The sequence below is a fragment of the Tauraco erythrolophus genome, chromosome 2, assembly GCF_009769465.1.
Source record: "Tauraco erythrolophus isolate bTauEry1 chromosome 2, bTauEry1.pri, whole genome shotgun sequence".
In the NCBI taxonomy this organism is placed as follows: Eukaryota; Metazoa; Chordata; class Aves; order Musophagiformes; family Musophagidae; genus Tauraco; species Tauraco erythrolophus.
This window is the reverse complement of record NC_141466.1, coordinates 71,874,159-71,941,638: the sequence shown is the minus strand read 5'-3', so window position 1 is coordinate 71,941,638 and position 67,480 is coordinate 71,874,159. Positions and strand designations below refer to the sequence as shown.

General features: G+C 53.8%; 3 protein-coding genes across 7 annotated transcripts; 1 reads left to right on the top strand and 2 right to left on the bottom strand.

Annotated features, from left to right (window-relative positions):
* Positions 1-15,167: 15,167 nt before the first annotated feature.
* On the bottom strand, positions 15,168-29,893 carry LOC147529213 (L-gulonolactone oxidase-like). Its single transcript, XM_086625746.1, has 12 exons — positions 29,881-29,893; positions 29,406-29,506; positions 28,654-28,779; positions 27,778-27,872; positions 26,009-26,099; positions 25,123-25,308; positions 18,080-18,187; positions 17,602-17,678; positions 16,622-16,771; positions 16,109-16,273; positions 15,611-15,701; positions 15,168-15,296 (listed from the first exon to the last, which is right to left on the bottom strand). The coding sequence occupies exons 1-12, from the start codon at positions 29,891-29,893 to the stop codon at positions 15,168-15,170; spliced, it is 1,332 nt and encodes a 443-aa protein (XP_086481872.1).
* A 10,012-nt stretch (positions 29,894-39,905) lies between these two features.
* LOC147529212 (bifunctional epoxide hydrolase 2-like) lies at positions 39,906-47,995 on the bottom strand. Its single transcript, XM_086625737.1, is given in 23 exon segments — positions 39,906-39,990; positions 40,080-40,138; positions 40,221-40,301; positions 40,383-40,424; positions 40,426-40,453; positions 40,598-40,614; positions 40,616-40,700; positions 41,304-41,329; positions 41,478-41,528; positions 41,530-41,553; positions 41,845-41,916; positions 41,918-41,957; positions 42,109-42,195; positions 43,388-43,413; positions 43,499-43,533; positions 43,745-43,823; positions 43,987-44,082; positions 44,409-44,483; positions 44,782-44,904; positions 45,020-45,210; positions 45,780-45,927; positions 46,517-46,613; positions 47,877-47,995. Coding segments are annotated over 23 exon segments (1,668 nt in total). The 5' UTR covers positions 47,978-47,995.
* Positions 47,996-61,872: 13,877 nt separating this feature from the next.
* Positions 61,873-66,331, top strand: CHRNA2 (cholinergic receptor nicotinic alpha 2 subunit). Of its 5 annotated transcripts, XM_009977375.2 has the most exons (6): positions 61,873-61,960; positions 62,850-63,004; positions 63,767-63,811; positions 64,010-64,119; positions 64,577-65,675; positions 66,206-66,331. In XM_009977375.2, the coding sequence occupies exons 1-6, from the start codon at positions 61,873-61,875 to the stop codon at positions 66,329-66,331; spliced, it is 1,623 nt and encodes a 540-aa protein (XP_009975677.2). The 5 variants fall into 5 exon arrangements, with proteins under 5 accessions (XP_009975677.2, XP_086480676.1, XP_086480683.1 ...); XM_086624550.1 differs by lacking the exon at positions 61,873-61,960 and having other exon boundaries at positions 62,891-62,959; XM_086624557.1 differs by lacking the exon at positions 61,873-61,960 and having other exon boundaries at positions 62,981-63,004; positions 63,767-63,796.
* Positions 66,332-67,480: the final 1,149 nt, after the last annotated feature.

Here is a 67,480-nt window from a genome sequence, read left to right as displayed (position 1 = left end):
ACATGGACCCCACTCTTGTTGGCCAAGTAAGGGCTCCTACCACCCACTCGCACTCCATCACGTGCCCTGCAGATGTCCAGCTGTGGTGGTCACTCCTCAGATGTCCCTCCCTCTGCGGGGCAGGGGAGATAGGGGCTCAGTGTACACATACAAGTTTCTCAGGACCTTTTTTATCCCTAGGGCTTGGGGTACCCCTGCACCCACAAACTACCTCTAGATACCCCAGCACCCCATGGGCCTGATCCTGCTGACACTGCCGCTCCAGTCAGGACACTCAAGTTGGGCTGGTGCCAGTGACAGGTCCCCGAATAGCGGTAGCCCTGGAGACGTGGAGCCTCCACTGCCACCGAAGCTTCATTGCAGCGCCTGGCTGGAGTGGGGGGAATGAGCCCCCAGCCACCAGCGAGGTGCTGGTGTGGAAGGAGTTAGAATCACCCACTGAGTGGGACCTGCCGAGCACCCCCAAACTCATCCCCAGCTCCAGCCGTCCCTCACTGCCAACACATGGGGGCTGGGCTCCGTGGGGACCCTCGGTTCCTGCCGCCCCCCCATCTCCAGTGGGACCTGACTGGGCAGGGACCTCCCCGGCTCCTGCTCCCACTCCCACGGGGGGGGACACCACGCGTGTAACACGGGGCGGGGAGGGGGTGTCTCGATCTTCCCCCCTCCGCTTCCCGGGGCTGGGGGCGCAGCGGCAGCGCCCCACGGTCTCCACGTAGGGATGCTCGGGCAGACACCAGTCCCCCCGCGCCCACCCCACGCAGGGGTGTGAGTGGGTGGGTGGGAGTGCCCACCCCCGCACCCCATCGCGTCCTCCCCCCACCCCCCCGCGCGTCCCCTCTGTCCCCGCCGCGACGCCACTCACCCGGGCGGACCCTCGAGGGACCGAGTCTCCCCGCGGCCCCTTCCCCGCCGCCCCGCTCAGTCCCCGGCCCCCGCCATGGTGGCCGGGCCACGGGGGCGACGACAGCAGCGGCAGCCCCCGAGCGCACCGCCAGCCCCCCGCGGGCGCGCACCGGCCGCCGCTTCCCGCCGGCCTCCCATGGGTGGGGAGGGGTCCCCGGGGGTGGGCGACGCGCGGAGCCGGAGCGGCAGCTGCAGAGCCGAGACGTTGTGAGCAACGAGCGCTCGGCCGGGAGGATTTTGTAGGCGGGGAACGGGAGGGGGGCCGGGCTCCTCATGCCCTCCCCGCCTCCCCCACCTCCTCCTCCTCCTCCGGGGCCGCCCCCACCGCCCATTCGCCCGCCTCGGGCTGCCCCGGCTGCGGGGAGCCGGGTGGGGGCATCCCCGTGGCTCCGGAACTGCAGCATCCCTGGAGGGGCCGGGGCAGGAGCAGCCCCCGCGGGGGGCCGGGGCAAGAGCATTCCCGGGTGCTCTTGGCTTTGTAGGGTGGGCGAGTTCCCCCTGGCCGTCCTGCCCCTGGGCAGGATGGGGGTGCGTGGGGTGGTGCGTGTCCCAGCACCAGGGGGTCTCCAGGCCTTTCGCTTTCCCTTAGCTGCTCGATTCCCGACCAGCTCAGGCCACGCTGGGCAGGAGTAACTGCAGTCCCCAGAGAGGGGAAAGGTGCTTGTGCCCCGCCGCACCCACAGGGAAACTGAGGCACGGAGGACCGGGGGGGAATACACTGAACTGACCCTCTTGGCCTTGGCATGGGCCATGCAGAGTGCTGCAAGACACGCACCCACTATTGTCCATCTCTGGGAGGGGGCAAGGTGGGGGCGAAGTTTTAAGGTGCTGTCATGGGTCATGACAACACACCTTTTTGGAAGCCATAAACATATCGGGACCAAGACCTGGACCTGGAAAAAGGATGGCAAGACCTGGGGGGAGAAGGGCAAGCGCTGCTTGCCCAGGGGCATCTCCAGCCATGGCGCCATCCTGAGGACTCACGTTGCCTCTTCCATCAGGAGGAAAGATCTCCAGGGATGTAACCAAATAGTTGCAGGTCTCCTCTCACCACAGTGCAACGTGAGTCCGTGGCAGCTGCTTCCCACCATCACCCTTGACCAAGGCTTCTGCTTGAGATGCCTACCAAGGACACCCTGAAGGTCTGGGGCATGGAAAGACAACACGCATCAGGCCTGACCACCTTGGGGTAGGGCTCTGACCGCTGAGCTGTCTTTCCTCTAAGAAAGGCCAAAAGCATTGTCAAAGAACATTCTGTTCAGAGTTGGCCAAACATCTACAAACGTTGCCCCAGTGGAACCAAAACTACAGCAAATAAAGGCAATTACTGTAGAGTATTCCCAAGGATTCATCTTATAGAATCACAGAATCATAGAATGGTTTGGATTGGAAGGGACCTTCAAGATCATCCAGTTCCAACCTCCCTGCTGTGGGCAGGGACACCTTCCACTACACCAGGTTGCTCAAAGCCTCAAAGAGGAGATTTCAATGAGATCTAAAGAAGAAATTCTTCCCTCTGAGGGTGGTGAGGCACTGGCGCATTTGCCCAGAGAAGCTGTGGCTGCCCCATCCCTGGAAGTGTTCAAGGCCAGGTTGGATGAGGCCTTGAGCAACCTGTTGGCTTTGAGCAGGCTATTGGCTGTAGGGAGATTAGAAGCAATTGAGGGAGAGACAAGCAAGATGCTGAGACACACAAGTCAATTAGAAGCTTTGTGTAAGTAAACAAATAACGGTGAGATATCTTTAGTTTGCTCAGTGACTGGACAAAGTCCCGTTGTCTTAGGCCACTTGGAGAGGTAGACCTGAGTGCTTCCCAGACCAGGTTGCGTGCAGATGAGTTTCCAAGATTGGTTTTATGGGGGTATTCGAGAAGAGATTGGGCAAGGTTAGACAACAGTAAACATTTCGCCAGACATGTGGATCACTGAAGGAACAAGATGTACTGGGACACAGAAAGTTCTTCAGAGTTGTTTTATCAAGGATGAGAGTTGGGTCACCTTGTGCTGTCAAGCCAAAAGCATTGGCTTATGAGATTTTTCTCCTTTGTGTTCATTTGGCTTTAGCAAGAGAATTAGCTCATCTGTTGCTTTGCTTCTACTAAAAAATGAGGGATGGCTTAAAAAATTTCAAAATTCCTCCTGGCAATTTTTATGTAACTGCCCAGAAAAACAAACCAAAACAACTCCATTTTCTTCTGATCTTTTATACATCCCATTCTCATCTTTTTGTTCCTGGATTCCCAGGTTGTTCCTGCTTGTCTCAATATATGGAAAAGACAGTTAGGAACCCTCTGCTTCTGCTTCTTTCTCCCTGCAGACTCCTTTGGCCACCAGCAGCCTGTCTGAGCTTAAAATAAAGATCTCTGCAGGATAATGCGTCCTGTCCTAAACCAAGTAGAGCTGAAACTACCTCCTGTAGAGCCTCTCCCTTCGCCGGCTCTAGGAGAAACCGAAACCACCAGCTCAGCTCAGACGATGGGTCTCCCATTTGCCCCATGTCCCCAGCCAGTGCCTTAGCAAGAAAGCCAAGCATCCGTCCTGGATAAAACCCAGGCATGGTGGAGCTCACAGAAGAAAATGGCAGGGTTGCCTTCATTTTCATACTTGTCTCCGGCTGAACACCATCTCCTTGAAGAAGATCATGAAGAAGAGCCCATGAAGGGCTGTAGGGGTATGAAATGCCCCTCTCCGACCTCATCCCGGGATTGCAATACTCTTCCTCTCTTTCCAGGAGTCCTGCTGAAGAACAAGTCCTGGAAGAACTTGCTAGTGGGTGGCAGGACATCAGGCTCTGGCCCATGGCATGGCCTCGTTCACCGCCATCCCTGTACAGTGCACTTGGAATATCTTGAGTTGAAAGGGACCCATAAGAGTCATAGAGTCCAACTCCCTGCTCCTCACAGGACTACCTCAAGACTTCCCAGGACCTGGCTAATCCTGCCACCATGTAACTGTGGAGTAACCTTGGGCAGGTCTCTGACCACCTGCTTTAGGCATGGCATTTCTTTAACATCCCTGGGCTTTAGAGGATATCAAAAGCACATTGCTCAGCTAACGTGACACAGAATAGGCAGCAAGAATATACTGTGTCTTGCTCATAGACCTCGAAGAATTTGTCAATGATGTCAATGAATGATAGAAACTAAGCTGATGGTGAAGGCAACTGCAGAAGAGAAAATGAAATCAACTTATCCAGCGTTAGAGAAAGCATAAGGCTTGTGCTGCTCACCAGGAAGATCTTGTCCAGGTTTCTCTTGGGTGCACTTCTTGCAGACTTCACCTCCTTAGAGAGAGTGACTGCTAGCTTAAGAGCACAAGAAAAGGTTCAGCTTTGCCATGTTTGCTAAATAAGTCTTTTTGTTCTCTCTCTTTTCTTTTATTTTCCCCCCCGTTCTCCCAGGAACACTGGAAGGACAGAGGTGAGTATTTGCTGCCTTCTTTATGTGGTCAAAACCTTTATTCATAGAATCATAGAATCACAGAATGGTTTGAGTTGGAAGGGACCTTAAAGATCACCTAGTTCCAACGCCCCTGCCATGAACAGGGACACCTCCACTACACCAGTTTGCTCAAAGCCTCATCCAACCCAAACAGACCAAATTCAGCATTACTCACCAGAGCTTAGTGGGACTCAATGCACAGAGGTGCCAAAAAGCCCAGTGTGGATGGGTCAAAGGCAGACTTGGAGAAGGGGTGCAAGGAGAAATCATAGGATCATCATATCACAGGATGTTTTGGGCTGGAAGGGACCATTAAAGGCCATCTCTTCAAACCCCCTGCTATGAGCAGGGACACCTTCAACCAGATCAATTTGCTCAGAGCCCCGTCCAACCTGACCTTGAATTTTTCCAGGGATGGGGCATCTACCACCTCTCTGGGCACCTTGGGCCAGTGTCTCACCACCCTCGGCATGAAAAATTTCTTCCTTCAATCTAGTCTGAATGCAAACTATGGCAGCAGATGCAAAGACCTGAGGAGTTTCCTCCTTGCTAGACACAATAATTCCGCCACCACCACCTCCCAGAGGAGCTATTTCTACAGCATGACCTCTGCTCTCTGACATCCTTACCCTTCCCTTGTTTCCCTGCTCCAAACCCTGGCTGACCTATTCCAAAGTGGGAGAAGTTCCCAAGAAGCCCTGTGGAAGACAGCACACAGCTCTCCGCTCGCTCCTGCCTTCTGTCCCAAGGAGACCCTGTTGGACTTCCCTCCCTTTTGCTGCAAGCTCCAATCCCTCCTCTGGTATTTCCATGGGATCCCAAGAAGGACAGCTAATTTTCCCGAAGACAGGAAGCCATCAGAGAGCCAAAGCTGCTTTACGCACCCTCCTGGATCAATCCACGAAGACAATTCCTGGTTTTACTTTTCTCTCTAGAAACAAGGCTCCGCCAAACCCTCTGAGCAATGCTAAACCTTGGAGTTAGATTGATATTGGATTTATAATGGATTGAGAGCATCCCTGAGGAGAAGGACTTGGGGGTACTGGTCAATGAGAAGCTCACCATGAGCCGGCAATGTGCGCTGGCAGCCCAGAAAGCCAACCGTGTCCTGGGCTACATCCAAAGCAGCAGCGTGGGCAGCAGGTCGAGGGAGGGGATTCTGCCCCTCCGCTCTGCTCTCGTGAAACCCCCCCTGCAGTGCTGTGTTCAGCTCTGGGGTCCCTAACATCAGAAGGACATGGAGCTGCTGGAGCAAGTTCAGGGGAGGCCATGAAGATGATGTGAGGACTGGAGCACCTCTGCTATGGAGACAGGCTGAGACAGTTGGGGTTGTTCAGCCTGGAGAAGAGAAGGCTTCAGGGAAACCTTTCAGTAGCCTTCCAGTACCTAAAGGGTACCCTAAAGTCGAAATCCCTCCACTTTGAAAGTCTTTTCCTAGCCAGCTTTCTCTAATCAGCCTTGACACGGACCTGGATTCAGGTCTCTGAAATTCTCTGCCCGAGTGAGGACACTATAGCAAACCTTGGATCTGTCCCAAAGTATAAGCGAGTTTGTTCTGAACTATTTTATTTCACTAGCAAAACCCAAAGTATCCAAAGCAACGTAAGTATGGCAGGTAAAATCAGGATACGTTTGGTGTGTAAGCATGGTGGGTTATGGGTTGAAAGGCTTGTCTCCACAATCATGAAGGAGCACAGAGGTGCGATGGCTGGGGGGACCCCAATAACCTGGTCAAACATGGACACCCTGATCCCTGTCCTCTTAGGAAAGCATTAACTCCATGGTCTGGGGTGATAGGCATCATGAGGAGTCAAGGTCAGAGCAACCTTGGGATGAAGGGTCACTGCTGAGGGATGTGGGTCTCATCATGGCATGCAGGGGAAGGGTGCTTGGAGGTTGCACAGTACTCTTACTTATGTGGTATCATAAAATACATACAAAATACCTCAGAAATGCTCTTATAGGGGTAAAAAATCCACCTGAGGTGATTGCTTATGAACCCACGGACTAAAGAGAGCAAGACATCGACATGAGTAACAACTGAATCATCTGAGATGATCTCCACAGCACTCTCTGGCTGAACGCAGGTTCTTGTGAATGGTGTGGGTGAAGGAGAACTCGTTCTGCAAGTCTGTGAAGAAAAGAAGAATCCATTAAAGACAGTTGGTTCGTGGGAAATCGGTCACCTTTCCTTGTTCCTGAAATGATCCACCGTACTCATGGAGTTAATTTCTCTTACAGGGTTTGGTTATTTGGTGTTTAAGGTTTGGGAATTGGAGCACAGCAAGAGAAAGGTGACTTGCATGACAGCAGGCAGCTTTTGGGCAATGCCACAGCTGGGAAATACTCTTCTCCTGTTGTCCTTCCCTGCCATACCTCCAAACAGGGGTGCAGGACCTGGGGCCGCATGCACTGCACGAAACATGCTCTCTCCCAAGCTGGTGCACCAGGACCATACCTGGTAGGTCACTGTTGAGTTGGTCCCATGGGCAAAAGGTGAGGATGAGCATGTTGGAGAAGTCCTTCTTCATCTTCTCGATGTTCTCCACCTGCAGCCATCACACAGCTGAGCATGTGAGCAGGGGAAAGGACTCGGAGCCCCTTGCCCCACTGACCACCCAGGCCCCTCCTGTTACTACCTGCTGGGGCTGAGAAGCTCTCAGATGTAGAGGCAGCAGCTCTGAGCTACTCTGAAGCCTGAATAATTATTAATTTGAGCATAGGAGTGATGTAGTTACCAGTTAGGGATGACAACTGCTAGTCGGGTTAGAAGTTTGTGGGCAGACCCTCAAGTACGGGGCTCAGATCCATATCAGTGCCTTGAGCTAAGTTGGATCAATACTGGTGAGCAGCCGTAATGGATTAATGACATTAATAACTCTTCTGGGCACCATTGGATATGACTCCTGCTGCAAAAGCAACGCCAGTGATGGCCTCCCAGTGTACATCAGAGCCTCCTGGTGCCAATATCTCCCAAGGAGATGCCTTCAAGTTACCGCACATGTGTTCACTGGATCCTTTTTTGAGACATTGGCCTCTACCCCCAAACACTGCCCACGGCTGTAGAGAGGCCTTCAAGGAACAAGAAGGTACACAACTTACCTTCAGCTCCTAGAAGTGGCTTCTTACGCTGTCCTGTGCGTCTTCGAACATTTTCCTTTCCAACTCTCTCTTTTTACCCTGGCTAAAGATGGTTTGCATCCTCTTTTATCCTTGCACTCCACTTTGCCTCGTGGCATCTATTGGTAAAATAGTGACTGTCACATTGAGATCCAGACCCAAGATGCCCATGGGGAGGAGAGACAATGGTGTGGTTTGGGAAAGGGAAACGCTCTACACTGCTGTATTGGAGGTGACCCATTTCCAGGACACTGTCCTGCTTATGCTTCGCTAACTGACCTGGCAGTCCATTTTCAGAATTAATCAATCAAGTGATTAAGGTGTCTTCCTAAAGCAAACACGAGTGACTTCTGGATTTTGGGGTTTTAACTTTTTCGTTTTCCATGTATGCCACCTACTGACGGGAAGAATTCCTGAGCTTATTACTTTAGGATGCTAAAGGAGATATAAAGGATGTCCTCCAAAGACAAACGACAATGAATAAATTCTAAAAAAAAAAAATCCATAGCTTACAACAATTATCAAGTTAGAGTAATTAGACAGGCAGCTAATTTTCTACATTTGAGCATGATCTTCTTTGGACTTTGGAAATGTCTCTGAGTTGATGACCAAGTAATCCTTTTGCCCTGTGGATGTCTTCCTAGCCTTTCAACAGGCAGATTGCAAGCCTGGACTCTTCTTCTGAGCCCGTATTGGGATTATTCTGTAAAAATCAAAAGAACCTTCAGTATAAAATGAAGAAGAGATGAGGTGACACCTTCAAAGCAGGGCAGCGTTTTTTTTTTTCGAAAGCAGTAGATTTCTGCTTTCTTCTGGTGCACGTCTTTTTCAGTCTCCCTGATGATGAAGTCTGTCTGCAAGAATAACTTCAAATGCTTGTCATTGTCGCTTCGGTCATGAAAAATTATCTATGTTAACAACCTGATAATAATTATAATCTCATAAAGACAATCTGAATTAAAGCGTGGCAGCCAACAGATGACCAGAACAGTTGGTGCAGGTGGGCATCAGCTGTCCGTTGTGCTCTGACTTAACACAGAAGGTGTCCCTTCCAGCTGAAAATATTCTATTCTATTCTATTCTATTCTATTCTATTCTATTCTATTCTATTCTATTCTATTCTATTCATCCAGCTGGGAAGTTTTATGCTTGAGTACAAGAATATGTGCATGGACTCCAAGCCTTCCTCAATACCACGCTTACTAAAGACAAAGTGGAAAGTCTCATATCTCCCTTTGTCACCTCTACAGGACCTTGAAATAGAGCTAATCACCTCAACAGGTCCTACAAAGACTGTGCTTTCCCCCTGTCCCCTCTTCTAGTGTGGGGGGGTGTCAGTCTCTTCTCCTGAGTAACAAGAGACAGGACAAGAGGAAATGGCCTCAAATTACACCAGGAGAGGTTTAGATGGGAGATTAGGAAAAATTCCTTCACCAAAAGGGTTGTCAAGCCTTGGAACAGGCTGCCCAGGGAAATGGTGAAGTCACCATCCCTGGAGGTATTTAAAAGCCATGTAGGTGTGGTGCTTGGGGACATGGTTTAGTGGTGACTTGGCAGTGCTGAGTTAACATTTGGATTAATGATCTCAAAGGTCTTTTCCAACCTAAACAATTCTATGATTCTATGATTCTTGCCTGCACAGCCCCTCGTGGGTGTCCTCCCTTTCCTCCTCGCAAGACGAGCGCACCTCTTGATGAAGGAACCTGAGCTTGTATTTTATGTCGGCCACCAGGTACTTCACCATGACTTTCTGCAGTTGCTGCTGCATGGCATCCTTGAACATACCATTCTGTGATTCTATGATTTCTCAGTATCTTCCCCTGAATCAACAATCTTATGCATAATTAAGTCTTTCAAGTAACTTTTCTTCACATGTTGGTACTGGAATGAATGGACAACCTGTTTTTGGAGGGGAAAGCAGTGAATACCTTGTGCCGGATGAAATGTAAACATAACCCTGCAAGTATCCCTGCAACCAGTGCAACCAGTGCTGTCTCTATTGCCCCACCACTTCCCCCAGTCCAGTCCAGGCATATTGCTCAGAAACACCTAGAAAAATCATAGAATCATAGAAGGGTTTGGATGGGAAGGGACCTTCAAGGTCATCTAGTTCCAACCCTCGTGCCACGGGCAGGGACACCCTCCACTACACCAGGTTGCTCAAAGCCCCATCCAACCTGGCCTTGAACACTTCCAGGGATGGGGCAGACACAGCTTCTCTGGGAAACCTGGTCCAGTGCCTCACCACCCTCGGAGGGAAGAATTTCTTCCTTAGATCTGATCTAAATCTCCTCTCTTTCATTTTAAAGGCATTGCCAAGAAAATTGTCCCTCTATGTCACCGGGAGCTGGAGAACAGCCTGGGGTGCTGCTTGTTGGTGAAGCCGTAGGAGATGCAGTGAAGCTGAGCTGAATGCAGCTATTTCGGGCAGCAGTGCCTCACTGCATTTGTCAGCCCACTGCAGGATATTTTGCCAGTGGTTTGCATATGTGTCATGCTAGAAACACACAACACAAATTGCCTGCTTAAAGGAGAAAATCCTGCCTGGAGCCATTACTCCAGGGAGGTTGGAACTAGCTGATCTTTAAGGTTCTTTTCAACCCAAAACATTCTGTGATTCTGTGATTACCACCTGCCAAGCAAAGTGAAAATAGAGGTATCCTCTGCAGCTGTCTGGACAAACCTGTGCATCTTGGTTGGACTGGAGACTCTGAATCAGTGAGAAAAATGACCAACTGCCAAATTAGTTCCTATAGTTCTTGCATATGCAAAGGAGAATTAGACTGGAGGTGGCTAGGAAGACAGCTTGGACCCAGAGCAAAGGGAGAGTTCAGAGGAATCAGAAGCTGCTAGATAATGACCAGATTTGATGGAGAATTTGTATTAATCATAGAATCATAGAATGGTTAGGGCTGGAAGGGACCTTCAAAGGTCATCTAGTCCAACCCCCCTGCAAGGAACAGGGATATCTACAACTAGATCAGGTTGCTCAGGGCCTCATCCAACCTGGCCTTGAACGTCTCCAGGGATGGAGCATCCACCACCCTCTGGGCAACCTGTTCCAGTGTTCTACAACTCTCATGGTAAAAAACTTTTTCCTAATATCCAACCTGAATCTACCTCCCTCTATTTTAAAACCATTACCCCTTGTCCTATCACAACAGGCCCTCCTGAACAGCCTCTCCCCATCTTTCCTGTAGGCCCCCTTGAGGTACTGGAAGACCGCTATAAGGTCACCCCGGAGCCTCCTCTTCTCCAGGCTGAAGAGCCCCAACTCTTTCAGCCTGTCCTCATAGGAAAGGTGCTCCAGCCCTCTTATCATCTTCGTGGCCCTCCTCTGGACCCTCTCCAACTGGTCCATGTCCTTCTTATGTTGGGGCTCCAGAACTGGACGCAGTACTCCAGGTGAGGTCTCACGAGGGCAGAGTAGAGGGGAAGAATCACCTCTCTCGACCTGCTGGCCACACTCCTCTTGATGCAGCCCAGGACGCGGTTGGTCTTCTGGGCCGCAAGAGCACATTGCCGGCTCATATTGAGCTTCTCGTCCACCAGTACTCCCAAGTCCTTCTCCTCAGGGCTGCTCTCGATCCATTCACCACCCAGTCTGTATTTGTGCTTGGGATTGCCACGACCCAGATGTAGGACCTTGCATTTGGCCTGGTTGAACTTCATGAGGTTGACACGGGCCCACCTCTCCAGCCTGTCGAGGTCCCTCTGGATGGCATCCCTCCCTTCCAGCGTGTCGACAGCACCACACAGCTTGGTGTCATCAGTGAACTTGCTGAGGGTGCACTCCATGCCACTGTCCACGTCACCGACAAAGATGTTGAAGAGGGCCGGGCCCAACACGGACCCCTGAGGGACACCACTCGTGACCGGTCTCCACTTGGACATCAAGCCGTTGACCACTACTCTCTGAGTGCGGCCATTGAGCCAATTCCTTATTCACCGAGTGGTCCATCCATCAAACCCATGCCTCTCTAGTTTAGAGAGAAGAATGTCGTGCGGGACAGTGTCAAAAGCTTTGCACAAGTCCAGGTAGATGATATCCATTGGTCGACCCTTGTCCACCGATGCTGTCACCCCATCATAAAAGGCCACCAAGTTGGTCAGGCACGATCTGCCTTTGGTGAAGCCATGTTGGCTGTCACCCACCACCTCCTTGCTCTCCATGTGCCTTAGCATGGTTCCCAGGAGAATCTGCTCCATGACCTTGCCAGGCACAGAGGTGAGGCTGACCGGCCTGTAATTGCACGGGTCCTCCTTGCTCCCCTTTTTAAATATGGGGGTTATGTTCCCTCTCTTCCAGTCATCGGGGACCTCGCCAGACCGCCACGACTTCTCAAATACAATGGCCAGTGGCTTGGCAACTTCATCCGCCAGTTCCTTCAGGACCCGCGGATGGATCTCATCAGGTCCCATGGACTTGTGCACCTTTAAGTTCCTCAGATGTTCTCGAACCTGCTCTTCAAGTACAGTGGGCAGTGGTTCATCCTCACAGTCCCTGCTAGTTCTTTCCACAGCTTGGGTGGTAAGACAAGAGGCTTAATATACTATCGTAAGAATATTCTAATACAGATGTGTCATCAGATACAGATTCGCAACACCAGCCATTGAGTCAGGGACACTGGGATCCGGGCAGGAGTGTCCGGGGAACAGAGGGACCATGCCGGTGCCCGAGGGACCTGTGGATGTGCGTGTTCCCATGAACCCAGCAAGTGTCCTGTGAGTGTGTCTCTGGGACACATACTCACCTTTGCTGCTGGTTGACTCCGCAAACATGAAAGCATCATCATCATCTTCAGCAGTATCTCTCAGCTGGGGCAGACTCTGTGTCCCTGGGCACCAGGCTGGGCTCCAGCGGTCCCGGGCTGGGTCTGCTGGAGGAGCTGGCCATGCTCCCAGTGTCCTGTGAAATCAGTTCATTTTCTCTTTGTCCTACCATCCTAAGAGGCTCATACCAAACTGGGAGTGACCTTAAGCGGGTAGTAGAGTGTTCTCATTCACTGGAAACTAAGGTGTGTGCAGATCAGAAGGTGGTGGCTCCAGGAAAAGAAAGTATTGCCAGATCCTCTTGAAGGGGGGAGAAGAGCATAGGCACATTCTTCACTATCTCACTTTGAGAAAGACATCACCGCTACCTCCCCCAGAGTCACAGAAGGATTTTTATGATGTTTTGAATCTCTTCCACATAATTTCCAACCTTAACGATTCCATGATTCTACAATTGTCCCATCCTGGATAAGCTTCTACCCTTATGTGTGCTGCTAATCACAGCAATCCTAGAGATAACAGATAATTATCACTTTAAACCTGGACTATTTAAAAAAAAAAAAGTCTAAAAGAGTAAATATAATTTGGATTAGGATTATATTTGCTTTTTCATATCATGTGTCTCTTTCTTTTTTGGTGATTTTGCTTGGCATTTTTTCACCTAAAATCCTTCACGTAGAGCTTGTGGATACTCCAGTGAAAAGATTGTGCAGAGAAAATCGTGAAAGAATTTGCAGAGAAAATATAAAATAGCATCTGCCTTTTTACACCATCAAGTGAAACTCTTGATGCAGCACACCTTTGGTTGAAACCACGAGTTTTGAGACAACGATGTCAGTGTAATTTTCCAAGAGTTTAAAGAGTTTCTTGGATTTGATCTGACCAGAATTTCTCTAAGAAAACCAAGTCCAACAATTTGCAACAGAGGTGCTGAGAGACTTCTTGGAAAGAAATCTTCCCCAAAGTTACTGTCAATAAACAGTGTTAATTAATTAATTAGGCTAAAATCAGAGAGCATGTTATTTAGTCAAACTATAGTCATTCAAGCACCAACCACACAGGAATAAGCAGCATCACCACAGAAGAAATCCATTATAAAAGAAACGTGAATTTATCTAAGTTTGTACAACCTCTTAGCTTCAGATCTGCAGAGTTGTCAGAAACTCCTCTTGTACTGCAGGAATGAAACTGCAGCAAAATCTGAGGCCGTACAAAACCCTCCTCCTGGGAAGGTGGTCAGCTAGCTCACTTGAATCTTCACTCTCTTCCTCTTCCCACTTTTTAATGATCTTTTCCAAAACCAGCTGATCTTCCTCTGTAGGTTGCCCTCAGGTTGAGTTTTCAAGACCTTGCATTAATTTGAGAGCTAGAAACAAAATTGTCGGTGTTTACACCCCACCTGGCTCCAAGGGCTGGAGAAAGGGTAAAACCTCATCAAACAGGTAACTTCTGGGAGAAATCACCCAACTTGTCACATGAAATAGCCACCACATCTATTTTTTTACCCTGAGATGACGTACGTTTTCCAGCACCTCCTTGTTGGCTCATAAACTCAAACAGTGTCATCAACCATTTGAACTCGAACGGTTCCTCAACCTGTTTGCTCGGATGTGTCTGGGACACCAGGTTTGTTAGCTGACCTTGGACATGACTCCAGCACCTTGCCTTGAGCGACCTGAGCTCAGTAGGATGGACGAGCTGTGGCATGTCCACGCCAGTGCCAGCTGAGGGCTCTGAAAGTCAAAGGACATCTGCCCATGAATGGTTTGTCATCATCCATCAAGAGTAACCCTAGAGACATCACTTTTGGTGTCCCTCATCCTCCGTCTTGCACACCAGCAATCCCGGCCATGCCAACAGACACCCAGGCCATGGTGCTTGTGAAGCTGTGGGGAGGGGACACATGGGGAAACCACAGTAGGAGTGAGCGGGAGGGGGTCAGACCAACCAGTGTCACAAGTTTTGGGGATAAGCGTCACGCTCCTGTCCCATAAAATCTTGCGCTCACTTCCTGCACAAAGGGCAGGCAGGCTGCATGGCGCTTTGATGGTGTCTCTCTAAAAGCATCGTTGACCTGCTGTCCATTTGTCCTGGCCATCCTGAGGAATCCTGCAGCTGCTCTCGAGAAATCCATGGTCTCTTCCCCATCTCTTGGGGATGCAAGCATGGCTTGGACCAGTACCTTTTGGGTTGGTCTAGCAGGGATGGTTTCAAGGAGAGAAGGGACAGGAGAATGAGCATCATGCCGCTGGATCCTGAGGAGCATCTCCTGCAAGATTTGGATGCATGGAGCAGCTGCAGTTTCACCTAGGAGAGGACACAGCCCATCTGCCCATGCATGGCTTCCCAGACACCAACATGAGCCAGGCTGGGGTGGACCTGGCAGGCAGCCTCCTCCTCCCAAAACCTGCCTGCATGCCTCTGCAAGGGGAGATGGCCTGAGCTCAAGGACCTGGATGGTGCCAGCCCCACGCTCTGCAATGGGCTCTGGTCTCCATGTCTGTCCCTGACCCCAGCATTGGGGCTGTGCAGGGACACCTAGCCCCTTCCCCAGTCCCCAGAGTCACCTCCATTGAACTCATGCCCAGGCTGAAGGCACAGGCTCAGAGAAGATCTGCTCAAATAAAGGTCTTTATTGAAATATTGGCTTGGACAGGAGGCACTTGAGGATGTACAGATCTTGGGGGGACAGGGACATGGTCCCCACTGCTCTGCTGGTTTCCAGGAGAGACTTCCAGGCACCGCAGAGCCTTGTTAGCATCAAGATCAGAGAATGTCCCTGCCCCAGTGGCCAGCCCTTGCTGCCTGCTGTCACGACAGGTGAGGGCAGAGCAGGGGGTGCAGCACCTTGGGACCACCACAAGCTTTGGGGTGATCCGAGAATGGTGGATGATGGCTGATTTCTCCTCCATCCCCCACATTGCCCCCATCAGTAAAACACCTTTTCCAGGTAGGCGTTCAGGAACATCCCCGTGGGGTCCAGCTTCTCCCGGATGGAGCAGAATTTGGGGAAGGCTGGGTACATCTTCTCAAAGTCCTTCCGGGTGCAGCTGTGGGCCTGGAGGAGACAAAGTGTCCGGAGGGGGGACTGCCCATCACTGGGGAATGTGTCACTGGACCCCTCCACCACCTGCTGTGGGAAGCCTCTGTAGAAGTGGTGGAACCTCCATCCTCTTATATATGTCCCCAGGGTGGGTAGCAAACAGGGGAAGGTCATCTCCCCAAGGCACCTATACCCCTCTGGGACCAGCTTGATATGGAGACCCTTCTCTGACCCTCTCCCCCCTGCAAACTCCCCCTTGCATGATGGAGAAGGGGGAAGGACCCCCTTCCACAGACCCTCTCCTCCTAGAGGAGCGGGGCCATTGGTACCTTTGCCCAGTGAGGTCTCCCACCGTGCTTCTTCATGATGCCCTCGTAGGTCAGCCAGTAGTTGAGGCGGGGAACATTCTTCCCGTAGGGCCTGGTGGAGTGGTAATCAGGCAGGGAGGGCATTAGCAGGGGCTGTGGGGGGATTTGCACACCCAGAAAACTCTCATCTGAGGAGAAGGACAACCCCAGGGACCCATTATGGGCTCTTTGACCAGTACCAGGAGATGGAAACCCTCTGAGAACCAGTGTGCCACCACCACTTGGCCAGTGAACCCTGATGTAGGACATCATCCTCAAGAAACAGGGGTGGGTGGCTTGAGGGTGCTCCAAGGCCACCCCATCCCTTCTGGCTTGGTGCCTGCAGATGTCTGAGTGGGGTGAGCAGGCAAAGGTGCAGGAGCTCGTTGGATCCAGGTCTCCAGCGCAAGAGCTGGTGTCAGTGCCTTCGAGCTGGGGAGGAAGAGGAGGAGCCGGGGGCGGAATGGGGATGTGGCTCACCTGTACATGATGATGTTCATGTAGCAGCTGTCCTGCTGGAAGCAGGGACTCAGCCAGATGTCATCCCCCTGGGCGAAGCGCACCTCCACGGGGTAGTGAGCCACCATCTTGGGGTTGTTCTCCAGGGCGGCTTTCAGCTCCAGCAAGGCTTCCTTTGTCTTCTCACTGCCCAGGGGAAGCCCCCAGCCCCGGTTAACACTGGCATGGGGTTTGAACCCCCATCCCACAGCTCCATCCCTGGCCTCAGGCTAGGGCATGGCATGTCCCAGCACACCCCTCCCATTGCTTTGGGCTCACAAACCCCCAAGACACGGTGTGATGTGGCTTTGGTACCCCAGGACAGGGATGCAGAAGGGTCCCCATGCTCAGCTTGCAGGTAGGGACGGTGCCAGGTCCCTTTCTGCATGGCTTTGCTCCTGCTCCAGGCAGCCTGGGCCAGGGCAGGGGATAGCATGTGGTTGGGGCACAGAGCCCAGCTGGGCATGGACAGGGAGGGTCTACAGAGCCATTTACATGGGGATGGCCCAGTCTTGAACATGCTGCTTGAAGCGACACTCGTAGTTGAAGATCTTGTAGCTGATGGCAACGTTCTCCACCCGGGAGCTGAAGAGGAGCCAGAAGAAGAAGCGGTTGATCCAGCACACCAAGCTGGGCACGAAGGTGCTGCGGAGCAGAGAGCAGGAGCTAAGACCGGACCCCAGAGCTGTCAGCCAGGGATTTGCCAAGAGTGGGAGCTGCCATGGCACAAGCCACAGCCCAGGGATGCTGGACAAGGGGATGCCCCTCAAGGGGATGTAGGCAACTAAGCAAAGCTGTAAACCCCAACACCATGGAATGCTGGAGCCCACGGGGATGGGCAGCCTTGCGTGGACCTCGCCTGTGCTCACCCCACCTGATCTTGGACTTGCACCCTTGCCCTCAACTCCCTCCTCTTCCTCATCAGCTTCCCTCCCCCTTGAGACCTCAGTGCCTCCCGGGCTGTGCACAGGGCATCTGGCACTGGGGGACCAAGAGCTCCTGGGGACAGGCTGGAGTGCCAGGGTGGAGCCCTTGTCCACAGTCCCTCTTCTCCCTCTTTACGGAGTCCGTCCTGGCTCTCCTCTGCCAGCTGGGTCCTTCTTCCCAGCCTGGCCCCCACGACCTGGCTGGATCTCCTCTCTCCACTCTGGTGCTCAGGACATACTGGCAGCCAACACTGTCCTCCAAAAAGCTCCTTTGCTGCTGGAGCCCACGCTGCTTCGGCGCATGACTCCGTCTCTGTGCACACGAGAGGGCAGTGCAGCCCCAGACATCCATCCTGCTCCAAACCCTCTCCTCCTGCGCAGGAGATTGCTTGGAGGAGAACAAGCAACTCCTTCTTCCCCAGGGATGGGTGTGCTCAGAGTCCCAGTTCTCCCCTGCCATCTTCCCTGGGATTGAAGCCATCTGGATTATGCCAGCCCTGGAAAAACCCATCCAACCCCACTGATCTCCAGCCCAAAACATGCTTCTACCTGATCCAGAGCAGAAACTCCAGCAAATAATAGCCGACAGCGTAATCCCACAACCAGCTGGCGGAGGAAGAGGGGGGCTGCAAAGCCAAACAGAGGAAGACGATGGTCGTTAGGGACCAGCAGGGTTTGCGGCTTTCTTGCCAGTGGGCATGAAGATGGGAGCACGTGCCTGGACCAGAACCAAGGTTGGAGCAGGGGTTTGGAGAAGGGCACCCCAGGACTCCCCACATCTCTCTCCCGTGATGAAACGGGGCCATATCCAGCCCCAAGAAGAGACCAGGCTTTGTCATGAGGATGCTGAGAGCTTGGACAGCCCAAGTTGCATCTATATCCCGGGATCCCCAGATTGTGGAGCGTGGGCAGAGCCCAGCTCTTTTCCCTTGCACTGCAAGCCCATCCTGAAATACCATCTCTGGAGGGCAAACAGCTTTGTGTACGGGTCCTTATCCCTTCACGCACGGAGCCCGGTGGGACCTACCTTGTTGGTGGGGTCCTGGTAGATGACGCTTACATTCTCGCTGTGCGGGAACCACAGGAATCGGAAATATTGGGATCTCTTCAGGTGGTCCTCGAGGTGATCGAGGACCTGCAACAACCAGAGAAACGGGGGCTGGTTGGTGGTTGAGTTGGGGGCTCTATGCTGGGGAGTCCCAAAATCCACCTCGTGCTCCAGTGCCAGGGATGCCCTTCCCCATTTTCACAGCCTGGCAGCACAAGCTCTCTGCAGCTCTGGAGCCCGGGGGCAATGGGGGGCGGAGCCGGGATGCGATGTGGGATCTAGCTGGGATGCATTACATGGCCCTGTCCCAGAGATGTCCCCCACTTCAGATGCAGAATTGCCAAATTATTCATAAAGACACAAAAAAGAGCTCTAAGAAAGGCAGCTCCCCAGGATGAGTTGCCTGCCAGCAGCTGAGGACATCCAGGCCCAGGGAGCCCGAGCGGGCAGGAAACAGGCAGGACAATGCCCCGTCACCAGGCTCGAGGAAGTGACCGCAGCCCCAGGACATACTCAGCCTATTCCTAGAGCCACCAGGGTCTTGTCGCAGGGCTACTTGGAGGAAACCCCGCTGCTAGAGGCAGCAGCACCCACAAAACTGATAAGACCCTTTGGCCATCGTCCCTGTTCGTGCAAGAGTAGAGGGACCCTGTGGTCAACCCCTGCACGGTGCTATTTTGGCCGGGCCAGCACCTCTTCTTCTTGCAAACAACCTCCCCAACCAACCACCCCTTGCTCCTCTTGCAGAGATCTCCCATAGCTTTGCAGAAAGGCTTAAAAACCCAGCAGGTCTGCTTGGAAGAGTTTGCTTGACACCAGAGAAGGTGCGATGACCAACAGATATAACCCCAGGAGGGTGGTGGTATCCTTGGCCGTGAAGTTGTTCCTTTCTGCCTGGGTCATTTGAGTTATTCGTCTTAATGAGCTATTAATCACCAGGCTGGGCTGCTTTAGCACCCAGCATCTTGCTGTGACCCCGCCATAAGGTGAGGGTCTTCATGGGGTGGCTCTGCCGTAATGTCAAGGTCCCGTTAGAGCGGGGAGGATGGAAAGACAAATAGAATCATAGAATCACAGAATGGTTTGGGTTGGAAGGGAAAGGGACCTCAAAGATCATCCAGTTCCAACCCCGCTGCCATGGGCAGGGACACCTTCCACTACACCAGGTTGCTCAAAGCCCCATCCAATCTGGCCTTGAACAGCCCTGAAATAGTGTATTGCTGCAATTGGGAAGACTTAATGCTAATGCTGTTGTCATCATCTTCACGTCTGCAGCTCCCAAAGAGCCACAACATCTCTCTAAGATGTTCCTGAACCAGCCTGTTTTCCGGCCAAAGAAGTCCTTACCTTGGAAACAGTTAATGATTGCGCAAGTAGAAGCCAGGCAAGAGCAATGACCCCACATATCCCTTGGTTTGGCTTTGGAACAAATGCACCAAGCGGCTAAAACAAGCAGAGAAAAGAAGGATGAAGCTTTCCCAAGGTGATCCTGCCAACGTCTGTTTGTCTTCCAGCCGTCGCCTTTGAGCAAGGAAGCAAATTGCCAGCGGGTTGACCTTTTCAATGTGCGCTTTTGATTCCTGCGATACTGCTCGGAGGAAAATAAGCCCCAGACTTTGTAGGATAATTACAGCGCAGTGGGCGGGAGCTGAAGGCAGCAAGCGAGCTGGCTCCGGGAGTCCTTGGGGATGTTGTCAGCTGGCTGAGTGCTGAAGTCAGAGGCAGAGGTCAGACAGTGGAAATCTCGTCGTTGTGACATGGCCAACGCATGCAACGGAGATGACCCTGGAGCATGTGGAGACCTGAGGGGATTTTGCTCATCTTCGATTCCCTCCCAGGAGTCCAGAACAAATCCTTCATAAAGGTTGGGTTGGAAGAAGCCACTCATTGAGCCTGGGGGTCAGGCATTCCCACCTACTGCAATGCCAGTTTGGTTGCTCCAGATGGTCCTCAAGGAAAGGAAAAGGATGGGACGAGGACGGGACAAGGACGAAGCACAAGAAGCCACTAGCACATGTCCTGCAGGTCCATCAGAGCAATGAAGTTAGGGAGCATGGAGAGCTTGTATTTTAGGAGAGACGATGAATGCTCAGTCTTCCTCTCTGCCTGCACGCTGCCTGTGCCTTCCCGCATCCCACTGCATCAGGGGATGGTGTCCGAGCCTTGATTGGAAGAGTCACTTCCATGCACTGAGGTCAAAAACAACATATCTGGCTAAGAGGGACAGGCCAGGCCCAGCAATGGAGACGGAGTTTAGACACTGGGTGGTCTTGGAGGAGCTGGGCTTGAGGGATCCATTCCAGGTGCCTGGGACATCCCCCAAAGGGTTGGGGTTGGGATTAGGGGTTGGGTTAGCAAGTGGTAGACTTGAAGCAAGACCAAAAGCAGCACTTCTTCATGCACTGGGTCACTGAGCTGTACAAGTCTGCAGGCGGTTAAAAGTTTGCAGGGGTTCAGAAGCAGATCGGAGACCTTCCTGGAAGAGAAACTCATTGCCTTAGTACATATAGATATTGGGAGTTGGAACTAGATGACCTTTCAGGTCCCCTTCCAACCCAAACCATTCTATGATTCTATATACGAAAACCACCTCCCACTCAGGAAGCCCCAAAGAACACAGGAAGAAATACGGTATCTGAGTCTGACCCATCCTCATCCTCACCAGCCTCCCAGCAGGTCATAGAATCATAGAATGGTTTGGGTTGGAAGAGACCTCAAAAGATCCTCTAGTTCCAACGCCATTGCCATGGGCAGGGACACCTTCCACTACATCAGGTTGCTCAAAGCCTCATCCAACCTGGCCTTGAACACTTCCAGGGATGGGGCAGCCACAACTTCTCTGGCCAACCTGTGCCAGTGCCTCACCACCCTCAGAGAGAAGAATTTCTGCCTTAGATCTGATCAAAATCTCCCCTCTTTCAGCTCAAAGCCATTGCCCCTTGTCCTGTCACTACATGCCCTTGTCCAAAGCCTCTCTCCAGCTTTCTTGTAGCTCCTTTAGGTACTGGAAGGCTGCTGGAAGGTCTCCCTGGAGCCTTCTCTTCTCCAGGCTGAAAAACCCCAACTGTCTCAGCCTGTCTCCATAGCAGAGGTGCTCCAGCCCTCGCATCATCTTCGTGGCCTCCTCTGGACCTGCTCCAACAGCTCCATGTCTATGGGGTGACAGAATGCTGACTCCATCCCTGCCACCATCCAGGGATGCTCGGCAGTTTCTCCGGTGACCTCAGCTCTGCAACGAACCCTCCCGGTCCCGTGCCTTGTTCCTGGTCACAGTCAGCAGTGAGAGCAGCTGAGCTTATCCCAGTGATAAAGACAATCACGAGGCCAGAAAAGAAAGCGTGCAGATCTTACATAACCACCGACCCGTGCCCGGCTCCTCTGACACATATATTACCCTCAATGTCTTAGATAACTCCAGCTTAAATATTTCAGGCAACCTGCTCCCTTGCCATTATTCTCTTCCGCCTCGCTGAGCTGCTCGACATGAAAGCCGGAGATCTGGAAGCAGGCAAAGCTGCGGCGATGACTGAGAATTGATAACGGCGTTAATATTTATAGATTCGCCCTCTCAACAGCCTTGAGGGATGGGGAGAAGATTGGCTGAGCTGTGCAAGGCCCAGGCAGATGGTGCTGAGCAGGGTGTCCACTCAGGACAGGTGGGTTATGCTACACAATAGCTGAGGTTTCTTAGCTAAAAGGCAGCTTAGGAGATGTAAAAAATCACTCAACCTGGAAATTCAGGTGAGGAAAGGTGCTAGAGGACGCAGTGAAGGTCTGGCAGGGTGGGTGAGGACTGAGCCATAAGGAGCTGGCAGGGTCCCATCACACTGAAATGTATTTATAGACTCACAGAATGGTTTGGATTGGAAGGGACCTTCAAGATCATCCAGTTCCAACCCCCTGCCATGGGCAGGGACACCTTCCACTACATCAGGTTGCTCAAAGCCTCATCCAACCTGGCCTTGAACACTTCCAGGGATGGGGCAGCCACAACTTCTCTGGCCAACCCGTGCCAGTGCCTCACCACCCTCATTGGAAAAAATTTAAATGCATTTAAAGTGGGGAACTCCCTGCTGCAGGACACCAGGGAAGCAGCGGATCAGGAAGCAAAGAGGCATTTCACTAGCAAAAGATGCTCCTGAGCCATTAGACACAAACTCATCACCTCTGAGCCTGGAGACACCGGTAATGAGCTCACTGCAGGCTGGAGAAATATCTCAGTGGGTTTCCTTCATTCCTCTCTCTTCCCTTCCCACCTCCCAGGAAAAATCAGACCCTGGAAGTGCTCCAGCTCTCGACTGCTCTGGTGCAGCTGGTCTTAGGAGGTCAGACCAGGTCGACACATTAATGGGCTCAGGGAACGCATGTGGACCCCTCTGTCCACCTCCCCAGTCGGCCCAGCTGTCCCTGGCATGGCACAAGGACCGCTGGATTGGTTTGCATCAGGGCTTACGAAAAAGATACTGCAAAAGCGCATTAAATTCGCATTGGTAGTGGCGTTCAAGTCACCTCAATGGGGTACTGAATAATGCAGGTCTTGAAAAAATTAAGGACAGTGCTTCTCAGTGCTGCGGTGCTAATCAGTCCTGCAACATATGTCGCTGCTTTGGCCCAAGGACTATTTTATTTTTCACGAGCCCAGCTTTAACGAAGGCTTGTACTGTCGTTAGCCAGGCTGGAACTGGACCTGTGAGACTCAAACGCGACAATGGACGAGGACGGTGTCGAGGAGGCACCAGTGGGGACATCAGAACACAGGAGGACAAAGATGACCCATGGCTGAAGCAGCTCCAAGCTTCCGGAGATGTTCCTTTCCACTGCCACTGGTTTCTTCCTCCTGATGGACCTTGTGCCTCAGTTTCCTCACTCAGAAATCTAACTCCTTCCAGTGACCACAGTGAGTCCACACAGCATTTAGAAAGCCACCAGGTCTTTCAACTTGGAGGTGGCCTCTGGAGGCTTTAGCCTGTGCAGTGCTGTGGCTTCCAGTGACGACACCTGGGACAAGCTCAAGGCAGTAGGGTCACATTCTGGTATGACAGCTGTGCCAGGCTGTCCCAGCCATGGAGCATCTGATGGAATGTCTCGCTCCACCTGCCTTCCCGGCACCGTGAGGGTGGGAGGGCTCCAAGGCCAGCTGTTAAAAGGAGTTTATATAACGACAGAGACAGAGAAAGTCAGTTTTGATGTGTTCCCAGGAGAAAGAATTCCTTCAAATCGCTCTGTAGAAACACCCACGGGGCCTTCAAAATGCTTTCAGAGGGAACCGCATCACACCCACCATTGGTCACAGAGCCACGTGGAGACCCAAGCTTGTCAAGCCTGGGAGATGCACTGCCCCAAGAAAGGGCATTTCATGTTTCTTTTGAGGGAAATCAGCCTATTTCAGCCCAGTTCCCACCGAGGACGGAAAGCTCAGCTGGAGGCAACCACTCTCCAGCCCAGTTCCCACCGAGGACGGAAAGCTCAGCTGGAGGCAACCACTCTCCAGCACTGAGCATCTCTGTACCAGCATCCCAGGACACTGTCCCCAGTGCCTCAGCCCTGTACTGAACAAGGACCTACACTTCTCATGCTCTCCATGGCCAACCAAGTGCCCTTTCATGGGATATGTACAAGATGTGGCCTTGAGGAGGGACACGTTCACAAAGAGAGGACAACAGGGAGTGGATGGATGGCAGGACAGCAGGACAACTTGCTGAGAAGACACATGAGCAACCCTCAGAGTCATACCAGACCCTGATTCCTGATCAGAAACCCTCCTCAGAAATCCATCTCCCTTGGGCATGTCCTCTTGGGCCAGTCACTAGTGCCCTATGCCTTAGTCTGGGTGATTTGGACCTTTGGCAAGATAGAGACAGACAAGTCTAGTAGCAACTTGACAATTGGTTTTAAAGGGAGTTTTCCATTACACGACTCAAATGTAGCTCTGGGGTTGGGTCCTGATCAGGGATTTGTTCAGTCTGGTCTTTGACATGTGTCACCTTCTCATCTCCAGCACAGCTCGCCCCAAGTTCAGCTCAAAATAGAGTTAAACCCAACTTCACACTGGGAGATGGAGAACCCCATCCCTAGAAATATCCAGACCTCACATACAAGAAAGGATCGAGCTATTGTCAAAAGCACGAGATCATAGAATCACAGAATGGTTTGGGTTGGAAGGGTCCTTCAAGATCACCTAGTTCCAACCCCCCTGCCATAGACAGGGACAACTTCCACTACACCAGGTTGCTCAAAGCCTCATCCAACCTGGCCTTGAACACCTCCAGGGATGGGGCAGCCACAACTTCTCCGGCCAACCTGTGCCAGTGCCTCACCACCCTCAGAGGGAAGAATTTCTGCCTTAGATCTCACCAAAATCTCCCCTCTTTCAATTCAAAGCCATGCCCCTTGTCCTGTCTCTACACGCCCTTGTCCAAAGCCCCTCTCCAGCTTTCTTGTAGTCCCTTTAGGCACCGGAAGGCTGCTCGAAGGTCTCCCCAGAGCCTTCTCTTCTCCAGGCTGAACAGCCCCAACTGTCTCAGCCTGTCTCCATAGCAGAGGTGCTCCAGCCCTCAGATGATCTTCGTGGCCTCCTCTGGACCTGCTCCAGCAGCTCCATGTCCTTCTGATGTTGGACACCCCAGAGCTGAACACAGCACTGCAGGAGGGGTCTCATGAGAGCAGAGCAGAGGGCAGAATCCCCTCCCTTGACCTGCTGCCCACGCTGCTTTGGATGCAGCCCAGGATACAGTTGGCAGAAGATGACAGAAGATGATGTTCCCACCCATGGTAAGTTAAAATGGTATTTGCTAAGAAACATGGCTTTTCCTTCTTCTCCTTTGTCACCCTGGAGAAGTTTCCAGCTCAAAGGACACCACAAAGCATGCTATGAAAATGCACAAAAGGCACAACCTACACACAACCGTGGCACTTTGTACTGGAGCGTAACCACTTCCTAGTTTTTCTCTCCGGCCACATCACCTCCCCAAGAACTTTGCTTATTCCCAAGAAGGCTTTTTTAAACATGACCCACAACATACCTCGGTGAGGGTGGAGGGGAAGGTCACCTCATGCAGGTGGAACTGGGGCACGCACTGGAAGGTAACTGTGAGCACAACGCCCAGGCAGCCGAGATGCAGGCGGGCAGCCTGGAAGATGTCCGCGTTGATGGATTTGGAGCACTCCAGGATCTCCCCTGAGGCCGTAAGCAGTGTGAGTGCTATGAACTGCAAGAGGACAGCAAAGCCTCAGCGAGCTTTCAGCGTCTCCTGTCTCCATGCCAAGACCCTGCATCCACCCCAAAACTTAGGACTGGGGGCTAAAGCAGGGAGACCCTCGTACCAGGGCCATCATCACAGGGTGCTTTGTGCTGAGCTTGTCTCCACCAGCCCGTCTCCTTCCACCTTTGATGTGGTGGCATAAAAGGATCCTTCTCTCTATGGGGGATGCTGGGAAAAGCCATCAAATAAGAAGTAACTTTCCCAAATTACTTCAGTTCTCCATAACCATTGCTGGAATCGCCATACGGATTTGAGGTAGGATTGGAGGATTTTCACAAATGTCTAGTTAAAAATAGACCAGGGACCTGCAGACATTTGGTTTTGGGAGTCTCCAATGCAAGAAGAGCTGCTTTCCCTTTGAATCCCATATTCATGGGATTAGAAGACCCTAAAGCACAGGGACGCAGGAGTTTGGGGTTGAGTCATGTTTTATCTGGCAGATGAGGAGAATTGAGGGTCCCCCATAGCAGCTCCATCCCAGGGAGACAGGACCTCTCCTGCTTGCTGAGTACAGTGTGCTCCTTCCTTACCCCAAGGCTGAGTCTAGCTGGGCACGCTAGACCCAGACCAGGTGATGGGACATCTCCCCTGAAGCCCTCAAGATGCTGATGTCTGTGCATGGACCTGCTCCCGACTCGTGTCTCACCTGGGTGGGGAGGACGCCATGTTTGATCCCGGTGTTGTGCGTCCCTGTTCCGATCACACCGGCCGCTGTCACCTCAGAAATGGCTCCTAAGCTGGAGGTAGATGAAGGGGCTGGGTGAGGACCTGAGTGTGTGGGGCACAGCCCATCTTGTCAGGTGTTACACTGCATGCAGACCCTCCACAGGGACCCCCAGGACATGCTCTCCTGCCCCAACAAGCAGGGTTTCCACCCTTTGGGGTACCCTACAGCAACGGGTGGGTGTGTTGGCCAAGTGTTGCACATCTCCTTGGGACATATCTAACAGGATGTTGCTACAGTCTGTGGGGAGGAAGAGGTGCCTGGTGAGCACAGGTCACCACGGTCAACTCAGCTGCATCCCATCTCACAAGTGCCCATCTCTTCCCATCAGCCTGGAGGGACTCACTGGGGTGGAGACCTACCTCCCGTATGCGTTCAAAGCAAGGGGTGAGGAACCTGGGCTTGCTCCAGAAACATCACTGCGGAGCAGAGCCGGAAGCAGCATCTACAAGCATAAGGTCTGCAGACCGAGGTCCATCCCTCCAACCATGGCCAAGGTGGGCACATGAGGATGGTAGAAGGTTACAGAAAACAATGTGCTGTTCCTGCCACTTCCCTCAAATACTCCTCCAGCTTCCAACAGCTGGGGAGCTGCAACCTCCCAAACCAGATGTGGTTCCCATGGCCATTGCAATCCTCAGTGGATTCCTCCTCCATGAAGGAGTCCTGCTCACCCCACCTGCACCGTTGGCCATCTGATCAGGTGGGGCTTATTTCTCTGAACCTTCACCCCAGCCCTGGCCAGGGCTCTGACAAACTCATTGCTTTTATCGACAGAGGAACACAAGATATTGAGCTTGACTGTAATTAAAGAGCAATTTCTTCCCCAAGGTCAGCAAATGAAAGAGATCGAGTGTGAGAAATGCTCTCCGTGGCTATTTCCTTCACAAACACCTATCTGAACGTGGGTCACTCCAAGCCCTTGGCAAGACACTCACTGCAAAGGAGAACCACGTATGTGGATGCCCCATCCCTGGAAGCGTTCAAGGCCAGACTGGATGGGGCTTTGAGCAACCTGGTGTAGTGGAGGGTGTCCCTGCCCATGGCGGGGGGGTGGAACTGGATGATCTTGAAGGTCCCTTCCAACCTAAACTGTTCTGTGATTCTGTGTTGGAGGCAGAGGGAGCAGCTGTGATCATCTCGAAGAGCCCCATCCGCTGTCCCGGATTGGCCTGGACCCCTAGCCCATCACTTCCACCTCCTCTTCTGGGAACACCAGGCATTCCAAAGCAATGCAGAGCAAAGACTCTCCCATGCCTCCTCCTAAGAAATTCCAATGGCCATCAAAAACTCATTTCTAGCCTAATTTGGTCTACCACCAGCTGTCAGCCTCTGTCCCATGCGAGACATCCCTAAGAAGGGTCCTCTCGTCTTTTTAGGGCCAGGGAACGCAGAGTTTTCCTTCGTGACATGGAGAGGGCCAACCTAGTAGGTGCAGTGAGAATAAGAGAGTTGGTGTGGGAATAAAGGCTCCCCTTGTCCAGCCTCCTGCTCCGACTCCATCATGGGGGAGGTTGACCTGCAGTCTGCAGGACTCTAGTGGAAGACCAGATCCGGAAGTAAACAGCCCTATTCTGCAGTAAAAGCCCTTCAAACATCCCTGTTTTGCCACGTGCCAGCACTTGACCTGGGGCACAGACAAACACCTTGGAGGACACCCAGAGACAGTCCCGCGCACGTGTCCCACTCACTTGGCCAGGGCCAGCCCGTGCTTGCTCAGCTCAACGTTCAGATCCGAGAGGAAAACCCCACCTTCCACTGTCACTTGCTGCTTCTCCTTGTCTACCTGCAAAGGACGGGATGTGAGGGGAAGGTCACACAGCTCGGAGGAGAACATCCCATGGAAAACACCTCTGCTCCTACCAACATAGTCTACACGAGAGACATGCTCCATCCTGATCTACCACCTCTCTCAGATCTCCTTCCAACCCAACCTCATCCAACCCAATGATGCCACCAGCTCCTGACCTTGCTCCCCCATAACTTCCCTGAGGTGTTGGTCAATGCAAAGGAGAAGACACTCCCCAGCAAAGCTCTACCTCCAGCAAACCCCTCTGCTCTACAGCTCCCACCTCACTCAGCCAGCTTCCGGTGGAAAAATAGCTTATTACCTTGAGGAGCCATTCATCCCGCTCCTGATGGACAGAGCTGTCAGGGAGAGAGCCGCTCCTTAATTAATTATTGCTGTTAATTACAAGTAACGATCCAGCTCAGACTGTGCTGCTAGAGTCAGGATTTTCTTGTCTTCAGCTGCACACGTACACGCACGTGCATGCATATATACGCACAAATGCACGCACGCACATGTGACTAGCATGGACATGTATCTGTGTGCACGCACACGCGGCGCACATGTGCACAGGGGCAGTTCCCTCGCTAGTCCTGCCCCAACATTTTAGGGTCTGGTTTGGGAAAACTCATGGCTGTGAGGACAGGAAAGTCTCTCCATCCTCTCATCTCCTACTCTGGGTATGGCAGTGTTGGTCTCCCTGCCCTCGGTGGCTGGACAAACAGGGGTGTCACCATATTTCAGGGCCACCACGCCACCTCTCAGAAGCTGGTCTCACCTTGAGGACCCTGTTCATCTTCCCCATCTGGATCATGAAGTCATCAGTGCAGGCCGATGTCCGAAGGAGAGTGGCCGCCCCCACCACCTTCACCCTCTTGCCCCGCTGTCTGGCCATATCCAGGATCTGCAGAGACAATAGCCAGCCGTGAAAATGCAACATCTCCCTCAAGCTGTGTGCTAAGGGCAGTGGAAGAGGCACCATGAGACATCCCAAGCTAAAATCTCACCCATAGTTGACATCCAGTTGCTTTGATAACTCATCATCTGGGGTTAAAACCACCCCCGGAGCCCAGATGCCTCCTAAGACAGCCCTTGGAGTCATCCTTGGGGGATGGACTAGATGACCTTTAAAGTTCCTTCCAACCCAAACCATTCCATGATCCCAAAAGAGGCAATGCCCACCTGAGACACTCTAGGGTGGTAGAAGTGTCTCTTGAGCGACAAAAGTGACACAGGACTCTCATCCCTCAGCATGGCAGCTGGGGCAGGGAAGGGACCCCAGAAGGATGGCAGATGCTGATGCCCAAGGAACAGAGTCCAACTGGGGCCAGGTGTGCTGGTTTACTGGATCTTTAGATATTGGACACATGCGCAGCTCAGTAGCATGGGCCATCTCCTGGGGCTGAGGGAAGGACTCGTGCTGTCACCATCTGTGGACCTCTCTGACTGAACATGATGGAACATCACAGCCCTTCCCGGTCCTTCCTCATCTTCATTTCTATGAGCTGTCTCCTGAAAGCACTTCCTTACCTCCCGGATCTCCTCCACCGAGGTGGGCTGGAAGTACAGCTCCGGAGAGGAGCCATAGGTCTTGGCCCAGTTCTGGAACTTGACTCCCCTTGGCCGTGAACCTGGACCAAAATCAAGAGCTAAAGCAGAAGAAAGCTAAGTGGCCTCCCTTGCTTTTCCACCCAGCTCCTTCTTCGTCTACTAAGACCACTGTACCAGAGCCAGGATTCCTAAAGGATTAAATATTTATGGATGCTGAGGTTCTCCTCACCCCTTGAGTCACTACACTCGAGATGTCTCCATGTGAGCAGTCAGCCCAGGCTCCCTTGGCAGTCAGTGGAAGAAAGAGGAGAATGCCCTGGTGTGTTGGAGACATCTCCCTGGGTACAGCCCATCCCTTCCTCCTACAGCATGATGTGTGCTGGGGTCCTCTGGGTTTGCATGGTCCCTTCTTCTCTGGTCTCCTTCAGACCTGGTCCTTAGCACCCAGACCTACCTCGTGGCCTCATGTCCCAGTGTCCCCAGATGGCCTCATCATGACAGGCTGACTGGGACCAGGTTGGGACCTCCCTCAACCTCAGCCATCCACCCGGAGATACTGTCCTCAGGCCTAGCACGAGGAGGGGGGGGCACAGCCAAAAGACCCAGCCCCATCCCAACCCCAGGCAGGGGTTAACCCAAGGCAGGACATCCCCAGGGTGCTTTGGTCCTGGCTATGGGGCGAGTTTCTCCTTGCCCATGGCCAGCCCAGCGGCAGCTTGGTCAAGGAAGGACCTGGTTGGGCACCAAGCCCCAGAGGAGATGATGAATCCCACTGCCCCAGGCAGGACCTCTTCCAACACAACATGTGTCCCACCTTGGCTGCAGGGATGATTTATTCCTTTGCCACCTCCTGTGGTCTCCTCCTTCCCATTCCCTCCACCCTCTTCTCCATCAGCAAACCCTCCACCTCCCCCCTCCCCACCCAGCCCTCCCTCCTCTGCCCCCCGCCCCCCCCCTTTCCTTCTCCCCCTCTCTGATGGGTTCAACACCCATCCAAAGAGCAGACCCCCCCAAAAAACTGATCAAACTTCTCCAGGGGTGCAGAAGGGGCTCTCCCAGGGGTGTCTGCAGCACCCCTCTCCCCCTGCCACCCCTTCCCCCACCAGCCCAGCCCCCTCCCAGGCTGATTTAGGGGCCTGGTAAGACAGGAACACTGGATGGCCCATCACCCTGCCCAGGGAGGTGACACTGCCTGGAGCCAGGGCCATCAGGAAGCTATCGCAGATAGCCCAGATAGCAGCAGGGAGCCCTTGGAGCCAGGGGGAGGTGAGGCTGGGGGTGCCCCACAGCATCCCCAGTGGAAGTTAAAACCCGGAGCTGGTATGTGAGCCATGGTACAGCGGGGGAGAAGCAGAAAAAAAAAAAAAACAACCACCCAAAAGAAGAAAAATTGTAGATACTGAAACCCTCCTGCTCAGCAGCCAGAGCCCGACCGGATTTATCCAAGGAATCTGTTGGCTTTGCTTCCTTCTCTCTCTCTTTTCCAAGACACCTTTCCCGTTTCCATCACAGCCAATTATTAAATCCATATCAAAGGTGGCAATAAAACCGCATCATCTCAACAGCTCTAACCCCAGCGTGTGGCTTCGTGCTGTCCGGACCACCCCTCCCACTCCAAAACTGGATAAACTCCTTGCTTGGCTACATTGACTTTTCCTCACCATCCTGTCAGCCTCTCCACCAGATGCTGTTTGGAGCGAGCAGGACTCTGGCTTCTTCGGCACCGAGGACAAGGGGTGATCCTGGCCAGACCGAGGCTGGTAGAGCTTGTTCCTGCTCTGTGCGTCAACAAGGATCTTCTCTCTGGGCTGGAAGGATAATGAGTAACAGCCCTTCCCTCGGGATTTGCCTGATTCCCTGGGGGAGGAGAGGGGCTGAGCCCTTGGTTCCTGCCTGGCAGAGCAGAATCTGGGCACGGATTTGAACCTGGGGCCCCGCGTCCTACAGGGATGCTGAAAACTCGGGTGGCTTTGGGGAGCAGATGCTGCAAAGGTTTTGGGGAGCAGATGCTACAGAGGTTTTGGAGAGAAGATGCTGCAGAGGGTTTGGGGGGAGAAGATGCTGCAGAAGGTTTTGAGGAGAAGATGCTTCAAAGGGTTTGGGGGAGAAGGTGCTGCAAAGGGTTTTGGGGAGCAGATGCTGCAGAAGGTTTTGGGGAGAAGATGCTGCAGAGGGTTTCAGGGAGAAGATACATCAGGGTATTGGGGGAGAAGGTGCTTTAGGGAGTTTTGGGGAGCAGATGCTGCATAGAGTTTTAGGAAGATGCTGCAGAGGGAGAAGAAATCCTTCAGAGGGTTTTGAGGAGCAGATGCTATAGAAGGTTTTGGGGAGAAGATGCTGTAGAGGGTTTGGGAAGATGCTGCAGGAGGTTTTTGGGGAGAAGCCGTAACCCTTTTGGGGTCTTGGCCCCAGGTGTGTCCCCTCAACCCACAGCCTTTGCACCAGCCAAGCTGGGCAAAGCAGGGAACAGGGCAAAGGCTCTGCAGGTTGGGGGGACCCGGCAGCAGGTTCACAGCCTCGATGCATCTCATTGCCACATGCAAAATGGGTCCTGGAGGTCTTCACTTCCCGTCTTGCACCACAAACTTGCTCTGGTGTTCCACTGGGAGCAGAAGGGGGGTTACAGGGACAGGATCCGTCCGGGTGACAGCTCTTGTGAGAGTTTGCAGGAGCTCTGTAGCACTCAGTGGCTGCGCCTGGGTGATAAGCGAACCCTCCCTGCTTCTTCGTTAAGAAGGGGACGATAAGGATTTCTCTGAGCCGGATAACTCAGGCGAGGTGACCTCCGGGAGCATCACTCTGAGCTCCGGGCGGGCAGGCAATGGCTGCTCCAAGAACCAGCCTTTCCAGCACAACACGAACCATGGGGAGGGGGAAAAAATTGGTTCTTAATACCAGAGCACGAGCTGTGCAGCCTGTGAAGGACCTCACGACATCTCCAGTGGCTTCTTTCTTGGGTCTTCTCGTCTGCCTCCAAAGCTCCTTGACCTCCTAACCATCCCGAAACCCTGCTGATGTTTTCCTGCCTGTGCCGTGGTGAATTAATGATAATCTCACCTTAGATAAGAGGCCAATGGGTCAGACACCGACGCGGCTGCTCTGGGTCCAAGTCTTGGGCAAAGTTCATCAAAAATCTCCAAAAAAAGTCCCATCAAGGGATTATTCATTAACTATGGGGGTGAGGAGGAGGGATGCAGCTCTCCCCCACCACCTCGGTCTCCACCAGCTCTCGGTTGGGTCCCAGAGGGATGTGCCAGCTGGGCTAATTCCATCGATAAAACATTTGGGATGGAAAACGCCCTGTGGAGTCTCTGCTGGAGGGATCAGTTGGGGAGCAATGGAGATCAGCAAAGCTCAGTTGGGGCAATCCCGCAGCTCCCCGTCTCCCCGCCCCCGGTGGGGGTTCATCCGTCACCGAGACCAGGGCAGGATTCAGTTATTTGGCTCAGCCTCGGGGATTGGGAGGCCACGTCGTCACCTGGCTTAAAGCATGGGAGTGTGGCATCAGCGGAGGCTTCAGTTGGGTTTGCCATGGCTGGTGTGCAGTTTGCAGCACTGGGGACCCTGAACACCAGCAGTAATCAAGAATCATGGAATGGTTTGGGAAGGGACCTCAAAGATCATCCAGTTCCAACCCCCTGCCATGGGCAGAGACAACTACACTAGGTTGCTCAAAGCCTCATCCAGCCTGGCTTTGAACACTTCCAGGGATGGGGCAGCCACAACTTCTCTGGGCAACCTGTGCCAGTGCCTCACCAGCCTCAGAGAGAAGAATTTCTGCCTTAGATCTGATCAAAATCTCCCTTCTTTCAGTTTAAAGCCATTGCCCCTCGTCCTGTCACTACACGCCCTTGTCCAAAGCCCTCTCCAGCTTTCTTGTAGCCCCTTTAGGTACGGGAAGGCTGCAATAACACCACCCCGGAGCCTTCTCTTCTTCAGGCCAAACAGCCCCAACTGTCTCAGTCTGTCTCCATAGCAGAGGTGCTCCAGCCCTTGCATCATCTTTGTGGCCTCCTCTGGACCTGCTCCAACAGCTCCATGTCCTTCTAGTGTTGGGGACCCCAGAGCTGAACGCAGCACTGCAGGGGGGTCTCACGGATCTGCATGGCCAGAGCGCCATGGCGGAATCGGCTGTTGTGACCTGGCTGGGGTTGTCCAAAGCAGCCAAACTGGGGACAGGAGCTGGGAGAAGCCCCTCTCCATGCCCCCACTGACACCTCTGCAGATGCTGGCATTGAGCTGGGCCAGCAGCAGGTCCTGCTGGGATGCCTGCATTTGCAGCTGCTCATCACTGTCACATCTGGGCTGTAAATGGCCCATGCATGCAGATTGCAATGCACTCCCAAATTGCAATGTGTTCCCAAACTGAAACATACTCCCAAACTCCAATGCATTATGAATTGCAACGCACTCCCAATTGCAACGCATTTCCAAATTGCAATGCATTCCTCAATTGCAGTGCATGCCCAGTTTGCAGTGCACCCCTAGGTTGCAGTGCACCCCAGACTGTGGGCACCTTGCCTGGCATTGTGCTGGAGGGGCGGTAGCACACGACTGCCTCACAAGCCCCTGCAGGAGGGTGCAGAATGGGCTTTGCACCAAAAAACCTGCCTTGTGGTTGGAAGCCTTCCTCCCCATCCCACCATGTGCTCCTCCCCAGAGCTGCACCTCCTGTACAGCAGTGGGGAAACTGAGGCAGAAGTGCTTTGCTGAAGCTCTTTGCATATCAGGACCAGGCAGGAATCGGGGAGGGTTTGCTATTTTTTTTCTTTTTTTTTTTTTTTTTTTTTCCTTCTTTGTTCTACTTTAAACAATAAACAGTGGGAAATTGAATTCGTGGCGGCTTTTATTCTTTCCTCCTTAATCTCGAGGGCCTTTTTTCTTCTTCTTCTTTTCTCTTTCCTACTTAATTGCTTCCCTTCCGATCCGGTGCTGGAGCTGGGGAGGCCGGGACCAGCGCTGGTCCTTTATGGGAGCAGGAACACATTGTCCCTTAATCGCCCCCGCGTCCTCCCTGCAGCTCAGCAGCCCTGCTGTCAACACCCATGGGAGCCTTGTGGCCTCGAGGGAGAAACCAATGAAAAATGGAGGGAAAACAACGTCTTTCCAGGGATTTTTGATCCTGGGGGACAGCAGAGCTGGTCCCATCCTGCCACCGTGCACTGGGTGGGTTTGGGTCCCCGGGGTGGGGAGTTTGAGTTGTGCAAAGGCGTTTTGGGCCCCAAAGGGCCCTTTGCCCTCAGCACCCCACCAAATGGGGTGGTTTGGGTCCCACTGGGGCTCAATGATTAACCGAGCGGTGCGAGGTGAAGCCAAAACTGTCCCCAGAGTCCAGACACGGGCTGGGTTGAAATTTAACTGAGTGCCACAGAGCCCGCCTAGGCACGAGGATGGTGGCTGGTCCCATCTGCCCCCAGATCCTGTGGTGAAAGGGAGCCAGGGACGGGGACAGAGGGTGCTGTGGGTGCTGGAGGGGCAGGATGGGGCCCAGCTCCCCCAACAGCCCCCAGTGGCCTACACCTCGTGTCTGCACCCTGCACCCCAGTATCCACACCCTGCACCACATGTGTGCACACTGGTGTCTGCACCCTGCACACGTCTGCACCCTGCAACCCCAGTGCCTGTACCCTGGTGTCTGCACCTTGCACCCCAGTACTCACACCCTGCCACCACTGCAGCACCCTGCACCCCATGTGTGCACCTTGTATCTGCACCTTGCATGCTGTGTGTGCACCTTGCACCCCAGTGCCCACACTCTGCACCCCTTGCACGCACCCTGCACCCCAGTGCCTGCACCCCGCACCCATTTGCACACCCTGCACTCCGTGCATGCCATCCAGCACTCCATGTATGCACTCTGCACCCCCCGGTCCCTGCACCCTGCATTCTAATGTCTGCACCTGCATCCCAGTACCCCACACCGTGCACCCGTGTGTGCACCCTGATTCTGCACCCTGCACTCTGTGTGTGCACACCTTGTACCATATGTGTGCACCCTGCACCCCAGTGCTCACATTCTGCACTCCCTGTGTCACCCTGCACCCCAGTCCCCGCACCCTGCACACTGTGTGTGCGCTGTGCACGCCATCCAGCACTCCACGTGTGCATACTAACCCCAGTCCCTGCATTCTGCACCCTGGTGTCTGCACCCTGCACTCTGTGTGTGCACCTTACACCATATGTAATGCACCCTGGTGCTCATGCTCTGCACCCCTTGTGTGCACCCTGCACCCTATGTTCACATCCTGCACCCCCAGCGCCTGCACCCTGCAGTACTAACCCCTGCGGAACACCACTCGTCACTGACCTCCACTTGGACATTGAACCGTTGGCCACAACTCTTTGAGTGCGACCATCCAGCCAATACCTTATCACGAGTGGTCCATCCGTCAAATCCATGTCTCTCCAGTTTAGAGACAAGGATGTCGTGTGGGAGTGTCAAACACTTTGGACAAGTCTGGGTAGATGATGTCAGCTGCTCTTCCCTTATCCACCACCACTGTAACCCCATTGTAGACGGCCACCCAACTTGTGGGGCACAATGTGCTCTTAGTGAAGCCATGTTGGCTGTCACCAATCCCCCCCTCATTTTCCACCTGTCCCAGCAGAGCTCTCTTAAAAAACAAACCCGGCCATTTGCCAGCTGCCCCTAATGCTGATGCTTTGTAGGGGGACAACATCTTCCAAGCCTCTGCCATTGGGATCCGGGGCCTGACACCCACCCTGAGGTTTCCCAGACATTTTCTTCTTCCTTTCACACTGCAGAGCTGCGAGAGGAGCAGGATGGAGTTCCTGGTGCATCGTCCAGATGGAGCCCGCGTCCATCCCGGGGTGGGGGTTTTGCTGGTTCCAGCTCCGCAGCATCCCAAGGGATTCGGTTCCCTTCTTTCCACTGCATCCAAGAGCAGCTTTGAGCTGCGGAAAGAAATGGCCTGGAGGAGCTCGGCGCGCAGCCAGACTTATCTCCTCCCTCGGAAGACATTCATCGTGCTGGGCCTGGGCCCGTGTGGTGCCAGTGCCATCCATCATGTTTACAGCTCGAGGATTTCTCCTGGGAATAAACCCTTTGAGAGACGGAGTGAGGCCCCAGAGGAAACCGGGGTGGATTTGCATCTCTCCAGATGGTTGCCTGCATCGCTCTGGCCGTGCTCTCCCAGACCTGCCAGCACCGGAGACCCAGGATATGTGCACCAGGGGAACCAAGGATGCATGCACCCCAGGGATGGAAGATGTATGTACCCAGGGGACTGAGGACGCATGCACCCTGGAGACTGGGGATGCATGCACCCAGGGGACCAGGGACATGTGCACCAGAAGACTGAGGGACAGGTGTATCCCAGAGACTGGGGATGCATGCACAAGGGACTAAGGACACGTGCACCCAGGGGAACTGAGGACATGGAGCCAGGGGACCAAGGACACTTGCACCCCAGGGAGCAAGGACACAAGTACCTTGCAGACCAGAGATGCATGCACCCAGGGGACAGAGGACACATGCACCCGGGAGCTGAGGATGGATATGGACATGGGGCGAGGACATACACAGCCAGGGTGGGTGATAGGAGTTGGAGAAGCCAGTCTAGGCTGGGGAGGGGGGGGCACGGAGCTGGCATGGGGTGGGAATCTGTGAGAGGGGGCTGCTGGAGCAGGAGCAATGCCCTGCTGTGGTAATGCAGGGCTGAGGGGGGGGGTTACATGGTGTGCGAGGAGGGATGGGGGCTTGGAACTCTTTGCAGGTCCTCCCTCACCAGATATTCCAGGATGTGTGGGAGAGGGCTGGTGCACGGTGGGGTCCATGGGACCTGGGGTGCATCCATGGGTCCTCGCTGCAAGGGAGAACCATGTGTGGGGCTGTCCCATCCCTAGAAGTGTTCAAGGCCAGGGTGGATGAGGCTTTGAGCAACCTGGTGTAGTGGAAGGTGTCCCTGGCCATGGCGGGGAGGTTGGAACTGGATGATCTTTAGGGTCCCTTCCAACCCAAACCGTTCCACAGTTCTACGAACACCCAGTAAACCCACAACCTGGATGCCAGTGTCACAGGAGAGGCTGTTCCGGCAGCACCACCAGGCTCTCCAGGACAGGGCTCCGGGGTGGGGTGCTCAGATGATGCTCTGGATTTTACAACTCATTGGCAGAATCCAAAACAGCTCCGAAACTGCTCCCAAGGTGTCCTCCCCACCAGCAAAGCCAGGCAGGACAAGAGTCAGAGTGATGGAGAATGGGGGCTGGAGGAACAGGTCTGAACAGGCTGCCCACCCAGGGGCTGGAGTTTTTAATTTCACAGAATCACAGAATGTTAGGGATTGGAAGGGACCTCAAAGGATCATCTAGTCCAATCCCCCTGCCAGAGCAGGACCACCTACATCAGATCACACAAGAACGTGTCCAGGCGGGTTTTGAACATTTCCAGAGGAGGACTCCACAACCTCTCTGGGCAGCCTGTTCCAGTGTTCTGCTACCCTTACTGGGAAGAAGTTCTTCCTCCCTGTTTAAGCAGAACCTCCTATGTTCCAGCTTATATCCATTTCCCCTTGTCCTACCATTGGATGCCCCTGAGAAGAGCCTGGCTCCATCCTCATGACAGTCACCCTTTACATATTTATAAACAGTAATGAGGTCCCCCCTTGGTCTCCTCTTCTCCAAGCTAAAGAGACCCAGCTCCCTCAGCCTTTCCTCATAAGGGAGATGCTCCACTCCCTTAATCATCTTTGTGGCCCTGCACTGGACTCTCTCAAGCAGTTCCTTGTCTTTCTTGAACTGAGGGGCCCAGAACTGGACACAATATTCCAGATGTGGCCTCACCAGGGCAGAGTAGAGGGGGAGGAGAACCTCTCTTGACCTACTAACCACACCCCTTCTAATACATCCCAGGATGCCATTGGCCTTCTTGGCCACAAGGACACATTGCTGGCTCATGGTCATCCTGCTGTCCACCAGGACCCCCGGGTCCCTTTCCCCTGTGCTGTTCCCCAACAGTTCAGTCCCCAACTTGTACTGGTACATGGGGTTGTTCTTACCCAAATGCAAGACTCTACACTTGCCCTTGTTGTATTTCATTAAATTTCTCCCCGCCCAACTCTCCAGCCTGTCCAGGTCTCTCTGAATGGCAGCACAGCCTTCAGGTGTGTCAGCCACTCCTCCCAGTTTAGTGTCATCAGCAAACTTGCGACTGTGCACTCTATTCCCTCATCCAAGTCATCGATGAATATGTTGAACAATACTGGTCCCAGTACTGACCCTTGACGGACTCCACTGGATACAGGCCTCCAACTGGACTCTGTCCCATTGACCACTACTCTCTGGCTTCTATCCTTCAGCGAGTTCACAATCCACCTCACTACCCGATCATCCAGACCACACTTCCTCAGTTTAGCTGTGAGGATGCCGTGGGAGACTGTGTCAAATGCTTTACTGAAGTCAAGATAGACCACATCCACTGCTCTACCATCATCCACCCATTGGGTGATGTCCTCATAAAAGGCTATTTCCCCCTCTATCCCAAATCCACACAACTTCTTTTTCAGGGCTGAATCTGGCCGTGAAACACTGCCATGGGACAGATGCAGACAGACAAACCGCAGCGTTCCTGGCCAAAAATAGCTGAGGGTTGGGCAAGAATTCGGAGCTGGGAGAGGGGAAATACCGAGCATGTTTGCCCAAATCTGCCCGCCCACCTTGGGTATCTGTTTGTAATGTCTTTTGGGGCCAGGAGAAGGGCTGGGAACTCGGGGAAGGTGGCTGCAGGCAGGGGCTGAGCCCTGACACCATGGGGATGGGCCCCGGGGAGAGGCGAGGGGCTCTGCTCACTCGGCATTTGCTTTCTCAACATTCCAAGGCAGGTGGTAATTTCTCAGGCAGCATTAATTATTATTATTAGCAGTAGTAGTGCATTAAAACCTCCACTTCAAAACCAATCACGCCACGACCTGGGGACCTCCAGCCAAGCCCCCTGGGACAGGGTCGGTTGCTGCTGGACAAGTCCAGCCCCAAACCATCTCCCAGCAGCCCAAGACCTCCACGAGAACCCACTGGGACCCTTTTAGCTTGAGAAAGCAGGAGTGATGCTTCATGCTACCCTCCCCGGCCAGTCTCAGCTCACCCATCGCTCCCACCCATTGACCCTCCAAAAAAAATACAAATTAGGCCCTAAAGAGGTAAAAATCAAACCCTAAAGGCAGAAAAATCAAACCCTAAGGGTAAAAATCAGACCCTAAACGTGAAAAAATCAAACCCTAAAGGTCAAAATCAAAACCTAAGCATAAAAATCAGACCTTAAGGGTAAAAAATCAGATCCTAAGGGTAAAATATCAAACCCTAAAGGTAAAAATCAAACCCGAAAGGTCAAAAAATCAAACCCTAAAGGTAAAAATCAGACCCCAAAGGTAAAAATATCAAATTCTAAAAGTAAAACCCAAACCCCCGAGGCAGACGGTGGCCGGGTGGGGGCAGGTCGGGGCAGGGCTGCACCGCTGTGCCTGCTCACAGCCGGGAGATCCCAGGCAGGGGTGGGTCGGGTGGGAGCCCCTCCAGCCACTCCAGGAGGATCCTGTTGAGCGCCGCTGGCCTGCGGGAAGGGCACAGAGCTGGGCTGGGGTCCGGCTCCTTCCGACCTCCCAACCCTGGCCAGGGGCAGCTCAGCCCCTCCGCCTGTACCTCTCCATCTGCGTCCAGTGCCCGCACTCCTCCAGGTGCTCCCGCCGCAGCCGTGGGATCTATGGAAGGAAAGGGGTCAGTCTGGGCTGGGATTTGGCACACAGGTGCCAGGCAGGGGCAGGGTGGCACCCGCTGCCTCACCCACTGCTCCATGCCCTTGCTCATGCCAGGATGCAGCACCACGTCCTTCCCAGCCGTCACCATCAGCGCCGGCATCGCGATCTGTAAGGTGATGCGGGTTGACAAGGTGGGGCCGGGGCCAGGGCCGCCAACACGTCCATGAAGGCACGGCGGGGTGCCCACCTTTCTGCCCTTGGCGGAGAGTGCCCAGCGCCAGTTGGGGTCGCATGTTGCGGTACCAGTTCAGGGGTCCCCTGGGAGAGATGGAGGACGAGGTGAAGGTGCTGGGGACCCATGGACACCATGGCAGGGACTGGCCCAGCGCCCGTGGCACAGTCCCCCTTCTGCAGGGGTTACCCCACCAGCTCCCCCACGCCACCCTGGGCTCCTGCTCCTACCTGAAGCCGGATTTCCTCAAAGCGCTGGATGTAATATTGCAGCTCGGGGCCGTGCAGGATCTGGCTGGCAGGGGGGTTTTCTGGAAGGCCCACCAGCAGCCCCCTGCGAGGAGGAGACATGGCGCTGCCCACCCGCAACATCCCCACCCGTGGACGCCTCCACCCATGGCCAGGTGTCCCGTCCACTCCCCTCCCCCTGCCCCCTTACCTCGCTCCTGGACCCCATGGAAGTTGAGCGCAAGGGCAGCCGGTCCTGTGGTAAGAGGAGAGCAAGGGCAGGCAGGGACCACCCAGGGGACAGACCCAAACTCGTGGGGGTGCTCCCAGGCAGACTCGGGGGGCTCCACGTCCCTCATCATCGAGCATCGCCGCATCCCACGGGATGCAGGAATGGAACGCACAGCCCTGGGTGACAGAGCCCGGAGCAGCGTTCCCTAGGGCGCTGTTATTTTAAACCGCAAACGTTTTCAGTCTGAAGCCAGACATTGACGTTTGCAAGGGTCGAGGAAGGGGGAGCAGCAGCCGCTGCCAGGCCGTGCCGAGAGTCACCCCAAAAAACTTGCTGTTCCCCAGGGTGGGCTGTCTCTCCCTGGGCACCACAGCTGTCTAGAGGTCTTCTCAATCCCCACTCAGGGTCGGCTTTGAGTCCTAAAGAGGTGTGGGGCTTGCACTGCTGCTCACAAAATGCGTTCACTCTGGTCCCTACTGATGGCTGGCCAAACGCAGCCTTTGCTGCAGACAGGCAGCAAAAGCTGGGCAGACATGGGACGAAGCGTGCCTGAGGGTCACTGCAGGCAGCTACAATGCCCTCGCTGAAGCTTTTGGCTCCTGGAAGGAGAGAGGTGCTCCCACCCCAGCCCCACACCTGCCCCACCCCTACCTCCTGGCGGGTGGAGCGGATCAGGACCTTCAGGGTCCGGCCGATGTCCCTTCTCAAGCTCCGCTTCTGCAACACCCTGCATGGGCAAGGGGAGGAAGCACCACAGATGATGTCAACCCTTCCTGGGGACCCACTCCATGGCCCTGGGGCCGCATCCTGCTGCCCATCAGGGCTCATGTGGAGGCTGGGGATGGGTTTTTTTGCAGTTCAGTGTGGGAACAAGGTCTGGCAAGGGGACCACGACCCATCGGCAGCTGGGGTGACGCCCATCCATGAGCTGGGGACCCTGACATGGGCACGTCCCCATTCTCGGGAGGTTTAAGCCCCAAAAGAGGGAGGAGGATTAAAATTGTGGTTCTGGACTCACCGGCTCCTGGAAGTAGAACTGGTAGTCAAAGGTGGGATAAGATTTCAGCATCTCCACGACATCCACGGCGGGTGTCGGCGGGTCGGTACGGGGTGTTCAGCGAGGCCACGGCTCTAGGACATCATGGGGCAGGGGGACATGGTCAGTGTGGCACCTGGATTTGGGGTGTCCCATGCAAGCCGGGTCTTTGCTGTAGGGACAAGCCAGGACCCGGGGTGCCCTGTTCCCCTGGCAGGGACCCACGGGGGGTCCTCAAGGACCCACCTCACCCTCTCGGGGTAGAACAGAGCCATATTCCAAACCACAGCACCGCCCCAGTCGTGGCCAATCAGCACCGTCTGCGCGATGCCTGCGGGGAGGGGGGAGCTGTGAGCCCATGCCCCTGTGGCTGCACCCCAAGTCAGCACCCGACAGGTGACCTGCCTTCCCCCTGAGCCCAAAAACATCAGAAACAGCAATATTTTCTCTTTTTTTTATCGTTTTTTTCCACACCCCCCCCAAGGAAGAAGCGTGACCTGATTCCCTGGAGCAATTTGCTCCCACTTAATTACCCATTCCAAGTCCCTGGGCCCTCCAGAAGAAATTATTATTTGATATTATCCACCAAAAACACGCCCCACCCCCCCCATTCCTTTTTCTGACCCCTCTGGGCACCTCCGAATAAATCCAATTAAAACCCGCGCTCCTCGCCACAGAGCAGCCGCTTCAGAATTAGCTGATATTTAGAAACATAATTAAAATCCTCTCCCAGCGGACATGGCTCAGTGCCATTGACAGCATCAAACCCACCATCTGAGTCCCCCCTCCAAAAAAAAAAGGAGGGCAGAGGGGTTGGCGGGGGGTGTCCCAGCATCTCCCACCTCCGATGTGGGTTTCATCCCACCATCCTTAGCCATCACCTGGACCGCTCTGCATCCCAGACATGGGCTCAAACGTCACCTGAAGCTTCACAAAGTCATTTATCTTCCCCAAAAATACCCCAGGTTGTCCCAGGGGAGGGAGGAGGAGCCCCCTGGGGAGAAGAGAAGCAGGATGGAGCCCGATGGTAGCAGAGGCTTTTATTTTTTCCCCTGTTTGAGTTGTTTTTGGTTCCAGCACTGCATTTTTTGAAGGACTCCTTCCCTCAGAAGCCGGTTTTGCCCGGTAAAAGCCCTGGAGATGCTGGCGTTTGTGGGCTGCGCCTTCTGCTCCTTCACCTCTTGGAAAAAAGGTGCAAAAATCGGCCCCGTTGCTTTGACTGGATGGGAATTAAACCAGGAGAAGGCGGCGCTGAGCTGGAGCCCTTCCCAAAGTTGGGTCATCTAATTGGCAACGGGTTGTAGGAACATCCCCATCCCTAAAAACCCGCCTGTGGGGAGTGCGGAGGGGTCATGCTGCCCCGAGGGTTTTGGATCAAAAGCACTGGGGAGCTCCGATGTCCCAGTGTGGGATAAAGTTACTGGGGAGCTGAGCCAGGACAGGAGAGGTGACGGGAAGCCGGGGTGGGGGACACGCGCCCAAACCTCGCCAAGAAGATGGGACCTGTGGCCAGGGGCTCCTCACCAGTTTGTCCAGGAAAACCACCAGGTCCTGTGGAAAAAGAGGAGAGAAAAGGGTCAGCTCCTGGCCAGGACCGTGCCCTCCCTGCCCGCGGCTGTGGCCTGCAGCTCCTCACCTTGCAGATCTGCTCCTGGGAATATTCTTTTATATCTGCAGGAAAGACATAATAGCCATCGGTTTAACATCCAGGCAGATTTGAGAATGGATTTCGCGGCTGTCGGAGCTGCCGGAGCTGCAGGAGGAGCGTAACGGCTTCCACCCCGCCCCTACCCCAGGAAAAGGCTCTTCACTCATCTCCTCCTGCATCTTGACCTTGGGGTGGTCAGCTCTGGCCTCAGCCCCGCCCTCCGCCTCGGCTCACCTGGCGGGGCCGTGGACTCCCCATAGCCCTTCATCTCCAGAGCAATCACCCTGAAGCCGGCGTCGGCCAAAGCTGGGATCTAGAAGGGAAAGCGGCAGCTCCGGAAGGATGCCGAGACCCCCGGACCCTTGCTGCCAGCACCCATCCCGCATCGGGACGGCCCCGGGAGGGCAGGCATGGGTGGGCTGTTGGGGAACACTCCTGGGATCCCCGTGAGCCCGTGGTCCACCCTCCTCCATCACCTGGTAGCGCCAGGAGAGCCAGGACTCAGGGAAGCCATGGCAGAGGCAGATGACGGGGCCGTGTCCCATCTCCACGAAGTGCAGCTGGACGCCGGGCTGGAAGGGACAGAGAGGCTTCAGTGGCTTGTGGGTCACACAGCTTCACCCCTCAACCCTCCACCCACCGCCAGTCACCGGGCGTGGGAGCCCACCCCCACCACCAGCCAGGCATCCTGGAGACACACGAGCATGTTTTGGATGGAGAAGACCTCAATGATGGGGTAGCTCAGTGTCCCCCACTCAGAGCGGCCCAGCCAGGAGGGTGGACAACCCAACAAGCCACCCCTCGGCTGGCACATCCTTGCACGGGGCTCAGCACCTACCCACCTGGCCCCACCAAGCCCGGGGACACCTCGTCACCGAGGCAGTCCCCTGCACCCTACCCGGATGGGCACATAGCCGTGGGTCACATCGGATGGATCACAGGCAGTCGGCAGTGGCTCTTCTTGGGTGAGAAGCTGCGGGGTGAGAAGCACAGGGTGAGGTCCTGAGCAAGCCTGGAGCTCCATGAGACATCCCCAACTACCCTGCGGCTGGTGGGACATCCATGCGTTTGAGGTGAACATGGCCTGGCAGGCCCAGAGGATGAGGTTTTTGGGGGGTGGGCAGGGTTTGCAGGAGATCACAGCCCCCATCCCACTCGTTTCCAAAGCCACCGCAAGCACTGTACCATGGCAAGACTCAGAAGCCCAAGATCATCCCTCCCGGCTCTCCAGAAGAGCAGAGGACAGAGGGGACCCAACCACCTCTACATGCCTGGATGCCCGAGAGCTCCTCCAGCTCCTTCAGGACGGTTTCGGTGTCCCTGACAAGGATGGTGGCCATGCCCATCTCCCGAGCCGGCTTCAAGTTCTCCCCGATGTCGTCCAGGAAGATGACCTGGAGATACACCAGCAAGAGCCGGGCTCGGCACTCTGGGGAAGGGCAGCCGCTGGGTTTGGCCAAGGACTTTGGGTGCCCCCTCCGTGCCCTGTTTTTGGGGTGGTGGCCAGACCTCCTGCGGCTTCGCCTGCAGCGCATCCAGGGCATAGGTGTAGATGTCAGGATCCGGCTTCTGCGCTCCGACGCGGCAGGACTCGATCACCAGGTCAAAGTGACGACGCAGAAGGTTCATCAGTGCGGCCGTGAAGAGCCGCCCACCGCTGTCGTCCACCCAGTTGTTGGTGAGGACACAGGTCTTAAATCCTAGCAAAGGGCAGAGCGGAGAGCGCTGGTTTTCCTACTCCAGTTCACCTGAGAACATTTGATTTCTCCTCTCCTCCCATTTCTCAGACCTTCCCAGCCTAAAACCTCCCGTTACAAGACTCCGTCCAGACCAGGACACCCAGCAGGAGATGAAGGGATGCTCAGCAGCAGCTTATACCCAATCTGTACATCCAGGAAAGCAAGGATCGACCCTCCCAATGCAAGCAGGACATGAGCAGGAGCTCGAGCGCACCGAGATGCCAAGGACTGAGCCGATGGACCGGCCACGGCGCGAGGCGCAGGGCTACGGTATTGTGCTAACGGCTGGCTGGGTGAGAATGTGTCTGATAGGTGGGACCAACCAGGGACCCCATGGTGAGACCGACCAGGGACCCCATGGTGAGACCGACTGGGACCCCCATGGTGAGATCAACCAGGGACCCCATGGTGAGACCGACTGGGACCCCCATGGTGAGATTGACCAGGGACCCCCGTGGCACCTTCTCAGGAGGGGAGCGGCACCCTTACTCCAGCACCTCTTGTCCAAAAGCCTCTTGGCACCCACTCACCGTTCCTCCGCAGCACCCTGGCTGCCCGCAGAAGGGGGGTATTGAGCCTCCCCTCAGCCACCATCCCCTCGAAGGCTCTGGCAACGGAGAAGGTGGGTGGCAGGGCGATGCCTGAAGTGGAGGCATGCTGCTTGCAGCCCTCTTCCATCTCCAAAAACAGCTGGAAAACACCATTCAATCATTCAATCAACCCCCCAGAAATAAAGCACAGCCCCAGCCTGGAGCCTGCTCCCCTCAGCTCCTTCCCGAGCCCCAATCCAGCCTCATCCCAGCCTCAGCCTCATTCCAGCTCCTTCCCAGCCTCATCCCAGCCTCAGCCTCATTCCAGCCCCATCCTCATTCCAGCTCCATCCCAGCCCCATCTCAGCCTCAGCACCTTTCCAGCTCCATCCCAGTGCCTTTCCAGCTACATCCCAGCCTCAGCCTCATTCCAGCCCCATCCTCATTCCAGCTCCATCCCAGCCCCATCTCAGCCTCAGCACCTTTCCAGCTCCATCCCAGTGCCTTTCCAGCTCCATCCCAGCCCTATCCCAGCCTCAGCCCCATCCCAGCTCCACTGCAGCCTCAGTCCCATTCCAGCCCCATCCCAGCTCCATCCAGCCCCATTCCAGCCCCATTGCAGCCTCAGCCCTATCCCAGCTCCATCCAGCCCCATCCCAGCCTCAGCCCCATCATAGCCCCATCCTAACCCCATCACAGCCCCATCCCAGCCCCTGGTGACACTCCCTGGCTAGTACTCAAGGGCTCACCTGGGACAGGGTGATCTGTCCCTTCATCACTTTGGCATAAGGACTGTCAGAACCACCAGCAAACATGACATTTCGCAAGAAATTCCTGCCAGGCAAAGGAGAAAAGAGGTCAGTGGGGAGGTGGGGGAACCCCAATACCAGGGGGAGTGTTGGGGTGCGCTATGGGGAGGGGGATGCTCTGGGACGGGGAATATGGAGCCCCATCCTCCACCATCCCCCAGGACCGGAGCATCACTTCGTTACAGGACGGGGAGAAATCGCTGCCCATTTATTTCCGCCAGCAGCTTGATTCCTTTGCCCCGCAGGCTGACGAGCAGGGAGTTTCGCCAGAAGGAAGAGAGAAAAAAAAAATAAAATAAGGCAAAGAGCGAGGTGTTTTGTAAGCTGTAACTCAGGGAAAATCATTTGCTGCTGTCACAAGATGGCAAAAGGCCTTCTGGGGCGGCAATAAAACAAGATTAGAGGCGCTGGCGTTAGGACAAATCTCTCTCCCGAGTCGATAAAAACGCAGCTCAGTTAAAAATAAAGCAGCTTTACCTGTTCCAGCAGGATTTTTTTAATATAAAGCAAAGCAAAAATATGTTTGATGGCCTGATAACCTGGGAATTTATTGCTCCATCTGCTCCGCGTCCTCCAGCGTTTAGCTATTTAATATTTCATTTTTTTTTTTTAACTCCTGGCTTTTTATTTTTTAACACCCAGGTGCTGCCGGGAGATCCCAATGGGTTGGGCAATGGAAACAGCCGGAACCTGTTCCAGTTCCGTTTGGGAGCTTTTGGGATGAGTAACCCCCAAATACCTCGTTATTAAATTGGGCAAAGGGTTTGCTAGGACTCGAGGGGCTGTTTGGGACCTGCTTAGGGGTTCAGTGCTTCGGGTTTTGTCAGCTCCATCTCATGCACCGAGTTGTGTCGGGTCTCAGTGCCGGGGCAGGGATGGGCTTCATTAATTATCCAGCTTAATTACTTATTAGTTGCTCTTCTTACTGCTTCTACCAATGTTCCCTGTGGCAATCCTGCCTCCTTAGGAGTTAGTTTTAACCACTGACCTGCACCCCACACCCAGTACAGGACCCCCTCCAGCCTACACCCCACACCCACGCAGGAGGCCACAAGCCTGCACCCCCCATGTACACAGGGACCCTAACTTGCAACCCATGTCCACGACAAGGGGTCCCCAGCTGCACCCCACACCCAGCCCTGTCCCCCTGCGGCGGCGGCCCTAGTCGCGCACAACCCGCGCGGGCGGCGACCACACACACAGTATTATCGCCTCGTTTCTATGTGTCCCGGCCGAGCGGCGACTCGCCGAGGCGCGGGCGGACAACTGTCGCCGGGCCGGGCCGTACCTAGGCAGAGCGCAGTCCCGCTCGTAGGAGCCCAGGAAGTGCTGGAGGCCGCGCCCGAAGAGCACACCGCCCAGATCGAACACCACGGCCCGCCGCGACATGGCCGCTACCGCCAGACCTCGAACCCGCGGCCCGGTCACCGCCAGCGCTAAGGCCCCGCCCCTGCCCCAGGCCCCGCCCCCGCTGCCTCACCCCGCCCTCTGCCTGGGCGCCGCCCTGGGTCCTAGCGCCGCCGTCCCGCTTCTGTGGGTGGCCGCCTGGCCGCCGCTGTTCCCCGGGGTTTTGCCCACAATCGCGTTTTTTCCCGTTAACGGGGAGCCTGGGACTTCCCTCGGCTCCCGCAGCACACCAGGGTGCTGAACGTGGGGAGGGGCAGGGCTGGGCGCATTCTACAGGCGTGCACACGCGTGTGCGCACATGCGTACGCGCACGAGTGCGTGCATGTTCGCATGCACGCAGATGCACATGCACGTGCCTGCATACGTGCAGGAACACGTGCGCACATGTATGCACACATATAGCCCTTGCATGCACACAGATATGCACTTGTATGCACACATATGTGCACACATGCACACCTACACGAATGCACACATGCATGTGCACATACACAAAAATGCATGTGCACAATCATGCACATACACACAGACATGTATGCACACATGCAAACATGTATGCACACATGCATGCACATGCATATGCACATACTTGCACGCACATGTGTACATATGTGAAACACGTGTGCGTATTGAGCATGTATGCACACCACCAGGCATGCTGCTGAGGTTGTGTGTGCGCTGCTGAACATGTGCGTGCGTCTCGGAGCACATGTGTGGACAATTAGGTTGCGCGTGCACTGCCAGGCATGTGCGTGCATGCTGAGCACGTGTGCACCGCTGAGTGTGGGGGTGCACCACGAGGCGTGTTCCTGCACGCTCAGCACACACCTACATGCCAAGCACATACGTGCACACATGCACACATCGTCCAGCCATTTTGTCCATCCTGAAATCCCCCAGGGGAGCAGCCCCAGGAGGGGACTGTGACCCCCACCCCTGTGCACCCAAACCAGCCCACACACGTCATGCCTGTGGCCGCAGCCATACGTGTGCGTGTGCCCCACCTTGGGATGCCACGGGCAGCACTGTGGCGGGACACACGTGTTGCCAAGTAGTGAGCAGGGCAGGGGGAACAGGAGGGCTGGACGGTGCCAGCCCCCTGTCTCAGTTTTCCCACCTGCAAAACAAGCGGTGGGATGCTGGGGGGGGATCCCGTGCCTCGCTGGGCTGGCGACCGGGATGGGGGGAGGAGGTATTTTTTGCGGGGGGGGGGGGTGTGTGTGGAATGAAACCCTGTTCCCTGCCCCAGCCCCCCCAGTCCCCACGGCTGCCATGCCAAGCCCGGCTTCTCCATGACGAAAAAGTGGGAGAGGGTGGGGTTTTTTTTTTGGAGGCGCGGGGTGGAAGGGAAAATGGAAGAATTTTGTGGTGGGAAGAACCAGCCCCGGTGCTACTCGTTTGCTTACACATCCACATGAAGCATTGCAACATACAACAAACTAACAATCCTGACACAAGGATCATAATAAATGCAATAAAGAGTTGCTTTAGCCATGCAAAATTAGGTAACCATGAGGTGAGCTTTTCCCTAAGTTCAGAGAAACCAAATGAAGTATCATCTTGAGCGACTCAGTGTAAAATTTTCTTTTTCTCCCGTATTTTCTGCAAATCCGTTTCTACTCGTTTTTCTTGATTAATATAAGTGCAACGACTTTGATTAATAACTGCACATAATCCTCTGTTTTCAGGCAATAAGAGGTCTAACCGTAGTCGGTGTTGCAGAACCGCTTCACTTAAAGAGCTCACTTTCTCTTGGGCTCCTTGTAGTGTGTCAAGGGTGAGACTTTCCATTTGTTCTAATGTAGCTGAAATGTTAATAATTGCTTTTTCCAATTCACTCACCCCTAACGAAGGAATTAACCATCTCACAAAACCAGGAAACCCAGTACATCGCTCTGCCAGAGGATTGACACTTTCAGTATATGTCTCCAAGGGGGTGTCCTCCATATACCAATCAATGAATCAGTTTGGTTATGTATTTTTTCTTGGGGTATGAGATAACCCGTCCTTCCCAATATTGGGGCAGGGATTTCCTGGCCCATCTATCTCCACATAGCCACCGCAGTCCGATCGGTATGCGTTCATACAGGAGGCTATGATTTAATCCCAGAATGACTGGACCTGGACACCCCCTAGTCTCATTTGGTGTGCATACAGTGCCATTTCATTTTTTAATTTCAGTATCACTAAAGTGTTCTACCTGTTCTGCACTGCTATTGACTCTTTTGATAAAAATTCCCCCGTCATCTATCCCCTGTAAATCAAACCGCATCTTCACATCTGTACAAGTACAATTATGTTTAGGCAGGTGTGGGTGAGGGGGCCCTTCTTCCGATTCCCAACACAGGGTTTCCCCAGTAGGAAGCTTGCTCTGCTGGTTACCCTGTGTTACAAAACCTTGACAAAATAATCAAGATTTAATCGAGTAAAAAAAAATAGATTTAAAAAAAAAACCTGAAAAGTAAAACGTGTAAGTTAGGATTGTTAAGTTTAATGAGTAACTATAAAGACCTCACTAGGACATTACTGGATCTTTCCATGTATTGTTTCAAACCAAGGAACCATGGATACCTCATGACCCAGCTACTGCATTTTTCTGTGTTTTGTTTTAAGAAGTTAAGGAAACCATCATGGACACCAGTTATGCTGCTTGGAAATCCCCTTGCCACTTCCCATCTTATTAAGGAATCTAATTAGTAAAATTAAGTAGAATAATCAATGATTGTTATAGAATAAGAATATTGATAAGGTAATATAGCTAATAAAACCAGTCACTTTAAAGGTCAAAATTAAGAGCGAGAATAATATGCTATTTTATGTAAAAGAACTTATGTAACAATGACTCAACAAAGTAAGTGTATAAGAACTTGACAATGTTAGTAACCACTATTTCCACATCATCCTGCTCCATCAGGACAGCTTGATATTTAAGGAACCTTCGTGGCGAGAGCCAGTGCCCTCCCTTCACCTCTAATATTGCTGATACAGTATGAGATATCAGTACCGCAATCTTTTGGCCCAGTGTAAACTTACGTGCTTCTTCGATGTTCAGCACCACTGCTAGGCCAGCCTTTACTTACTTCATCAAGTTGTTTGGAAAAGTATGCCACTGATCTCCGGTATGATCCCAGGTTTTGAGCTAAAATTCTTAGGGCTATTCCCTGCTTCTCATGAGACAACAGCCTGAAGGGCTTAGTAGTATCTGGTAACCCCAAAGCAGGGGCATCCATCAGCTTTTTCTTTAGCTGCTGAAATGCTTTATCCGCTTCCTCATTCCAGATGAGTTTTTTTGGATTAGGTTTCAACAGTTCATAAAGTGGCTTTACCAGGAGACTGTAATTATATATCCATAGGCTATAACCATCCCATCATTCCTAAGAACGTGTGGAGTTCTTTGGCTGTCTGCGGTCGAGGGGTCTGACAAATAGCCTCCTTCAACGTTGTTGTCAGGGTCCGTTGGCCTGCAGTTATCTCGTATCCAAGGTAAGTTATTTGCTGTTGAGCTACTTGGGCCTTCTGTGGAGAGACTTGATAACCATTAAGTCCAAGGAAATTTAGCAGACTGATTGTCCATACTATACACAGTTCTTTTGTCTCGGTGGCTATCAACAGATCATCTACATATTGTAATATTGCTCCAGCCCCATGTGGTCGCTCCCATTGTTCCAAATCTTTGGCCAATTGGTTTCCGAAAAGAGTGGGGCTATTCTTAAACCCCTGTAGTAACACAGTCCATGTTAGTTGCGTCTTTCTTCCAGAGACTGGGTTTTCCCATTCAAATGCAGCATCTGGCTTTCTGGGCTCAAAGGTAGGCAAAAGAAGGCATCTTTTAGGTCCAATATGGTAAACCAAGCCAATTCAGGTACTAATTTGGTCAATAACGTGTATGGGTCCGCCACGACAGGGTGCAAGTCCTCAACAATTTTATTAATAGCCCTGAGATCCTGTACTATTCGATGACTACCATCCGACTTCTTGACTGGTAAAATAGGAGTGTTATATTCCGATTCACACTGCGTTAATAACCCATACTTGATGAACCGGTTGATTATCGGTCGGATTGCTTCCCATTCTGAGCGAGTATTGTTTAATCCTTACAGCCCGTGCTCCTTGCTTGAGTTTGACTATTATTGGAGAGGCATTTTTCACTTTTCCTGGTATCTCCGAGGCCCATGCTCTCAGATATACTTGGTTTTGGACTTCCTCAGGTACTCCTGAGCAGATAGAAGTGTTTAAGAGGGCTAGACTCAAAATTTCAATTAACTGTTCATTTCCCACTTGGAGTTCTACTTTCCCTTTTTCAAATCTTATTTCTGCCTTTAATTGTTCCAATAGGTCTTGCCCTAATAGAGGCCTTGGCGAGCTAGGCATGTATAAAAAATTGTGTATCCCCAATTGTTTCCCTAATTTGAATTTAAGAGGTTTTAGGAAGTACGCCTTTTCCCTCTGGCCAGTAGCCCCCCTTACCATTACAAAGTCATAATCTACAGGTGTCAAAGCTTGATTGAAAACCAAAAATGTTGCCCCAGTGTTGACTAGAAATTCCATGCCCTGTTGTTGTTTCCCCAGCTCTAATATAACCCGAGGATCCGCTCGGGTAGATTCCTCAGGTCCTCATCAATCCTCCTTGACATGGGCCTGTATCCTTCCTTTCCCTTTCCGTCTCTCTGGACATTCATTTTTCCAATGTCCCCTCCATCTACACCATGCATATTGGTCCCTTCCCAAAGGCCCCTTAGGTCCCACACTTCTGAATCCTCTACTCCCTTGTAACGCGGTTACTATCGCCCACTTGAGTTTCCTTAGATTTTCCTCCTCCCTATTACTAAACAGACTCCATGCTTCATCTAGTAAAATCTCCAAATCTCTACTTTCTGCTGGTCTCAATTTCTGCAGCTTTCTCTGGATATCACGTGCTGATTGCCTGATGAACAGAGACGCTAACTGCTGGATTCCTACCTCCGATCATGGGTCTACAGGAGTGTATATCCTCATAGTGTCCTGTAATTTATCCAAAAATTCCAAGGGGGTTTCCTTTGGGCCTTGCCGAGCGGCATATAGGGCTGACGAATCTCTTGGGATAGCCCACTCCGTTCCCCTTACAATCCAGTCCCTGTAAGAATCCAATAATCTCATAGGGGCTTCTCTATTAGGGTCCCAATGTGGGTCCTGTAAGCAAAAATGCTCTTTTATATCCTGCCCCATGTTCTGAAGTTGATCACTAGCCAGATCTTGGGCCGTTTTTAATATTAGCTGTTTCTCAGTTTCCTTCATATAGTCTAATAACAATTGAATATCACTCCAATCAGGACTGTGCTGTTTTATCAGAAGCTGGAAATGTTTGGTCACACCTACAGAGTCACTTTGGTAGCTTTTTGCCACATTTTTCCATGTTTCAAGATCAAACAAGGAAAAGGGAACCTTTATCAAGACAGGAGCTCCCCTTGGTCCCACTGCTTCCCATAGGGGTGCCTGTACTACTACCTTTTTACTTTGGATGCAAGAGGATACTGGACTATCTGGAGGGGTCCCCGAATCAGAGTCTTAACTCTCTTCTTGTTGTACCCCCACCGGCGGTTTGGAATGTTCTGGCAAGTTTCCCACGCCAGGATCTCTTATGTTCCCCAGCTTTGTACATCTCTGCCCTATGCTGCATGCTGAGCAACATCTCTTCAACTTTCCTTTTCCCTCTTTCTTATATTCCTTTTCTATAGCAAACACCATTGGGTCCGGTGGGATCGTTAATACACAGTCTGTTTGGTACTCGGGGTGATTTCGAAGAGTAAAGAACATGTCCGCATACGAGACCTCATCGCACTTCCCTTCTCTCCTCAGAAACAACACCAATTGCAATAAAGTATTATAATTCAGTATTCCATTAAAGGGTCATTTGTCCCCATCGTCTAATTTATACAAAGGCCACCACTGATTACAATACTTTATTAAATCTTCCTCTCCACGCTCCCTCCGGGTGGTCCTCCTATATGCTTCCAATGAGCCAAAATACAACCTAAAGGGCTCTTTCTCACTATTCCACCGCTTTGCTTGGCTCCAATGATACTTGCTAGTTAAGGGATACTGTCTGAATAAACTGACAACAATAATATCTCACTCAAGGCAGAAGGTGCAGAGGCGTACTTGCCCCACAGTGAATGCACCTAAATTCAAGACAATTATTGAGGTAAAACTCCTCAAGAAATAATGGACTTGCAACACGTTAAGAGCACTCAAGGCAACGCTTGAGTTCACCCGAGTGCTCAATCCTATCCCAACCAGATCAGTTTCCTGACATGGAGTACACCAAAACTCGCTGCCAAATTGTACCCAAATGTCCTGCTCACAAAGAAAGCACTGAAAACCAAAGATCAGATTGCATGAAAAATCCCAGAGCCCGTATATAGGACACCGAAAATTAATACTCGGTTCGAATAACACCTTTCCAACATCTTGTCGTGCACTTCGTCCATCTCTGGCCACTCTCCTTGTGGAGAACATGACTCCGCGGATCAGGACTCTGCACTCACTCCACAGTTGGGCTGCATCTCACTTGCTCAAACACCTGACCAAGGGTTTAGCAGCACAATCATATACTCCAGGGCTCACCTAGCAAACTCATAGACACATCAAAGGCCTTATTAGGTACTTCCTAATATTAATCATAGAATCATAGAATGGTTAGGGCTGGAAGGGACCTTCAAAGGTCATCTAGTCCAACCCCCCTGCAAGGAACAGGGATATCTCCAACTAGATCAGGTTGCTCAGGGCCTTGTCCAACCTGGCCTTGAACGTCTCCAGGGATGGAGCATCCACCACCTCTCTGGGCAACCTGTTCCAGTGTTCTACCACTCTCATAGTAAAAAATTTTTTCCTAATATCCAACCTGAACCTACCTCCCTCTATTTTAAAACCATTACCCCTTGTCCTATCATAACTGGCCCTCCTGAACAGCCTCTCCCCATCTTTCCTGTAGGCCCCCTTGAGGTACTGGAAGACCGCTATAAGGTCACCCCGGAGCCTCCTCTTCTCCAGGCTGAACAGCCCCAACTCTTTCAGCCTGTCCTCATAGGAAAGGTGCTCCAGCCCTCTTATCATCTTCGTGACCCTCCTCTGGACCCTCTCCAACTGGTCCATGTCCTTCTTATGTTGGGGGCTCCAGAACTGGACGCAGTACTCCAAGTGAGGTCTCACAAGGGCAGAGTAGAGGGGGAGAATCACCTCCCTCGACCTGCTGGCCACACTCCTCTTGATGCAGCCCAGGACGCGGTTGGCCTTCTGGGCCGCAAGAGCACATTGCCGGCTCATATTGAGCTTCTCGTCCACCAGTACTCCCAAGTCCTTCTCCTCAGGGCTGCTCTCGATCCAATCACCACCCAGTCTATATTTATGCCTGGGATTGCCACGACCCAGATGTAGGACCTTGCATTTGGCCTGGTTAAACTTCATGAGGTTGGTACGGGCCCACCTCTCCAGCCTGTCAAGGTCCCTCTGGATGGCATCCCTCCCTTCCAGCGTGTCAACGGCACCACACAGCTTGGTGTCATCGGCGAACTTGCTGAGGGTATCATATTGTTGGATGATATAAACTTTACGGAATACACGGTACAAGATTTTTACAATAAATGACAATGATTGTGGCAATGTCATGTACAACTCCCACCACCGCGGCCAGGAGAGCCCACGTTACCATTAACCAAGGTACAGAACTTTCCCAGTTACCATCCTCTGGGGACCCCAACTTTACGTCAGGTAGGAACATCTCCTCGTGACCTACAGGTATCCTCTTACTTATTTGCAACATACCTGGTCCGCTGATGGTCCTGGTCTGTCCTCGCGGCAATCTGAGTGAGTTGGGGAGTCCTCCTGAGAAATCTCGGGGGTGCCCAGAGGAGTCCTGTCCTCAGCAAGTCCCGCAACTGGACAGAAAAGGTCCCATCGGAGTCGTCAAATTGAGGAGCGGCAACAAACTCCACAACTTGCGGAGAGTTACAAAGCTGGTATGGTTATTGTATGTTTATTGCAGCGCTGGGTGCAAGGGGGATCCTTCCTCCAAACTTGCACACCTTATTGCGAAACAAGCGCTTATTTATGACACAAAAGTATACATATTCATTAGTATAGGCTGGGTTATTACAATTAGTCCTGGGAACTCATTATCATAAGTCTCCTCCTCTTGCCGCATGTGCGCTGCCGTCTGGGAGGGGAGTCGTCTGTTGGAGTCTTTTGGAGAAAGGCTCATAGTCTTCTTCACTGTGTACTGTTCCCCTTTGGCTCAGAATGCTGAGTTGGCTGAGCTCCAAACCACAGGACCAGTTCTCACCAGATGGTGGTTCCTCACAGACAATAGGGTCCCGGTTAACAGTTCTTATCTTTATGGCTCCAGATGGCCCTACTTATCTGCTCCTTCTCAGGTCCAGCTGCCCTAGTGCCATCATTCAGGAGCCTCTTATCTATGGGGTTCTTGCCTGCGACAGAGTTTCGGTATTTTGCTAAACTATTTGCCATGTTATTGTATGTTTATTGCAGCGCTGGGTGCAAGTGCCTGACTGAATGTTATTTTCTATATTAGGGGTCCCCCCGGCTGCCCTCCCCATCTCCCCACCTTTTTTGGGACCCTTCGCTCCAAGTGGAAAGCACCTGGGGTGGTGCCCACCCAAGACCTGGGAAGCTCGTTGCACCCCAGGATGGTGGCGGGGAGCTGAGGTGCTGCTGGGAGCCCCCTTTCCCTCCGCAAAGGGGCTAGGTGAGGGCTTGTAGGATGCAGGGTGCTGGTGGGGACCCCCCCATCCCAAGCCCCCACCCCAAATGCCCTCTAGCATCCGTTCCCCCGGCTCTGGTGTTACAAAACTTTGACAAAATAATCAAGCAGAAAATTTAGATAGAAAAACTGGAAAGCAAAATGTGTAAGTTAGGATTGTTAAGTTTAATAAGTAACTATAGAGGCCTCACTAGAAAATTACTGGATGTTTTAAACCAAGGACCATAAAGACCTCGCCAGCCAGCTGCTGGATTTCTATGTGTATTTTAAGCCAGAGAACCATGGAATTCTCACCAGCTAACCACTGGGAGTTCTTTTATTATATTAAGAAACAAATGAAGTGATCATGGACATCAGTTCTGCCGCTTGAAACCCCCCTTCTTTACCCCTTCCCATCTTGATTTGAATATCAAGAATTATAATCAGTAAAAATAAGTAGAATTAACCAATGATTGTTATAGGGTAGGAATATCGATAAGATGATGTAACTAACAAAACCAATCATTTTAAAGGTCAAATTTAAGAGCGAGAATAATATGTGATTTATGTAAAAGAACTTATGTAATGATTCAACAAAAAAAAGTGTATAAAAACCTATGGCTTTTGATGTCTGACGGATGGAGGCAACCGGAGCGAAGCCAAACAGCTGGAATAAAGCAGCTGGAGGCAGAAAATCTTTGTGGTTTTTTGAGCCTGGAGCTTCTCCCGGGAAGCTGGAGGGAATGGCTGGACTCGGGCCACCTCGCTACCCCCAAGGTGCACCTTTAGGGTGGATGAGAGGCAGGCAGCCCCTGGCAGCACCCGCGGTCCGTGCTGGAGCCGATGGCAGTGGAATAAAGACGTGTTGGGCTCTGGCAGGTGTCGACATTCGTCTCCATGGCTCTTCTCCCACCGTCCTCTCCCATCTGAGGGCAAAGGAGGATGGATGATGTCGCCTGCAGCCTCTGCTGCCCCTCCAGCTTTCAAGCAGGAGCCCAGCGAAGGAGACAGACCGCCCCAGCATCCACGGTGTTTCCCTTACCGCCCCCAGCCTTCAATCTACTGACCCCAGCACTCAGCTCTGCTTTTTTCCTCTCCTGAAAAATCGATGGTGATTGTCCTTTTTGTTTCCTGATTCATTGGCTATGGTGAGACCCGACTCATCCCTCTCCCTAATTCCCTGGGGAAGTCCGGAGTGATCTCCTGGTGCAGTCCTTGCAATTACCAGCTGCTCCCTGTCCCTCTGGCATCCAGTTCTCCGTCTCCTCCCCATGCCCATCACCCCAATTTAGGGGTTCATCCGACTCAAACACCCACCCCTTCCACCCTCACAGGCACCCAGGGGCTCGGGGCTCTCCACCATGACACAGGGATAGGGCTTCGCATGGCACTGCCGGCTCTGGAGAGAGATCTGGAGATGGGGGAACCCCAATATCTGCCTGGGTCCAGCATCAGATGCTGAGATGGCGGGGTGCCCCTTCCCCACAGGTTACTGGTGTTGGGCATCCCAGGGGTGCTGGGAACAGGCACAGGGGTGCGGGCAGGATGGGAAGGGGGGAGTGGTGAATCCAGGTGACGCCTGTGCCTGGGAGCTGCTGCTTCATTTCTCTCCCAGGAGAAAGGAAGGAAAATTGTCGGGCAGGTCCCCCTGGGCTGGAAATTGCAGCCCTGGACTTCAGTGGCAGGAAGGTTTGTGCGTTAATACTTCCGAGCAGGAAGGAAGGAGGCAGGCTGGTCCGCGGACATGGCTGGGGAGCAGGGGGGGGCTCTGGGTGTTTCGTGGGGGAAAGCAGGTGCTGCATGGGGTCCCCTCAAGTGGGGGACATCGCTGCTCCCTGGAGCTGCCCTGCTCACCAACTGGTTGGCACCGAACCCCCAGCCCGGGGCTGCGGGGCAAATGAGGAAAGTCCAGCGCGGTGAGGGTTGACTTCCCTCCTCTCCCCACACCCCCGGTGCAAGGAGCCTGGTGCTCTGCAATGCCCCCTGCGATGCCTTACCATAGCCCATGCAGTGCCCCGTGCAACACACTCTGCAAGGCCCCGTGCAGTGCCTTGGGTGATGCCCCATAAAATGCCCCATGCAATGCCCCATGTGATGTTCCATAAAATGTCCCATGCAATACCCCATAAAATACCCCATTCAATACCCCATATGATACCCCATGCAATGCCCCATGTAATGCCCATGCAATGCCCCATAAAATACCCCATGAATGCCCTGTGCTATGTCCCATAAAATACCCTCTGCAAAACTCCTGGCAGTGCCCCCTGCAATGCCCTGTGGTGCCCCATGCAATGCCCTTGCAATATCCAATGCCCTTGCAATATCCCTGCAATGCCTTCTGTGATGCCCTGTGCAATGCCCCGTAAAATATCCCATGCAATACCCCCTGCAATGCCCCATGCAATGCCTCCTGCAACGCTCCATAAAATACCCCATGTGGTGCCTCATGCAATACCCTGTGTAATGCCCCATAAAATGCCACCTGCAATGCCCCCTGCAATACCCCTGTAATATACCCCCGTGATGCTCCCTGCGATGCCCCCTGCGATGCCCCCTGATACCCCCTGCAATACCCCTGCGATATCTGATGCGATACCCCCTGCAATGCCCTGTGATACCCCTGTGATACCCCTGCGATGCCCCCTGCAATGCCCTGCACTACCCCAGCCCCGTGCCCCGCTCCGTGCCCGGCTCTGCTGCGCCCCAGCACTTCGGATCCTCTTCCCCTTCCCTCTCCCTGGGGCCAAGCCGGTGCCTGGGAAGAAACTGCAGAAACCCCGGCAAACCCAACTGGGGGGGGTTACCGCTGCGTGGGAGGATGAGGAGGGCCAGGGGAAACCTTCCTCCCCTTCGCTCCCCGCCCCGGCCTCCCCTCCTTCCCTGGCCACGGCTCTCCCTCCTCCCCCAGCCCTCTTCGTCACCGCTCCGAGCGAGAGCTGAGCCATCCTTCGCCAGAGCCCCAGTCCTCACCGGAGCCTTCGGTGGCACAGCATTCCACAGCTGAGGGCGCGGCGGGGCTCCGGGGACCCCTCCCGCCTCTCCCCGCAGCAGGTACGGGGGTGCTTTGGGTCCGGACTGGGTGGGATGGAAAAGGAGCCCGTTTTCCCTGAGAATACCCATGATTAAAGCCATTTGCGGTGCAGGGAGCGATGGGGAGGCGGCAGCGGGGAAAGTTTCCCACCTCTGCCTGAAGTTCTCCTTTAAAACCTCAAATCCCTCATCATTCCCTGTAAAAATCCCATAAATAAGTGATTTATCCCCCTGCTTTGCCCTCCTCCACTTTGACCTCCGAAGGTGTCTGCATCCCACCACACCAGGGGTCAGCAGCTCCCACCAAGGAGCTGTCCTGGGAGGTCCCCGGAGTGGGGTCAGCACTTCCAAACCCGCGCAGTGCGTTCATGGACCCACCGGGAAATCCATCAGGGAGACAGTTCGGATGCGGGGGGCCGAGGCAGGAGGGGAGGGGAGAGCAGGGGAGAGCTGCTATAACCAAGCCCGGAGTGGGAGCACCTTCCCCAGCACCCCCCCGTGCTCTCCGGGATATTGAAATATCTCAGCCAGGAGAAGCACACCCATAATTTTCTCTCCAGCTCAGCGCAGTGGCCATCGTTTCTCCTCCCGTTTCCCACCCCCTCCACCCTCTGTGCGTTAATCACTCGAAAACTGCGCAGTAGACGGTGGGTGATGGGTTCAGGAGGGCGTCACAGTTTTACCGGGTTGGGGAGGAATTGAAGCTAAAGGAGTTTCTTGTTTGGCAACATCAGTGCTGGGCTGGGAACCTCCATTGTTTTGGGGATGAAAGCAGTTGCCTCCTGTAGAGGGGAAGCTGCTCCCGGGGCCATGGGTTGGGTGTGGAGGAGTCACTTTGTCAGCAGGAGCAGATTTTGGGGTCTCTGCAGTGAAAGTGATTTCTCCCCTTGCAGGGATGTGCTTTGCCAGGGAGGGGAACCAAACACATCCATGAATGGATGCGAGGATGGATGGATGGATGGATGGATGGATGGATGGATGGATGGATGGATGGATGGATGGACAGATGAATGAATAGATGCATGGATGGATGGATGGCTGAGGGTGATGGTGAAAGGATGATCCTTCCACCTTTGGTCAAGGGTGTGTAGCGACAGGACAAGGGGCAATGGCTTTAAACTGAAAGAGGGGAGATTTTGATGAGATCTAAGGCAGAAATTCTTCCCTCTGAGGGTGGTGAGACACTGGAACAGGTTTCCCAGAGAAGTTGTGGCTGCCCCATTCCTGGAAGTGTTCAAAGACAGGTTGGATGAGGCTTTGAGCAACCTGGTATAGTGGAAGGTGTCCCTGCCCGTGGCAAACAGGTTTGGAAATGGATGATCTTGAAGGTCCTTTCCAACCCAAATTGTTCTATGATCCTATGATTCCTCTTCTCAGAAGCAAGGGCTCCTGGAGAAACCAGCCCTGGGAGCCCATTTGGGGCAGCGCAGTCTCTTGGAGCAGCTGAGATGTTTCCCCCTCCCTTGCTCTCAAGGCATGAAGAAGGTTCGAGTCAGGGAGGGCAGAAGGATGGTTCTAATGACCCCAGAAAGGTTTGGAGCCCTGGGCTCCATCTCTTTTAAATCATGTTGGGGTAGACTGGGCTCCCATCGCTTTAACCCCCGGCAGTCAAAGCCCGGGTCCATGCCCTGCCTGCCCCAAAAGCGCTGGTGAAAGGGGCAGCAGATACTTTGGGGCCATTTGCCCTTGACCCTGCCATGGTGGCAGCTTGGACCAGCTCCAAGCCCTGCTGGCAGCTGGGAGTGGCTTGGAGGGGACGGCAGCAGGACTGTCACCTCCCAGACCCATGTCGCAGCGGCATTGCAGTGATGGTGCCGCTCTCTGCTGTCTTCCCAGGAATGAAATTTGGGGCGGGCGGCTCAGCAGAGCATCCCAGACCACCCACCCACCCTGGCCCACCTGTGTCCCTGCTGAGGTTCTCCCAGCCCACATCCAGCTCCATCCATGGCTCCTCCAGCGCTCGCTAACGCTGGGGACACGCAGGACACTCCGTTGAAGGTCCCCTGTGGTGGCTTTTTCTGCTGAGCTGCTTCTCCCACCACAGCCTCAGCTCATCGTTCCCTCTGGTCCCTCCTGGGGGGTTTTGCAAACTGCTCCAGGGAGGGGGTCCATGGGGGACACCAGTACCAGGAGGATGGGGCAGCTATCCCATGGCATCATCCCCCTCGTCGTATGGTCCTTCATCACCTTCCAGACGGGTAAGAGTGGTTCTGCTTTCCCTGGGGTACCTGAATTTCCTTGGCCTGAGCCCTGCCTTCCCATGGGTGTCACCTGGGGGGGGGCTAAATTTGAGGAGGGGAGGGGAAGCTGAGGGGACTGTGGTGCATGTACATGGAAAACCAGTTCTCTCCCAGTTTACCCACACACAGGCTCTCAGCGTCCCCCATCTCCATGCTGGCGTGGTGTCGCCACCCACGCACCGTGCAAGGACGGGGTTCATGTCTTTGCAGAGCACCTTGACAATATCCAGACCCTTGGTGTCCCAAGGGATGCACCTCTGGGACCCCAGATCCATCCTGTGCAAGCAGAAGGGTTGGAGGGATGGGAAAAAAATGATGTTTGCTTCCACCCCCCTGTTAACACAAGACCTCCCAGGAGCTGGGAGTATCTTGCTTGTCCCTTTGCTTGGGTCCAGCCCTCCCCAGCACCCTTGAAGCTGCTCAGAACATTGTCTCTGGCCAAAATACAACAACCTGGGCTTATGAGAAGAGCTCGCACGGGGCATGGGGCATGCTACGGGGCCATACACCCACCCTTCTTCAAGGCAGAGCCACCCATATAACATCTCCTTGGTTGCACTTTGCCGTTGCAAAGCCTTCCCCACCCCCCATCTCTCCCTCTCTCAGCCTCCCTCAGCTTGCTGGTGGAAATTTATGGGGCTCTGCAGCGAGGAAGGACAGCTGAGTGATGCTCCACCAGACCAACGTCAACGACTTCCAGGCAGAGCCAAGAGCATTGCGGTCCTTCCCTGCTGCTGTAGCAGGGAGCGGGCTTGCCCAGAATGGACACCCCATTTCAGTGGGGTGCAGGGGTGTGGAAGAGAGGGGTCAGTGAGCCCTCCCTCACCCCATTCCCGTCTCCCCACAGCCACCTGCCTGCGGGAGCAGCCGGGCAACCACGCCGAGGAGCGTCTCTTCAAGCATCTCTTCACTGGCTACAACCGGTGGTCGCGGCCGGTACCCAACACCTCCGACGTGGTCATCGTGAAATTCGGGCTCTCCATTGCGCAGCTGATCGATGTGGTGCGTGAGATCCCCAGGCCCGTGTGGCATCTGACTTTTCACCAGTTGATCCTACTGGTTTGCCAGACCAGAGCCTGGGGACACCGGTGGGAGGTCGAGTTCGGGCACCAGCAACCTCTGGGCCTTCTCCAGCAGATGACAAACCACCCACTCTGCCTCCCCCAGACCTCCAATGAGCAGGGCAGTCCGCACCCCTCCTCTCCATCCCAAATCCTCCCTTCACCTGACAGCAGGAGACCATCAAGGAAAACTGCAGATCTCCATCCCTGCCATGTCCTTATCCACCATTTATCTGCTCCAGGGGCACCTCTGGGCTTCTCTGTCCATCTCTCCCTCGCTCATTCCTCCCACGCACACCCATCTGTCCACCCATGCACCCATCTGCCTATCCATCTGTCCACCTATCTATCCATCCATCCATCCATCTATCCCTGTATCCGTCTGTCCATCTACCCATCTGTCCACGTGCATTTGTTCGTCCATAAGCCGCTGGCTGATGAGCCAGACAGAGCACCTGAACTGCTGGCTCAGAGCTGTTCGCTGTAAAAATGCTATTTCTTGCTGCCATCTAGTGAGCAGATGTCACAGGGAAACCTAGCGTCTCCTTGGACTTGGACTGGTACCAGTTGCTCCCAGGAGCTGATCCCCAAAAGCAGAGGGCAGAAAGTGAAAGCAGTAATTCAGGGGCCGATGCACTGGTGGGACAAACCCCTGGGCTCTCTCTGCCTGTCTCCTCTCTTCTCTCCTTCTTTTCCACTGCAGGATGAGAAGAACCAAATGATGACCACAAATGTCTGGCTGAAGCAGGTAGGAGCCTGTTCCCTCTCTGGAGCAAGAGCAGAAGCGTGTCAAGGAGGGCTCAATGAGATCCTGCCTAGGGGGGCTTGGTGTCATCTCTGTTGTGCTGTTCCTGTGGGAGGAGAAGGAAGAGCAGGAGGCATTGGGCAGCTCGGTCCCACTAGACCCAGGGCCACCTGACGCCCTCCCCTCCATGTCTCCCTCCAGGAGTGGAGTGACTACAAGCTGCGCTGGGACCCGGTGGACTTTGACAATGTCACCTCCATCCGCGTGCCCTCTGAGATGATCTGGATCCCCGACATTGTGCTCTACAACAAGTGAGTGATGCTGCTGAGATGAGGCATCTCTAGGGCCGGCTACCCCATCCCATCCCATCCCATCCCATCCCATCCCATCCCATCCCATCCCATCCCCTCCTATCCCAGTAGCTCTCTGGTGTTGCCAGCCCCCATGGGCCTCCTGCCTCCCATCCCATCCCATCCCATCCCATCCCATCCCATCCCATCCCATCCCATCCCATCCCATCCCATCCCATCCCACTACTAAGTCAGTCTGCATCTGTCTCCCCATGTCCAGTGCTCATGCTCCCACTCATTTCTATGCTCCGGGTGATGCTCAGGATGATAAACCCAGCACCATGCGGGGTTGCACAACGGGGCCATAGCCTCAAATCAAGGCTCACACCAGCCCTGAGAGCTGAGGAAGCTCCTGGCTCTATTTCTTGGGGGAAATACTTCATCCTCCTCCAACCTTCACATCTTTCCACACCTGCAGCGCCAATGGGGAGTTCGCTGTGACCCACATGACAAAGGCCCACCTCTTCTTCAACGGGAAGGTGAAGTGGGTGCCACCTGCCATCTACAAGAGCTCGTGCAGCATCGATGTCACCTTCTTCCCCTTCGACCAGCAGAACTGCAAGATGAAGTTTGGCTCCTGGACCTATGACAAGGCCAAGATTGACTTGGAGAACATGGAGCACCACGTGGACCTGAAGGATTACTGGGAGAGCGGCGAGTGGGCCATCATAAATGCCATCGGCACCTATAACTCCAAGAAGTATGACTGCTGCACCGAGATCTACCCCGACATCACCTTCTGCTTCATCATCCGCCGCCTTCCGCTCTTCTACACAATCAATCTCATCATACCCTGCCTGCTTATCTCCTGCCTGACCGTGCTGGTCTTCTACCTGCCCTCTGACTGCGGGGAGAAGATCACCCTCTGCATCTCTGTCCTGCTGTCCCTCACCGTATTCCTACTGCTCATCACGGAAATCATCCCATCCACCTCACTGGTCATCCCTCTCATTGGCGAGTACCTCCTCTTCACCATGATCTTCGTCACCCTCTCCATCATCATCACTGTCTTTGTCCTCAATGTCCACCACCGTTCCCCCAGCACCCACACCATGCCCCACTGGGTGCGGAGCTTCTTCCTCGACTTCATCCCTCGATGGCTGTTTATGAAGCGACCTCCAGCCCTGCCACCCCCCGACGGGACTGCGGGGCAGTATGACCTCCCGGGGACAAGGCTCAGCACCTCTCGGTGTTGGCTGGAGACTGATGTGGATGACAAGTGGGAGGAAGAGGAGGAGGAGGAGGAGGAGGAGGAAGAAGAAGAGGAGGAGGAAGAGGAGAAGACGTATCCCAACCGCGTGTCCCAGGTGGACTCCCATGGCCAGGGCACCCATTGCCGCTACAGCTGCGGGCGCCAAGCGGGGAAGGTGTCAGGGGGGTCAGCACCCCGAGTGTCCCCCAAGGAGGAGGAGGTGGGCTCGGAGCAGGGGCTGACGCTGTCCCCCAGCATCCTGAAGGCCCTGGAAGGGGTGCAGTACATCGCAGACCACCTGCGAGCCGAAGATGCTGACTTCTCGGTGAGTGGGTGGCCCCGAGGGCTGGGGGGTGAGGGGGGTCTCCCACGCTGGGTGCTGCCTCCTGACACTCGTACTTCCGTGAGAGGGGTCAGTGCTGGGACCCTCGGTTGGTTCTCTGGCTGCTGAGGAGTCAAAGTCAAGGAGATCAACGACCCCCTCCTGGGAGATGCCCACTCCACGGGGTCAGTTGAGAGTTCCTCCAGACCCCATCGGGGATGTTGGAGATCCTTCTCCTTCCCGTGTTGTCCTGCCCTCGCACCCTGCCCGGAGGCTGCACTCCTACTTCTACCCAGGTGGTTTCAGAAAACCCTGTGTGGGATTAGTTCTGTCCCGAGCAGCCTCCTTGGAGAGGTCCATCCCCCCAGCCCTGCTGCTCCAGGGACTTCCCAAGACACAGGGTATCTCCTCACCCTGAGACATCCCTGAGAGGATGCAGAGGAAGCCCAGAGTGGTCTCCTAACCCCAAGGAGTCCTCAGAAATGGTGGGCTGCACCCTCTGCCCGCGCTCACAACCCCTCTCCATTCGGCAGGTGAAGGAGGACTGGAAGTACGTGGCCATGGTGATCGACCGCATCTTCCTCTGGATGTTCATCATCGTCTGCTTGCTGGGCACTGTGGGGCTCTTCCTCCCGCCCTACCTGGCGGGGATGATCTAGGGGTTGGGCCAGGCTGTGGTGGGGATGGGTGTGGTCCCTCCTCCCGGGGAGCGGGCATGGCGGTGCCCACGTCCAGCCAGACCCTTGCCTCTCCCTGGGAGGACAACCTTGGAGGAACCTTGGATGGGAAATGAAGGGTGAAGCAACGGCTGTGCTGAGAGGTGACCTGGGGGTGGTGGGGAGGGACGGCTGCCTGACATCCTGCCCGGGGTGGTGGCAGCCATCCCGGCGTGGAGGAAGGCACAGTACAGCTTCTCCATTGCCCAAGCACAGGCTGGAGGCATCTAAGAGACCCACCTGCTTCCATGAACTGCCGCAAGTCCTACCCAAAACCCAAGAGCTGCGTCTGGTTGTGACTCCAACGTGCTGGGCAAGAAGAGAGGACCTCACAGCCGCATCCTGACCACAGGGTGCTCAGGACCACAGGCTGCTGCAGTCATGCATGACATGGGGTGAGCAATAACGCTTTGGATGGATGCAGAAGGGGTACAGTCATGGGATGGAGGTCACTGCTTGGATGCATGGGTCAGGTATTGCTTCCACCCATCCCACACCGGAGCTCAGGGCGGCAGGGAGATGGGAACAGCTGACCCAGAGATATGGGTGGCTTGGAAGAGAAAAACTGCCCTGCAGAACAGGATAACCCAATCAGCCATGGCCAGACGGTGCCTACGGACCCCAGGAGCTTGAAGTGCTGCCTGGTGCCAAGGCTGGTGGACTTGATGCGGGAGGAACCTGCACTTTCGAGGTCCGTCCTGAGCAAATCCTCCTCTCCATCCCACGCCAGATCCCAGACTATCTGGCTCTGACCACTGCTGTGATCCATCTTTTAATATCTAGCTTCCGTATACCCTGAAGAATCCACACTTGTGGAGCACCTGCTTTCTTCTTCCAGGCCCTGAGAGACACCAGCTTTTGTCCTGCAATGTTTCCTCCTCCTGGGGACTGACCCATGGCGGTGCTGGATTTGGTCTGAGGGGTTTCAGAAAACACTTTGTGCTTTTAGGAGTGAAATGGGCCGGAATAAACAGTGCCACAGAGGGATGTCCACGTCCCAAGGGTGTTGCAGCCGCTCGCGTAACCTCTGGTGCTAGCAGCTTGGCTCAGGCGAGTGCACGCGGGGCAGAGAAATGTGTGGGTGTAGGTGTA

What these genes read in the sequence shown, in the direction of transcription:
- LOC147529213 (XM_086625746.1), bottom strand. An exon ending in CACGGGCTGGCCCTGGCCAA is followed by an intron (nt 26,100 to 27,777) that starts GTGAGTGGGACA and finishes ATCTACCTCCAG; the next exon opens with CTTAGGAGCCATTTCTGAGG. An exon ending in TCCCCTCCACCCTCACCGAG is followed by an intron (nt 18,188 to 25,122) that starts GTATGTTGTGGG and finishes TGGTTGTTGCAG; the next exon opens with GTCCTCGATCACCTCGAGGA.
- CHRNA2 (XM_009977375.2), top strand. Translation starts at nt 61,873, where the DNA reads ATGGGGGACACCAGTACCAGGAGGATGGGGCAGCTATCCCATGGCATC. An exon ending in CTTCATCACCTTCCAGACGG is followed by an intron (nt 61,961 to 62,849) that starts GTAAGAGTGGTT and finishes GTCTCCCCACAG; the next exon opens with CCACCTGCCTGCGGGAGCAG. An exon ending in GACATTGTGCTCTACAACAA is followed by an intron (nt 64,120 to 64,576) that starts GTGAGTGATGCT and finishes CCACACCTGCAG; the next exon opens with CGCCAATGGGGAGTTCGCTG.